Source organism: Emys orbicularis, chromosome 2 (genome assembly GCF_028017835.1).
Source record: "Emys orbicularis isolate rEmyOrb1 chromosome 2, rEmyOrb1.hap1, whole genome shotgun sequence".
Classification (NCBI taxonomy): domain Eukaryota; kingdom Metazoa; phylum Chordata; order Testudines; family Emydidae; genus Emys; species Emys orbicularis.
The window spans coordinates 298,833,441-298,905,277 of record NC_088684.1 but is presented as its reverse complement, the minus strand read 5'-3'; the positions used below and the strand labels follow the sequence as shown (position 1 = coordinate 298,905,277).

At 46.4% G+C, this 71,837-nt stretch overlaps 1 protein-coding gene and 1 long non-coding RNA gene across 2 annotated transcripts; both read left to right on the top strand.

Annotated features, from left to right (window-relative positions):
- Nucleotides 1-15,995: 15,995 nt before the first annotated feature.
- Nucleotides 15,996-21,259, top strand: LOC135874068 (uncharacterized). The gene is made up of 2 exons (XR_010561140.1): nt 15,996-16,605; nt 19,540-21,259. It is a non-coding gene; the product is annotated as an uncharacterized LOC135874068 (long non-coding RNA).
- A 20,280-nt stretch (nt 21,260-41,539) lies between these two features.
- Nucleotides 41,540-55,160, top strand: LOC135873910 (stonustoxin subunit alpha-like). Its single transcript, XM_065398519.1, has 3 exons — nt 41,540-41,636; nt 51,285-53,339; nt 54,631-55,160. The coding sequence occupies exons 1-3, from the start codon at nt 41,540-41,542 to the stop codon at nt 55,158-55,160; spliced, it is 2,682 nt and encodes an 893-aa protein (XP_065254591.1).
- The last annotated feature ends 16,677 nt before the right edge of the window (nt 55,161-71,837 follow it).

The window sequence follows — 71,837 nt, the reverse complement described above, 5'->3', positions numbered from 1 at the left end:
ACTATCCACAATGACTCCAATTTCTCTTTTTGAGTGGGAACAGCTAATTTAGACCCCATCATTGTATATGTATAGTTGGGATTATGTTTTCCAATGTGCATGACTTTGCATTTATCAACATTGAATTTCATCTGCCATTTTGTTGCCCAGTCACCAGTTTTGAGAGATTCTTTTGTAGCTCTTCGCAATCTGCCTGGGACTTAACTACCTTGAGTAGTTTTGTATCATGTGCACATTTTTCCACCTCACTGTTTACCCCTTTTTCCAGATCATTTAGGAATATGTTGAAGAGAACTGGGCCCAATACAGATCCCTGGGGGACACCACTATTTACCTCTCTCCATTCTGAAAACTGACCATTTATTCCTACCCTTTGTTTCCTATCTTTCAACCAGTTACCAATCCATGAGAGGACCTTCTCTGTTATCCCATGACTGCTCACTTTACTTAAGAGCCGTTGGTGAGGGACCTTGTCAAAGGCTTTCTGAAAATCTAAATACACTATATCCACTGGATCCCCCTTGTTCACATGGTTGTTTGACCCCCTCAAAGAATTCTAGTAGATTGGTGAGGCATGATTTCCCTTTACAAAACAGTTTTGTGCACAGTAACATGTTGGCTCTTGGCCAAAAAGCATTAACTGTTGACTGGTTTCTGTCATCTTTTTGTTGCTGAAGATTACCCAGGAATTACAAATTAAAGGCAGAGATTTTTAGTGGAATCCTTTTAAAAGGTAGCTTATCTCATACACAGGGCCGGCTCCAGGCACCAGCCCAGCAAGCAGGTGCTTGGGGCGGCCAAGGGAAAGGGGCAGCGCATCGGGCTGTTCGGCGGCAATTCGGCGGCGGCTCCCTCTCGGAGGGAAGCACCTGCCACCGAATTCCCGCCGAAGAAGAAAGCGGCGCGGTGGAGCTGCCGCCGGAGTGCTGCCGATCGCAATTGCGATCACGGATTTTTTTTTCCCCACCGCTTGGGGCGGCAAAAACCCTGGAGCTGGTGCTGCTCATACAGGTATTTTACATAAATCCTTCTGCCTCCATGACAGGTAGATACGATGACCCAGGAGTGATCACTGGCCTGGCAGGCTCCAGGAAATCTCCTATTATGGGTTATAAACTACATAGTTACAAGGCCTCTAGGACCAGTGGGTAACTAAACTCCCATTATCTTCTGATAAATGGAGGTTCCTTCTTTTGGACCTTTGATAGTTACTCATTTGCCCATTACTTTGTGTTACTATGGAATTTAGTCTCCTGGACGCTGAACACACGGCTTCAGCTGAACTTGGACTTGTCCTTAGAGCTAGGTGAGTTGGGGTGTAGCTTGGGCTACTCCAGGCTCCACCAGCCCTGCCCCTGTGTCCGGTGCCTTAATAAGCTCCAGAGGGACAACTGGCTTCTCTCTGCACAATTCTTCTACTGGGACTCGGGTGCCCCCACCAGAAGCCTCATCTCCAGCTTACTCTTTTCCAATTTTCTCTCCAAGTCCCATCTTTCATGGGTGAGGGCCAGATGTGTCTCAGTTAAGGAATGCATTTGGTCCCTCCACTCCTGGGTGGCCTTTCTCTTTACCACTTTTACATTAGACGTCAATGCCCATGGGTTAGGATGATCAAAAATCAGCAGAAAGGGATCTAGGGGTTACAGTGGACCACAAGCTAAATATGAGTCAACAGTGTGATGCTGTTGCAAAAAAAGCAAACATGATTCTGGGATGTATTAACAGGTGTGTTGTGAGCAAGACACGAGAAGTCATTCTTCCGCTCTACTCTGCGCTGGTTAGGCCTCAGCTGGAGTATTGTGTCCAGTTCTGGGCACCGCATTTCAAGAAAGATGTGGAGAAATTGGAAAGGGTCCAGAGAAGAGCAACAAGAATGATTAAAGGTCTTGAGAACATGACCTATGAAGGAAGGCTGAAAGCATTGGGTTTGTTTAGTTTGGAAAAGAGAAGACTGAGAGGGGACATGATAGCGGTTTTCAGGTATCTAAAAGGGTGTCATAAGGAGGAGGGAGAAAACTTGTTCACCTTAGCCTCTAAGGATAGAACAAGAAGCAATGGGCTTAAACTGCAGCAAGGGAGGTCTAGGTTGGACATTAGGAAAAAGTTCCTAACTGTCAGGGTGGTTAAACACTGGAATAAATTGCCTAGGGAGGTTGTGGAATCTCCATCTCTGGAGATATTTAAGAGTAGGTTAGATAAATGTCTATCAGGGATGGTCTAGACAGTATTTGGTCCTGCCATGAGGGCAGGGGACTGGACTCGATGACCTCTCGAGGTCTCTTCCAGTCCTAGAATCTATGAATCTATAAAAATAGCTCAGCTCTGTTTTATTTGTATGAAACCTCCTTCATGCTCCTTGATATACTTTAACACAAAAACCACTAGAGCCATATTCAAACTAACCCTTGCCTGGTCTGCTGGGAACTTGCCCAGATCCATTTTTCTTCCAGGTTTTCCTCCAGGGCATTAATAAAGAAGTTAAATAGTGTAGGGCCAAGAACGACCCCTGCGGGACCCCACTGTAAGAGGCCTGCTTGATGACACTTCCCCACTTACACTTTCATTGTGAAATCTATCAGTTAGCCATTTTTAAATCTATTTAATGTGTCATGTTAATTTTATATCATTCTAGTTTTTTAATCAAACTGGTGTGTGGTACCAAGTAAAACGCCTCACAGAAGTCTAAGTATATTGCATCGGTGCTATCACCTTTATCAACCAAACTTGTAATCTCATAAAAAAAAAAAGATTTAAAATTAGTTTGACAGGATCTATTTCCCATGAACTCAGGTTGATTTGCATGAATTACATCACCCTTCTCTAGTTCTTTATTTATTGAGTCTTTATGATCTTTCCTAGGGAAGACGTCTGTTCTTTGTCTTGACAGCTAGCAGCTCAGTTCCTTTTAGGCTTTGGCACACTATGTGGTGGATTAGAGAAGGGTGATGTAATTGATGCAAATCAACCTGGGTTCCTGGGAAATAGATCCTGCCAAGCTACCTCCCGGGCTGGTAACCCCTTACCTATTACCTGGTTCTGTGCGCTTCATACACTTCCTTCTAGTCTCCAAAAGGATCGAGTTGGTCCCCCTTGCAGAGGAGGGAAGTGACAGTCTTTCCCTCTCCAAACTGGACCTAAAGAGGGTACCGGTACTACATTTAATCCCTGTAAATCATAATTCAAATCACAAATCTCCCTTTAATGCATGTATATCTTAAACAAGGCTAATTCCCTTCTTGTGGAATTACAAACAGCAAAACGACCCGTCAATAATAGATTACTATTGTCCCACACAAATTAATTACAGAGTTGGTCCAGCAAGATCAAATCAGAAGTAATATAGTAAACAGGCGAGAAACAAAAAAGAGGAACAAAAGCAAATCAAAAGAGGAATTCCCGTATTCCAAAGAGCTGCAGGGATATGACAGTGCCTGGGCTCCGACTGAGAAGTCCAACTCGTTTTTATCTCTGAGTTTTTCTAAGGGGAGCTGAGCCCATCCTGGGCTTTTGGCCACAGGAAGGGGATCTCCCCTGGCATGCCTCGGGGTCCCCATTTGGGGGCCTGATCTATTGATTGTGTTTTAATTATATTGATTACTAAAGAATTCTCATGTAACACTCTGTGCTTTGACTGGGTCTAGTCCCACAACCCGGTCCAGAGCTATTGTCATTACTGTTGATTTGGGAACCCCAATGTGCACGCTTCAGAAAAACCTTTGGACTCTGCAATAGTTTTATTGGAACAATCAATACAAATACAAACACTCCTGCCCAGCAAAGGAGGCAGAGAGAATATATAAAGAGCATCTGAGCATCCAGTATGCTCACTGCATTCCTTGCAGAAAAAACGAGTGTTAGTCATTATCCTTGCCATCGTCATCATCACCAGTGGTCGGCACCTCCCAAGGCACGCAGGCCAGGAGACACCTTTTATAAAGGGTCTCGCTGATGCTCATTATGCCTGATGCATATTCAGTAGGGGTTCAGCCCCTTAGCTGTATTTCCTCAGCCTACTAATGTTGGGGTGCCCTTCGCCCATACGTTACTAGGCCTTCTACCTCAAGCTTATTTATGTCAATTAGTTACTGTGACAATTCTTGTGGTTGGACATCTGCTGGTGTTCCTAACCTAAAATATATAACGCTAATTTCGACTGGCATCTTGTGGTAACCTGGCAGCAGTTGTCATACTTGGTTATTACAGCGTTCTGTCTTGGGCTATCTTGGGCCATTGCTACCTTATGATACCTCATGATGTAGGGTCACTTACTGGTTAGATGCTCATGCTAAGGCTTTTGGGGCCTTATGCCTTGATTAGCTTAGCTAAGCTCTTGTCTTCCGGTCCTTGAGGCTGGTAGGCTCATTGCATTAGAGTCTTAACTTATACCTAGGCCTGACCTAGCAAATACCTACACCTATAGGCTACAAGTCCCCCCTACCTTGATAGGATAATGATTAAAGACCCCATCACATAAACTCAGATCAGTGATTGACTGTTTGGGACAAATAGTTGCATAGGTGCATTCTAGTACCTGATACATCTTTGCTATAACTGCAGGCCACATCATTATTTGGTTCTTTGTATTGTGTTACCGCATCATGAGGGATTATCTGGGATTGAGTGGTGCTTTGGGTTGATTGGTTACCAACTGAGGTGCAATGGGATTGGGAGCACATATCATTTGGGGTTGATTTCCCACAGGAGGTGTTTGTGGCAGTACTTGATACCCTTTGCTTAAACCCCTAATCTTCTGATGCATACACTAGAATACAATGAAGATAACAGATGCACGGCTACATGCCCAATAAATATCTGTGCCTTTGGGATGAAACAAAAATGTTGAGTTGTGACCTCACACTCCAACTGACCATCAGAATGGTTTTGACGATTGGTCACTACGCGATATGTCCCCACGATAGGTCACCCTTTCCATGAGAGCCTTTCACTTAGTTAGTCCGATAGAGCATGAGAATGAACAACAAGGACGACTAGTTCTGTTGGTCCCTTTGTTCTGGCCACACAGCAGTGTCCACCTCAAACACATCCTAGACAAATTAGAGGATTGGGCCAAAAGAAACCTGATGAGGTTCAACAAGGACAAGTGACAAGAAAAAGGGAGGAGGTGTTGCCTTATATATTAAAAATGTACACACTTGGACTGAGGTAGAGATGGACATAGGAGATGGAAGTGTTGAGAGTCTCTGGGTTAGGCTAAAAGGGGTAAAAAACAAGGGTGATGTCATGCTAGGAGTCTACTACAGGCCACCTAACCAGGTGGAAGAGGTGGATGAGGCTTTTTTTAAACAACTAACAAAATCATCCAAAGCCCAAGATTTGGTGGTGATGGGGGACTTCAACTATCCGGATATATGTTGGGAAAATAACACAGCGGGGCACAGACTATCCAACAAATTCTTGGACTGCATTGCAGACAACTTTTTATTTCAGAAGGTTGAAAAAGCTACTGGGGGGAAGCTGTTCTAGACTTGATTTTAACAAATAGGGAGGAACTCGTTGAGAATTTGAAAGTAGAAGGCAGCTTGGGTGAAAGTGATCATGAAATCATAGAGTTTGCAATTCTAAGGAAGGGTAGAAGGGAGAACAGCAAAATAGAGACAATGGATTTCAGGAAGGCGGATTTTGGTAAGCTCAGAGAGCTGATAGGTAAGGTCCCATGGGAATCAAGACTGAGGGGAAAAACAACTGAGGAGAGTTGGCAGTTTTTCAAAGGGACACTATTAAGGGCCCAAAAGCAAGCTATTCCGCTGGTTAGGAAAGATAGAAAATGTGGCAAAAGACCACCTTGGCTTAACCACGAGATCTTGCATGATCTAAAAAATAAAAAGGAGTCATATAAAAAATGGAAACTAGGACAGATTACAAAGGATGAATATAGGCAAACAACACAGGAATGCAGGGGCAAGATTAGAAAGGCAAAGGCACAAAATGAGCTCAAACTAGCTACGGGAATAAAGGGGAACAAGAAGACTTTTTATCAATACATTAGAAGCAAGAGGAAGACCAAAGACAGGGTAGGCCCCCTGCTCAGTGAAGAGGGAAAAACAGTAACAGGAAACTTGGAAATGGCAGAGATGCTTAATGACTTCTTTGTTTCGGTCTTCACCGAGAAGTCTGAAGGAATGCCTAACATAGTGAATGCTAATGGGAAGGGGGTAGGTTTAGCAGATAAAATAAAAAAAGAACAAGTTAAAAATCACTTAGAAAAGTTAGATGCCTGCAAGTCACCAGGGCCTGATGAAATGCATCCTAGAATACTCAAGGAGCTAATAGAGGAGGTATCTGAGCCTCTAGCTATTATCTTTGGAAAATCATGGGAGACGGGAGAGATTCCAGAAGACTGGAAAAGGGCAAATATAGTGCCCATCTATAAAAAGGGAAATAAAAACAACCCAGGAAACTACAGACCAGTTAGTTTAACTTCTGTGCCAGGGAAGATAATGGAGCAAGTAATTAAGGAAATCATCTGCAAACACTTGGAAGGTGGTAAGGTGATAGGGAACAGCCAGCATGGATTTGTAAAGAACAAATCATGTCAAACCAATCTGATAACTTTCTTTGATAGGATAACAAGCCTTGTGGATAAGGGAGAAGCTGTGGATGTGGTATACCTAGACTTTAGTAAGGCATTTGATACGGTCTCGCATGATATTCTTATCGACAAACTAGGCAAATACAATTTAGATGGGGCTACTATAAGGTGGGTGCATAACTGGCTGGATAACCGTACTCAGAGAGTTGTTATTAATGGTTCCCAATCCTGCTGGAAAGGCATAACGAGTGGGGTTCCGCAGGGGTCTGTTTTGGGACCGGCTCTGTTCAATATCTTCATTAACGACTTAGATATTGGCATAGAAAGTACGCTTATTAAGTTTGCGGTTGATACCAAACTGGGAGGGATTGCAACTGCTTTGGAGGATAGGGTCATAATTCAAAATGATCTGGACAAATTGGAGAAATGGTCTGAGTTAAACAGGATGAAGTTTAACAAAGACAAATGCAAAGTGCTCCACTTAGGAAGAAAAAATCAGTTTCACACATACAGAATGGGAAGAGACTGTCTAGGAAGGAGTACGGCAGAAAGGGATCTACGGGTTATAGTGGACCACAAGCTAAATATGAGTCAACAGTGTGATGCTGTTGCAAAAAAAGCAAACATGATTCTGGGATGTATTAACAGGTGTGTTGTGAGCAAGACACGAGAAGTCATTCTTCCGCTCTACTCTGCTCTGGTTAGGCCTCAGCTGGAGTATTGTGTCCAGTTCTGGGCACCGCATTTCAAGAAAGATGTGGAGAAATTGGAAAGGGTCCAGAGAAGAGCAACAAGAATGATTAAAGGTCTTGAGAACATGACCTATGAAGGAAGGCTGAAAGAACTGGGTTTGTTTAGTTTGGAAAAGAGAAGACTGAGAGGGGACATGATAGCAGTTTTCAGGTATCTAAAAGGGTGTCATAAGGAGGAGGGAGAAAACTTGTTCACCTTAGCCTCTGAGGATAGAACAAGAAGCAATGGGCTTAAACTGCAGCAAGGGAGGTCTAGGTTGGACATTAGGAAAAAGTTCCTAACTGTCAGGGTGGTTAAACACTGGAATAAATTGCCTAGGGAGGTTGTGGAATCTCCATCTCTGGAGATATTTAAGAGTAGGTTAGATAAATGTCTATCAGGGATGGTCTAGACAGTATTTGGTCCTGCCATGCGGGCAGGGGACTGGACTCGATGACCTCTCGAGGTCCCTTCCAGTCCTAGAATCTATGAATCTATGAATCTATAAGTGCAGAGTCCTGCACTTAGGACGGAAGAATCCCATTCACAGTTACAGACTAGGGACCGAGTGGCTAGGCAGCAGTTCTGCAGAAAAGGACCTAGGGGTTATGGTGGACGAGAAGCTGGATATGAGTCAACAGTGTGCCCTTGATGCCAAGAAGGCTAACGGCATTTTGGGCTGTATAAGTAGGGGCATTGCCAGCAAATCGAGGGACGTGATCGTTCCCCTCTATTCGACATTGGTGAGGCCTCATCTGGAGTACTGTGTCCAGTTTTGGGCCCCACACTACAAGAAGGATGTGGAAAATTTGGAAAGAGTCCAGCGGAGGGCAACAAAAATGATTAGGGGGCTGGAGCACATGACTTATGAGGAGAGGCTGAGGGAACTGGGATTGTTTAGTCTGCAGAAGAGAAGAATGAGGGGGGATTTGATAGCTGCTTTCAACTACCTGAAAGGGGGTTCCAAAGAGGATGGATCTAGACTGTTCTCAGTGGTAGCAGATGACAGAACAAGGAGTAATGGTCTCAAGTTGCAGTGGGGGAGGTTTAGATTGGATATTAGGAAAAACTATTTCACTAGGAGGGTGGTGAAGCACTGGAATGGGTTACCTAGGGAGGTGGTGGGATCTCCTTCCTTAGAGGTTTTTAAGGTCAGGCTTGACAAAGCCCTGGCTGGGATGATTTAGTTGGGATTAGGTCCTGCTTTGAGCAGGGGGTTGGACTAGATGACCTCCTGAGGTCCCTTCCAACCCTGATATTCTATGATTGTATGATTGTATGTGCAAATATACTGACACCCCTTTCCAGAGCAGCAGGCCATCAGTAGAATGTTTCATGTTTGGGTCTCTTGATGATGCACTACCAAAGGAGGGACATTTATTCTTTCTTTGTAGATGTTGTCTTCCAGGTGACCTCCTGGGTGCCAATGGCTGAACCCATCCTCATCTGGATAGAAAACAGGCAAAGAGACAGTGGCCAAGGATTTTGCCCCCATGCAATTTTTTGGTGGAACAAGAGTCATGATTTCGGTGTGGTGTCACTGACTGGACACCATCAAATTAGGCCTGAATAAAGACTGAGAGTGGATGGGTCACTACAAAAACTGATTTCCCCCTGCTGATACTCACACCTTCTTGTCAGCTGTTTGAAATGGGCCACCTTGATTACATTGGCCTCATTAGCACTACAAAAATGATTTTTCCTCCCTTGGTATTCACCCCTTCTTGTCAACTGTTGAGAATAGCCCACTTCCACCTTAATTGAATTGGCTCGTTAGCACTGACCCCTCACTTGGTAAGGCAACTCCCATCTTTTCATGTGCTGTGTATTTATACCTACCTACTGTATTTTCCACTCCATGCATCCGATGAAGTGGGTTTTAGCCAGGGGCGGCTCTATGTATTTTGTCGCTCCAAGCACAGCAGTCAGGCGGCTTTCGGCGGCATGCCTGCGGGAGGTCGTCCGGTCCCGCGCCCTCGGTGTCCCCGCCACTGAATTGCTGCCAAAACCACAGGACCAGGGGACCTCCCGCAGGCATGTCACTGAAGGCAGCCTGACTGCCGCCCTCACAGCAACTGGCAGGCCGCCCCTCGCGGCTTGCCGCCCCAGGCACGCACTTACTGCGCTGGTGCCTGGAGCCACCCCTGGTTTTAGCCCACAAAAGCTTATTCCCAAATAAATTTGTTAGTCTCTAACGTGCCACAAGAACTACTATTAGTGTATTATAATAGTACATCAACAGTGGCTGTGGCCTAATTATAATATATATAATATATTTATAATACTGAAACATTGTGGTACCACAAAAAATTGTTTCAATATACTTTTTATACCTTTGTGTACAAAAATGATTTTGTTGCAACAAAAAGTCCCAACAATTCAAAAAACCCAAACCAATAACATAATCATGTAACAAAAAACATATGACCAAGGGACAAATAATGCCAACATTGTTATATATAAACTAAAACATATTAGAAAACAAAGTTTTAAATACCCCAAACAACCCACAACCAATGGATCAGAAATTGCTATTTAGGGCAAGTCCAGGAAACCTAAGGGTTAAAATCATTAATTGCCCTTGACTTAGGTGACACCAGCATTGAACAATAAGGCAAATGGGCACTGGAAATTTGTTCATTTAAACTGGATGCTGCCTAGGAAACCATTTGAGTTAACAACCTTCCCTTTAGCTGGATTACCCCTTAATTTGCCTTTAAAAAAAGTTAAATAGTTTAGTTAGTGTGACGGGTTGGATCACAGAAACCCCCTTGGGAGCTGCCACCCAATGTGCAAAGACTACCCCTGCTTCTGTTTTCCCTGCCAGCTCGGGACTCCAGCACCCTGTCTTGCTGAGCCAGACACTCCCGTCTGCTCCAACACAGACCCAGGGTCTGAATCACTTGCCCCAAAGCTGCAAGTTTACCTGAAAACAGCTCACAGAAGTGTGCTTGTCTTTAGCATTCAGATACCCAACTCCCAATGGGGTCTAAACCCAGATAAATCCGTTTTGCCCTGCATAAGCTTATGCAGGGCAAACTCATAAATTGTTCGCCCTCTATAACACTGATAGAGAGATATGCACAGTTGTTTGCTCCCCCAGGTATTAATACATACTCTGAGTAAATTACTAAATAAAAAGTGATTTTATTAAATACAGAAAATAGGATTTAAGTGGTTCTAAGTAGTAACAGACAGAACAAAGTAAGTCACCAAGCAAAATAAAATAAAATGCGCAAATCTATGTCTAATCAAACTAAATACAGATAAGTTCCTCACCAGTTCCAGAATGCTCCCTTTTACAGGCTAATCTCCTTTTAGCCTGGGTCCAGCAATCTCTCACACCCCCTGTAGTTACTGTCGTTTGTTCCAGTTCCCTTCAAGTATCCTGGCGGGGTGGAGAGGCTCCTTCCTTAGCCAGCTGAAGACCAAATGGAGGGGTCTCCCACGGGTTTAAATAGACTCTCTCTTGTGAGTGGAGACCCCCCTCCTCCCTCCTATGCAAAGTCCAGCTCCAAGATGGAGTTCTGGAGTCACCTGGGCAAGTCACATGCCCCTGCATGACTCAGTCTTTACAGGCCGAAGCCACTGTCCACATGGTATCTTGCATGTCTCCAGGAAGACTTCTTATGTGGATTGGAGCATTCCAAGATGTATTGTTCCCCAAGTGTTTCCTGATCAGGTACTTAACCTGGTGAATTCCTTCCTAAAGAAGCTGACCAAATGCCTCACAAAGCTTACTTAGAAACCAAGCAAGCATACAGCCCATATTCTTAACCTCAAGTAGAAAATGATATATATGTACAAATAGGATGAATAGATATAGTAGACCATAACCTTTATGGAGATATGTTACATGGCACAGGCAGCACAAAACATATTCCAGTTATGTCATACATACATTTATAAACACCCCCCCATAAAGCCTTATGGGGTACACTGTCACAGTTAGAAACCTCAAAGGTGTTTTTCTTAAATATTCATATCCTATTAAAAAACCAAATGTTTAACAAAAATTCTGTTAACACATGCTTTATTTGCATAGATAAAAGGAAATTATAAAACTTTGATAAGGAATACATGTAGCCATTTCTACTGAAATGATAAATCAAGACCTATAATGATAATAATCATGATTGCGGGTAGCAGAGGCTTTATTGAGGCTTAATTTCTTCCTTAGAAGAATGATTCCTGTGTAAAACAAAGGTCACACATTGCTGGTTTAATTTGCCAAGGCCACGGCAGGTGTATCTGCAATCGCAATTGACTTGATACCAATCTTTGGGATAATGATACACAACAACCAACTCCTTCAATCAAAAGTATGTTTGCCGAAAACCAAAGCTTTGAACCCGAATAAGCTTTTTATGGCTGGCAATTTGGCCAAGGCAGACATGCGTGCAGCAGAGCAATAGAAATACCTAATGCCTTAATTTTACCTAAGGGTTTAACGTTTTTTCCTTTTTCTTTCGTTCTCTCCCTCCCACTCACCCCCACCATCCCTTAGAGGGGAGAGAGCAGGGTTTGCTTTACCTTATACATTTATATCTGGCACAGCCATGTTAAAATAAACACTAAACCTTATATCTTACTGATATTTTTAAAGAATGCTAAATTATACACCTGGGGGAATTCTGCACCAAAATATTAAAAATTCGGGGATGGTGAATGGGGCTAGCCATGCTCTGAGCGTGGCGGGGTGAGTGGGGCAAAGCGGGGGAGCTTCGATCCAGGGGTGGGTGAGTGGGGCAGGGCGGGGGAGGGGAGCCATGCTCTGGGCGTGGGGGGTGAGTGGGGCAGGGCAGGGGATGGGGAGCCATGCTCTGGGCGTGGGGGGTGAGTGGGGCAGGGCAGGGGAGGGGGAGCTGCACTCTGGGGGTGGGGGGTGAGTGGGGTAGGGTGGGGGAGCTGTGCTCTGGGGCGGTGAGTGGGGCAGGGCGGGGGAGGGGGAGCCATGCTCTGGGCGTGGTGGGGAGTGGGGCAGAGGGAGCCATGTTCTGGGGGTGAGGTTGAGGTTTCCTGCAGTCACAGGCTCGATGCTCTGAATGAACCGGCCGGGACTCTGGTGTCGCCTCCCCTCTGAGCCTTCTCGGCTACGGCCTTCCTGGGTCTCGCCTCGGAGCATTCAGCCCCCTGTGCGCGTCCCGCAGCAAGTCCGCCCGGGCTGGGCTCCTGGGGATGCCAGAGGGGTCCTGCCCCCAACTCCGCAGTCTGCAGGGACTCAGCCAGCATGTGACGCGGAAGGGTTATTAGTTGGCAGGAACACAGCGTAGAACAGAACTTGCTAGCACAGAGAGCAGGAATATTCAGTAAAGTCCATCTTGGGGTTAAGGGAACCCCAGAGCCCCCCGGTCCCCACCATCCCCCTTCAGTGACCCCCCAGCAGACTGACTGCTCCCAGCCACCCAACCTCCGACACACCCGCCGCCCCTCCTGCGGCCTTCGCCTTGCTTCTCGGGAAAGGGAGACACCGCTCTCCTGGTTTGCAGGCTACAAAGGGTTTCAGCCGTTGTCTATGTGCCAGCAGCTGGGGCAGCCTCACTTGCCCCATAGGATCTGAGCAAAGATCACACACCCTTGTCCCACCACCTAGATACCTAAGCAATACATAGAGGGGACATGGTGGGTGGGGTGGAGGGATGGGTTCCTGGAGCGAGGGGCTGGCCGGGGGTAATGGGGCATGGTGCGGTGGGAGCAGCCCCACTCCCAGCCCAGTGTGAGGGCAGTGCTTACAAACTGGCAGCCGCCAGACGCACACTGGCACGCCTGGCCCTGCGCTGCCAGTGCGCCCTTTCCCCTTGGGGGTGGGCCTGTGCCACCTTCCACACACCCCCATTCAGCACCCCTGCACCCCCTATGCCCAGCGCCCCTCCACCCAGAGACCCCCCACAGATCCCCTTACCACAACTGCACAGGGCCCTGCACACCACCACCACCACCCAGCACCTCCCGCCCACAGAACCCTATGCCCAGCGCCACCCGCACTGAGAACACACACAAACCCCTCTGCCCAGTGCCCCCAGACCTGCTATGCCCAGCGCCCCTCCACCCAGAGACCCCCACAGATCCCCCCACCACAGCTGCACAGGGCCCTGCACACCACCACACCCGCCCACCCACAGACCCCTATGCCCAGCACCCCTCCACCCAGAGGCTGTGGCACTCTGTGCCTGAAAGCAGCACCACTCTCATATAATTATGATGTGTTTTGTACAAAGTTTGCCTTGTGAGGTATCATTCTAAAAGCCTTAATCTGTGGAACATCAATATCCTGTTGGATGGTATGTGCTGTCATTGTATGGGAAGTTATGAAGTTTTGCTGTGTGTGTGTTACTGAAATGTGTTGTGAAGTTAGAAACACCTACAACCAGGCTTTCAGGTGCAACAATGAGGAAACCAGACATGCTGACGACCCATTAAACGGAATCCACACCCACAAGGACTGGCACAGGATCTGTGTACAAAGGAGACTTCTCAGAGAGAGCACGTAGCCAATGGCGACTGCCTGAGCCACCTCACTAGCATAGACATGTCCAGCAAGCTGGAAGAAGCTATAAAAGAGGAGAAGTGACATGACTTGGTCTCACTCTCCCACAACTCAACACCTGGACGGACGTCTGGTGGATAAAGGCTTTGGACGGGGGAGGGGATCCCAGGCTGGAAGGAGGATTCCAACCTGCGTACTGAAGATCTGTGACCTGTTTGTTCCATTTATCAAGGTGAGAAACTCCTTGATTCAAATCCTGGCTAGTTATAGAACTCAGATTGCAAATTTGTTTTATTTCTTAGGTAACCAACCTTGATCTGGATGCTTATTACTTATAATCACTTAAAATCTCTCTTTCTGTAGGTAATAAATCTGTTTTATACTTTACCTAAACCAGTGCGGTTTGGTTGAGTGCTTGGGAAATCTGCTCAGGGTGCAAGGGCCGGGGCACGTCCATTTTCCTTTGTAGAAGTGGCGGACTGGGTAATAAACTTACATTACTCAGGCTTCTGCCCAGGGCAAGATGGTACAGCCCTGGGGTCCTAGGCTGGGGGGATTGGCTGGAGTCTCTCTATTGTTGGTTCATGAGTGGCTGGCGAAAGCATTCATGTAACTCAGCAGAGTGTGTCCCTGCGTGTGAATGTCTCTGTAAGTGCAGGACCTGCCAGAGAGTTGTAGCTTGTCACAGCATCACAGAGTGAGAGGGAGCCCAGCCTGGTGGGACAGAGGGCTCAGCGGTACCCCAGTTCCAGATTGCACCTCAGGGAACCCGTCACAAAGACCCCCCCCGAGACTCCCCACCACAACTGCCCAGCGCCCAGCACATCACCCCCTGCCCAGCGCCTCCCACCCACAGACCCCTGTGCCCAGTGCCCCCGCACAGCTCCTCCACTGGCCAGCTCCCCCCCACAGCCCCAGTACCACAACTGCACAGCGCCCCACACAGACCCTGCCGCCCAATGACCTGACACACATAGACCTCCCCACCCCCCCACTGCCAGTACCCCCCACCGTACCCCCTATGCCCAGCACCCCAAAACACACAAAGCAGGGACATAGCCACGGGTGGCTAACCAGTCAGGGTGCTTGTGTGTTCCCCATCCCGTTACCCTTACCCCTCCACTTCCCCATGACCCAGTGACCGCTCTTTGAGCACTGCCTTGTAAAAGGCCACGGGGTCCCTTTTGTCCCCCCCGGAGCAATAAGCTCCCTTCCCTACCTCGGAGAGGAGGGAAGCCCCAGGAAACCGTACCGTCGGCTCAAAAGCTACTGCAGCACCGTTGGCTTGAAGGCTGGTGCCCAGGGCTGGAGAGGGACGTACGGGGACCACGGGTTGTCCAGTCAGCCCGCCCCCCTTGTCCGCTTTCCTGTAGGTTCACCAGAAGAGAAAATACCTGGGAACCTGCTCCCTTGTGTTCCTGCCATGAAACAAGGGCAGGCCTGAAGTTGGGCCATTAGTGTAGAACTGTGGTAACCCCCGAGTTAGCATCCTGGTGTGATTGGCTTGAGTGAAAGTAAGCTGTGAAAGAATGGGGGCCAAAGGATCAAAAATCCTGCCGGTCCCACCCAAAGGCACGCCTGCTGCTTATATGTACGTACATTGTGGATCGTCGACGTGTAAATATTTAGATAAGTGGAACTGGTACACTAGAGATAATCCAAAACTGCAGTTTCCCCTGGAGGGTAGCTTTGATCTTGACAGGATGGTGCACCTTAGAGAAGCCCTTCTTGCCAACACGGTGCCCCAGGGTCAGTTTGATGCGTATTTTATGTGGTACAATAAGATGGGAAAGGATTTGCTGTGTAAACTGAATTGTACAATTTTTTGCTCCCCAGACGGGGTGTTTCTGGAGGTGCCCGATCCTGCACAGAATACAGTTTTAGCTCTGCTGCAGGAAGAGCAGGCTCCGATGGGGGACACCCAGTCCAGCCCTTCCTTGTTGCAACAGGAATTGCTGGCAAAGGTCTCACCCACGTTATGGGCAAAACATGCCAACCAGGTTGGGCGCATTGGTTCTGCTCAACCGGTTAAAATCCGTGTAAACCCAGCGAAGCCCCTCCCCAGGATCCGCCAATATCCATTATCCAGACAGGCGGAGGAGGGTATTCGCCCGGTAATGCCCAGGGTTTATAATTGGTCCCCAATTTCTTAACTCATGACGTATTGTTTGTACCCTGTTTGTGTTTTAATGAAATAAAAGAAGCTGGTGAGCTGTTGCTGGTGTGTTGGTCTCCGGACCACACCCCAGTGCGTACTGGTTTGTATGTCAATAAACTGGCCTCAGGCTATGAGTCTGTGAACTAAAATGACTGCGTGGGGTCCCACCGGACCGGAGGACCGTGGACCGCTTCCACACCGATCCCAGGCGCCAGGTAAGAGACCCTTGTCTCTATTTGGGCTTCGGTGGGGAGCTGCCCATAGGCTCTGGGTTCAGGTGAGGGCGCGCTGTGATCCGAACCTTTTGAGGTAAGACTCATTTGCCTGACGCCTGTTCGTTTTGTGTGTGTCTGTTCTGTAACTTGTCTGTTTAAATTCTTGCATCATGCTGCGCTCTCTTAGGCTATAAGCTAGGGGGGAGGGCGTAGGGATTGTCTGTTTTGTGGTGTGTACACAAGGTCTTAGACCCAACGGTTTCTTTGGAACAGCCTCGGTGAAATTACTGGGACATCCGTCTGGCAGTTAAACACTTTTAGAGTGCCAGCCCAGAATAAAAACAAGTTTCGGATGGCAGGAGATTATTCAGGCAGAAACAGAGGCTGAATAGGCTGGGTGATCTCTCTGGGACATAAAGGAAACCACCACTGACTCAAGAACTAAGTGGCCCAAGGACTAGAGGTAAACAACTGAAAGGGTTTCTAATCTTAATAAGAACAAGAAGTACGCCAAACTCCTATGCTTTGCCTTTTTAAGCTTTCTATATTGTTGCTTGCTTAGCTTTGTGGCCATATCCCTCTGGGCAGTGGTTATCTCAGAGGGAGGTGAGGGACCGGCTGCAGGAGCACCCCGGGAAAGTGGACCCCATAGTGAGTAGGGGCGGAATCCACTGCCTGGACTTCAACAGGAGTAGGGGCGTAATCCAGGAAGACCCGGTGCAGCCGAAGGGGCCGGAGTAGCTCCCACTAGCAATAGGCTGGTGGACCACACTAGCAATAGGCTGTGTGAACTAATGAGACCTGCGGCCCGGGGATTAACAGGACTCCCACTAGCAATCGGCTGGGGGCTGGAAAGGACTGTTATAGCAAAGATCCCGAATTAGGTGTGGTGTGATTGTAGGTCGTAAGGTGGTTCCGGGACCTGCTACGGGCGGGGTAAGGGACCGTAAAGTGAAGTAGCGGAGACCCCCGTTTTGTGTAAAGTAAAGTAGTAGGTCCCCACCCTTTTCTACCCAGTTAAGTGACAATTGTGTCCCTCCTTGCTCGGAGAGCGGGAAGGCCCCGGGAAACCGTCCAAGTACTCCTAGGCAGTGGTGCAACCCATCCCGTTCTCTTGAAGACGGGCTGGTGCTCCCTGCTGGGGGAGGAGTGTACGGCGACCACCTCCTTGCTCGGAGAGCGGGGGGGCCCCTAAGGAATCCGTCCTAGTACTCCTAGGTAGTAGAGTATCCCATCCCGTACTCTTGAAGACGGGCCGGTGCTCTCTACTGGGGGAGGAGAGTACGGTGACCGAAGCTTTCCTAAATTTTGTGTGATTGACCTACGACCAAAACCCTTCCCCGAATCTTATCTTCCTCTGGAGCAAGAACTCGCGTGTGGGTTGGATCACTGTGGAGTGAGCTCCCTCCCCTTGCTGTGTGTGAAGGGGAGCCCCTGGAAATCGTTTGCCAAAACCTGGGGCAATCGGGCATCCTACCCCGTTCCCCTCAGGGGCGGATTGATAACTCGTTGCCGGACAGGGTGCATGCGAGGACCTCCCTTATAAATCCTCCCCAGTGGTGTGAATGTTGAAAGGGGTGAGGCTACACCCAGGTTTAAAAAGGAGCAAGAGGGAAGGATTGCTCTCCCCCGGAAGAGAGAGCAGAGCTTATTGCAGTGTTCTAATTTGTGTAATATAAATTTTAGTGTTGTTTAATTATTCTTCAAGCATAATAGCAAGTGTTTTAGTGTTGTTGTGTTGTTTAACCACTCTTTAAGTATAATAATAATTGTTTTGTTAAATAATTGGTCCTCTTCTACAGGGAGGGTTGGTAAAAACAGCCCACCCTCCCTGCTGAATTAATAGTAAAACAATGCCTGTGCCCATAAGAAAAAAGGATTGGGCCCAAGCGGGCAGACAACCGCAGTTTGAGGAAGTCAGGAGAGGGGGGGTTGAGGGGTTAACTCTGTAGTTGCTGGTGAAAATTAAGTAATTGCAGAGTTGGCTTCTTGCCTTTTTCCTTTCATAATAATAATTGCTTAAATAGTGGTGTAATGTAAAGTCCATATAATTTTATAGAAACATAATAAGTCAATATAATGTAACTGAAATAGTTTTAAAAAAAAATATGGTGATAAGTAAATATAACGCAACTGGGATATGCTTTATGCAAAAGGTCTCTTGTAAGGTATCATTACAGAGGTTATAATCTACTAAGTATAGTCATCTGATTTGTACCACTCTTGTATCTAAAACTGGAAATATAAAATGTATCTCTCTATCAGTGTTATAGAGGGCAAACAATTTATGAGTTTGCCCTGCATGGGCTTGTGCAGGGTAAAACGGATTTATTTGGGTTTAGACCCCATTGGGATTTGGGCATCTGAGTGCTAGAGACAAGCACACTATTGTAAGCTGTTTTCAGGTAGACTTGCAGCTTTGGGACAAGTGATTCAGCGGGGTCTGTGTTAGAGCAAACTGGAGTGTCTGGCTCAGCAAGACAGGGTGCTGGAGTCCTAAGCTGGCAGGGAAAGCAGGAGCAGAAGTAGTCTTGGTACATTGGGTGGCAGCTCCCAAGTGGGTTTCTGTAATCCAACCCGTCACAAATGGCATAAGCGGTGAAACTATGAATAAATGTTAAAAAGGAAATTCTTGGTTTCTTTGCAGCCATTCCTTTGGGAGTGTCTGTAAGTAATCCAGGCAAAAGGTTATTAAGGTAAAATCATTTGACTATAAGAAAAGGTTAGTTAAATTTGTTAAAAAACACTCCTGGTGTGTATAATTATTGTTTATAAGTTTAAGATAAGTTAATGTTGTTTTGGGGTTATGGAACCAAGGGAAATATTTTTGCCAAACAAAATAAACTAGTGTTGTTTAGTTTTGGTATTTAGCATTTAATCTTTAAAGTAATTTAGTGCTTTGCAAAGTTTAAATTGTTTTAAAATGGAAAATTTTAAATCTGTTTTGGATATTTAAATTAATTTGTTCAAATGTTTAAAAGTTATAATTATAAGTGTGTGTTAGTTTTGGTGGTGTATTTTTTTGTAAAGGGGGGCAGATGCAGGATCTTGGATGAAGGTTTTACAACAGTTTTGCATTGGTAGAATATGTCATGCGGGGGCTGTTGTGGAGCTTTTGCTTAAGAATTTTGTATCACGGTCTGGCATATCTGAACTGATTATACAAGAGCTATGTGCAGCTTCACAGATCCAGTATGTGTGCAGCTTCACAGATCCAATATGGCCAAATACCCTTTGAAGGCCACCCCCAATCAAGGGACCAAATTCAGCCCTCGTGAAAATTTTTTACCAGGGCACCCAATGCAACTACCAACAGTGCCCTGCTGGCCTAGTTCAAATAAACAGTCATTTAATAAATTATACAATAGTCTAGTCAGGCACTAACAAAATGTGTTAGGTCTTTTTATATACAGCAGTCCTGCCACTCGCGGAAACCAGAGACTGGGTTTGCATAAGGGTCCATCAGCAAAGAACTGCCCTCGCCCCATGCTGTGGGACTCTTGTCCGCTGACCAATCCATTAAGCCTTCGGACCTTGCTAAGAAAACAGCTTCTCCACCTGAGGCCATAATAAAGCCTCCAACCAAGCAAGGTGATTGTGCTGGTAACCCCTCCCTTGCAGCCTCATTGCCGGACAGCTAAGTGAACTGAGACTACGAAATCTTGAAGAATAGCTTGCGGAAGCTAGCCAAAACTACCTAAAGATGAAACTTTTAATATTTTTCAGCCTCTCCTCCTCAACGAACTTGGGGTGGGGAGGGAAAAAAAAAGTAATTTTTTGTGTTGTTTTTGTTTTTTTTAAATCTTGGCCAATCAGTAGCCTTCGGTTTGGCCTGTGTCGTATTGCAGTGTATTCTGGCTCTATATGGTTGCCCATTGTTGTAGTCCCCGCTCCCCAGCTACTCCCCCTTGTATCTTCTCCAATTCCCATACAAATCTGTTTGGCCATAGCCTCAGAAAGATTCAAGTCTCGGAACAACGAATGTGGTATAGCACATCCTACCGATGGAATTGTTGTTTACAGTGGTGAATTGTGCTAAATGCTACTATGAGAACCACCACTTTCTCATTTCCCTCTCTGCTTTCCAAATAACTACCTAGTACCCTGATTATTTTCAGAGAGCGGCCATTCAACTGGCCCAGCTTGTGCAGTGGGAAAGTTTTTATCAAGGAAAAAGAGGTTTGGTGGAAGGAGCTTTGCATGGCCTAACTAAAGTAGCCGCTATTTGGACAATAAATAAAACATCTGTTGTATGTACCTTCCAAGCTTCGGAACCGGTAAATGGCACCTGGGCTCCAGTGCACTTACTTGTGCCAAAACCCTGGGCGAATTGTCTATGGGACTGGGTTATCCACCGGCAGGTATGGGAAGTTAAACCACCCCATGAACCTAGCCATTTTATCACCACTCCCTATGATTTCGCTGCTCAACATATCTGGGTGGGTATCGGAACCTTGTGGTCATTATGGCCCTTGGAACCCCCACAGCTATTTTGCCTCCGCAAATTGCATCCTGGGGAAATGATCAATATATTGGACATGACCTGTTGGGAAGGAGAAGCAATTAAAAGGGACCCAGAGGGAAAATTATTGTTTAGCAAAAAGAATGGGTGTGCCCTGCCATCTCAGCCCCAAATCCCCATTCCATACAGTCTTAACTTAACCACTGCACAAGGCAGCCGTTTATTACCTGGCCTGGTATGCCCCAAATCTATGTGTCCCTCAACCCAGCCATCCCTCTTACTAAAGAATTGGCTCAGCTTGTACCCAGCCTTTCCACTTCTATAGTTGTAAAAATTTTGCTTGGTATTATTTTAGCTGCTTATTGTAAATTGTTAATTGCCTTATTGTGCTGCTTATGTAAAGTTTGTCTCATATCCCAGCCCCAGCCACAACCACCCCTCAGGGCCCTGTTCTTTTCCACTGATGTTAATAATCTTTCAGACCCAACTGTTAACCACCTTAGTATAAACTTGTGTGCTAAGTATTGCCCAATGACCTCCATTCTAAATAAAAATAGTAATGCCTACCTGAAGACCCTGAAACATCTTCCCTAGAAATCTGCCATACTGAGGACTTTCGTGGGTAATGGGGTAGGCCTAAAAGCCTGAACCAAAAATCAGTTTGTGAGGCTATGCAAAAGTACCAACAGAGGAGGAAATGACCCCCCAGCAGTACTGGTAAAATATGTTCATGGCTAATAAAATATAATAATCGCTTGTGTGAAGCAATAGGTAACTTTAGCTAAATGCAAACAGACTCATGCAATTTCTCCTTTGCATAATCTATGACCTATTTCGTAACTCCAGCTATCTGCAAACTAGCCCCCCCCTTAAGCCTTTGTTGAAATCCCCCGGAAAATGACATAGTCCAAGTCTTAAGAAATGTACCAAAACTAGGGCCGAGTACCACCCCTGCGGAAACCACCAAGCACCCTTCTACCCAAACAAACACCCACTCCTCGAAAATTAGGTCAGAGGGTAGGGAGGGGGGTGAGAGGACTGACCCCAACCCCAACACCCTAGCTCGTGATATACATGGGTTTCTGTTCTGGGGGCTCATCGGTGGTGGGCTGTTGTTGGGCACCTGTGTATGCTATTGTTGCTGCACACGTTGCCGTCCCCGACCTGCAGTATTGTCCTTCCCTCCACCACCCCCTCACCCCTTGCCCCTCGCCCCTTTGCGAACTTCTGTGTTTGAACCAGAAGATCCAGTATATGACTCACTGGAAATACCCTACTGTGGCGAATATGAAACGCCCCTGGAAGAGAAACCTGAGGTCCAAGCTTTAATGAACATTCATATCGAGGAAGTTGATGCTGTTGAATAAGCATCAAAAGGAGGGAGTTGTTGAGGATTTTGGGGACCCCCATACGCCTTACTCTGGATTTTTCCTATTGCTAAGCTGGCAACAGTAGGCCATGGCAGGCCTGCTTAATATTAAAGGTATAAGCAAGATTTGTAAGCTTGTGTGGCATAATGTAAAACCTGTATGGCTCAATCAAAAGGCCAACAGAAGCAAAAGAGGAACCAACGCCTACTGGTAGTTGGGTAACCTGACCTAGGATAACAGGAGTTTAGCTATGGAAAATTAGTAAAGCAGAAGAGTCTTGTATAGTGAAAACCGCAAGTAGGGGGGGCCGTGCAGGAGCCTCTAGCAATAACAGGAAAAGCCCTAAATTGTATCAGGTCCGAATCGCGGCCCCAGAGAGGCTTTGATTGGTTTGCTAGCAAATATACCAAATAAGGCTGATAAGATTTGTAATGCTTGATTACGCGTTGTGGTTTTTACCTTTATAAGCTTGAAACTGTGTAATTTATGCAAGGCGGCTGACCCCCTTGCATGGGGATACGCCGACCTTCCCTTTATGCATAATTGTATTTGTGTTACCTAATAAAGGTGCATTAGTGTGTCTGACCCAAAATCAACGGTGTGGTCAATTTTTCCACGACAGCCTGGGTGGGCTGCAGCCCACCCACTTAGCATCCAGGCCCTCCCCCCAGCCCCGGCTCTGCTCTGGCCCCAGCTTGCCCCACTCCACCTGCCCACCGGGCGCTCCAGCCAGGGAGCATGGTCGGGGGCTTTCCCAGCTCTGTCCCCACGCCTGCGCTCCAGCCAGGGAGTGGGTCAGGGCATGGAGGCTTGTCCTGCTCCACCTGCCCACTGCTTCTGCTGGGGAGCTGGGTCAGGACATGGGAGCTTGCCCTGATCTGCCCACCCGGCACTCCAGCCAGGGACCTCGGTCGGGGTGCGGCGGCTTGCAATTCCCCCCCCGCCCCAACCCTGCTGGGGAGGGCGGAGCAGGTGGGGGCACCCATTTTTCTGGGACACCCCAATTGGCTGGGGTCCCTGGGCACGGCCCTTTGGCCCAGTGGCTAATCTGTCACTGGGAGGAGGGCGAGCTTCAGGTGACACAATGGTGGCAGATGAATCCTGCTGCTTGAGGGGCCCGGTCTGGCGTGGGACAGGGATGGGAGCTGTTGCCGGTGGAGAGCGGCATCTCCTCCCAGAGCTGGGTGTGCACCTGGAGCCCAGGGGGGCTCTTTGCCAGAGCATCCATCACCCCCGCAAGGCTGGCTGGAGAGGGTTGGGGGAGCTGGGCCCTGTAGTAAGTGAAGGCCCAGTATGATGCCTAAGGCCTGAACTAAAGTAATGGTCAAGACTTTGCTAACATAAAGCAAAGTTAAGCTGTGAGCAAGAGGCAGGCCCTGCTCACAGAAGCTGGCAAGGAAAGGGCTGATGTTGCATAAATGTATATTCACCTAGCACAGTTAAAGTATAAACATGGCACCAAGACACACTATACTGGAACATTCCACAGATAACATGGAACAGGCCGACCCATCCCAATGACAGGGGCAAAAGGGTAAAATGATGGATAGAGTTGTTTTGATCCAACCAACAGGTACAAGGTGCGAGGCGGCACTTTACTACGTAGGGAGGTTGTACCTTGCTACGTGGAGGGGTTGCACCTCAATACGTCAGGAGTGATGTGTAACTTGTTTGTACCCATGTATAAGAATGTATCCCTGGGGTGGTGTCTTTGTCCGGCCACGGGGGCAGTGGAAAGTCCCGCCACTGAGCCGGGTCCTTGCCAAGAGGCACTTTCTCGTAGTATGCCCGCTAGACTAAGTAATCTACGGGGAACTGCCATTGTGTCCGAGATCGCAATAAACCTGGTCGACGTGACTTTGCATCTTACTAGACTCTGTGGTTATTGGGGGTTCTCGTCGGGTCTGCTGTGTCAGCTATCTGCGCAGAGCTGGGGCAGCACACAGAGGGAACACACGCACGCAGCCGAGTGATATCAACATAGGAGCAACCAGAGCACCACACCGGTAGCATCTGACAACACTGGTGACCCCGACCGCTGATCTGGTGAGTAAGCAAAACTGCCGTGGTAAGAGTCGCTATCTAACATGGCAGTAAACCTCGAGCTAGGGAACCCCCTGATCCCCTCCCTTATGATCCCCACGGAGTTTGATAACTCTTGGACCCGCTGGATTGCCAGTAAGGGGGGTCCATATGAATTTAAAAAAGAGAGTGGGGAAACATGGACTGGCTTATGTAGAGCGATGGTAGAAACCGAGGCTCTGAGAAACAGTAATAAGAGTAAAAAAGCAAGAATTTTGCAACTCATGTCTCTGGCAGTGAGATGGCTCAGACAGCATGTTAATGTAACCCTTCTGCCCATCTAGTTGGCAGCAACAAGGGCCGGGTTCTGTATCTAGGGGTTCCGTTTCAATAACACAATGCAAAACCGGCTCGAGCCCCCACCCAGTGACCTGGGACAATTACATACCACCCCCCTGGGTACCTCTAAGAGGCAATACTTCCCCTCTCGCAAGCACGGAGTCTGAGTGTAGCAGAAAATGTTTAATAACATGAGGTAAACGACATCAGCATAAAATTGGGAAAACACCACAAACAGGATTCATAACACAAACCATGAGCAAAACCCACCCCAGCAAATTGGGCTGTGTCCTTTCCCTTTGGCTCTTGAATCCAACAACCCAAAAATCACCCAGAGTCCCCAAAGTCCAACACCCCCAAAGTCTCTTGGGTCCAGCAACCACCCAAAGTCCCAAAAGTCCAACAACCCCCAAAGTCTCTGTCCCTGGTCAGTGCAGCCCCAGAGCAAAAGAGGGGGGGCACGCCGGGTGTAATGGGGCACCTTATGTGATCCGAGGCTGGCCAGCCGTCTGTTTCTCCGTGGGGTTCCGCCGCAGCCTTCACCACGAGCCAGTCCACTTTCCTGCCATCCCACGAACTGCTCCGCTCTACAAGCTGCTCCACTCACCGACCTGTGAGCCGTTCCAGCCGTCCCCGCAAACAGCTCCGCTCGCCGTTCCTTGGGCCACTCCAACCGGCCCCGCAAGGCTCCGCGCTGCTCGCTGCTCCTCCAGTCGTCCCCACAAATTGCTCCGCCAGCTGCTGAGCAATATAGCTTCAGGCTCCCCCACTAGTTAACACTTCACTCAGTGATCTCAGCTCTTAATAACATCAGCTCTTCTGTGATTTCAGCTCTTAGCGGTTTCAGCTCATAGTAGAGTAGGGGAGCCCCAGTGCTGGTGCACCATTGGCCCAAAGTGAATTCAGCTCAGCAGCCTGCAACTAGACTCCTAAGGGAATCAAAGTTAGCTCTGACATTTAACAGTGGAGAGAGGAGGCAGTGCAATTGGTGTTTCAAACCCTCAGGTACAAATACCTGTCCCCATCCTCTCTCAATTCATTGGGTTTTGTAACCCATGCCCCTTGTTAAGCAAGTGCTACTTAGGTAATGGTGAAGGACTCACTCAGTCCTTCCGTCATACAACAGTTCCACTGGCCTTGATTCACAGAATCAGGGTAACAAAACTTTATTCTTCCTGCCCCAATAATAGAGAAACTGGGGATCCCACACCAGCCAAAGTAACCACTTTCAGTTGCTGTGTTTCATGCCAGGCGAGTGGGTGTGCCTATGCAAACAAGATCAGCCCCTGGAGTTCTTTTCCACACTCGCCATAATTCACCACCAGATGTCAGGGTAGAGCTCATCCTGACTCTGCTTACATCCTCCCCCCAGCCGAGAATTTGTCGTCCCGACAAATCACACCCTATATACCAACTCACTGGTTCCCTCCAAAGGGCCTCAGATAGCCCACTTTAGCTTCCACAAGCCTGTGTGCTAAACATATTGGTTCCTCACTAGTCACCCCAGGTGCATCATAAGTCAACCGTTTTACTGGTCTTATTACCCTGTCTCGTCTATTGAGACTCTCTGTTACCGTGGTAGAGTGGACAGCCTCTTGAACGACAGATGGGGAGGTTTCCTTTGAGGGCCCCTCGGCTACTGGCATAGGCCCCTGCAGTTCTAGTTCTAACAGTGGAGGGTCCAAGGTGCCCAGGACATCCTCCACCTGTATGTCTCCACTGTCCAATAACCTGTGTGTGTCATCACATGGGGGTCCCACCAGTGGCCCAGGGGTGTCAGGAATGGGCCTAAATACTTCTGCCATGGGGTTTAGGGCGGAAGAGGAGGAGCTCTCTTTTGATGCTGATCGAGACTGAAATCTTGTCTCCATCCCAGGATACACCATGGTTGTGTCTTCCTCCTCAGACTCACTCTCGCATGTGCTGCGTAGGGGTAGGTTAGCTGCAGGGGGCTGGCTGTCCACGTTGGAGGGCAGCTTTGGTCCAGCACCTTCGTTCCGCCCGGTTGCCCTGTTGTGGCCCATCTCATATGGGGTGTCTACCAATTCCCCCACAGGGAGCAAAAGGTTTCTATGCACTGTCTTTGTCTGCCCTGGACCATCTTCAGGTTTGATCTTGTAGACCGGCAGGTCTCCTAGCTTTTCCATCACCAAGTAAGGTATTGCCTTCCATCTGTCAGCTATCTTGTGTTTGCCAGTAATACCCAAATTTCGCAGCAGGACTCTGTCCCCTGGCTGGAGTTCTTGCAGACGTACCCTAGCATCATATCGATGTTTGTTCCGGTCTGCGTTCTTCCGAGCCGCAGATGTAGCTAAGTGATAAGCATCCCGCAGCTTTTCTCTTAGTCGGGATACATATTGCTGATGAGTTTCATAGCTATCTCCATCCTCTGATACACCAAAGCACAGGTCTATGGGTAATCTTGGTTCTCGCCCAAACATTAAGAGATATGGGGTGACTCCTGTAGCATCATTCTTTGTGGCATTGTAGGCGTGCACCAGAAATGCAACATGTTGGCTCCAGGTTGCCTTCTGCTCTGGCCGCAAAGTCCCCAACATATCTAATAGGGTTTGGTTGAACCTCTCTGGCTGTGGATCACCTTGAGGGTGATAAGGCGTTGTCCTAGACTTTTTAATTCCCGCTATCCTCAGCACCTCCTTCAGAAGGTGACTCTCAAAGTCCCGCCCCTGATCCGAGTGTATCCGGGCTGGAAATCCATAAACTGAGAAATATTTCTCCCACAGTACTCGAGCAACAGTAGTGGCCCTCTGATCACGTGTGGGATATGCCTGCGCATATCGCGTATAATGGTCAGTCACTACTAGAATGTTCCCAATATTTCTCTTGTCTACTTCTAAAGACAAGAAATCAATGCATACCAGCTCCAGAGGTTTGTTGCTGGTGATGTTCTTCAGATATGCAGCCCTTGTGGGCAGAGTTTTCCTTTGAACACATCGAGCGCAGGTCTCACATTTCCTGCGAACATCTTCAGCCATCCGAGGCCAATAGAACCTACTACGAATAAGTTCCAGGGTCCTCTCCATCCCTAAATGTCCAAAGTCATCATGCAGGGCCCTCATGGCCAGGGCTCTGTACTCTTTTGGCAGCACTAGCTGTGCTCGTTGCTTTTGTAAAGGGTCTGTGGTCACTCGGTGTAGCACTCCCTGAATCAGTTTCAGTTTGGTCCATTCTCTCAATAGTAGTTTACCCCCCGGGTTAGGTGGGTCAACCACAGCTGGGCTTCGCCCCTCCCTTTTGGCAAGTAGTGTATCACGAATGTCAATATCTTGCAGCTGTGCTTCCTGCCAGTCAGCCGCATTGAGCATGGGCAAAGGAGATTGGTCCAACGCAATATAGTTCACCGAAGCAGAAGGCACGCGTTCAGGGGGCAGGCCCAAAGCTTCTGCAGCACATCCATGAAGGCTCTCATGGGCCTCTGGCTCCCGGCGACTCACACTGCAAATAGCCCTCACTCCATCTGTGGGTATCACAGCAACTCCTGGTGCCTGTGGACGCCTGGACAATGCATCTGCATCTACATTGCTTCTCCCTGATTGGTATTGAATGCTGAAGTCATAGCTAGCCAAAGCGGCCACCCATCTTTGCCCTGTAGCATCCAGCTTAGCACTTGTTAACACATAGGTCAGTGGGTTGTTGTCTGTCCACACCTGGAACTGAGCACCATATAAGCAGTCTCGAAATTTCTCAGTGATGGCCCATTTCAAGGCCAAGAACTCCAGCTTGTGGGTGGGATAGCGAGTTTCACTATCAGACAGTCCTCGGCTGGCAAAGGCTACAGGTTTACGTTTGCCTTCCACCTCCTGGTACAGTACTGCTCCCAGACCCTCCAAACTGGCATCAGTATGCAGGATAAATGGTTTGCTTGGGTCAGCAAAGACTAGGACTGGAGCATGAGTTAGGCAAGTAATGATTTCTCGAAAAGCCCTTTCACATCTCTCATCCCACCGTGGCCCAAATGGTTCAAAGGGGCCATAGTGTCTGCACAGGAGGCTTTGGGGACCTCCCCTTATTCTTGGTCTTAGATTTGTTCTTGCTGGACTGGTATCCCCTGGTAAGATCATTCAGAGGTTTTACAATCGTAGCATAGTTTTTCACAAATCTGCGGTAGTAGCCACTAAACCCAAGAAAGGTCTTGAGTTCTCTGTAGTTACTTGGACATGGCCATGTAGTGAATGCTTCTATTTTATCGGGATCAGTACTCACACCCTCTTGGGACACGATATGACCCACATACTTCACTGGGTTTTGTAACCCATGCCCCTTGTCAAGCAAGTGCTACTTAGGTAATGGTGAAGGACTCACTCAGTCCTTCTGTCATACAACAGTTCCACTGGCCTTGATTCACAGAATCAGGGTAACAAAACTTTATTCTTCCTGCCCCAATAATAGAGAAACTGGGGATCCCACACCAGCCAAAGTAACCACTTTCAGTTGCTGTGTTTCATGCCAGGCGAGTGGGTGTGCCTATGCAAACAAGATCAGCCCCTGGAGTTCTTTTCCACACTCGCCATAATTTACCACCAGATGTCAGGGTAGAGCTCATCCTGACTCTGCTTACACTGGCATGCTGGCCAAACAAGTAACAGAAAAAACAGGAGAAGTAGAAGAGGTAACCCGGGCAGTCGAGCACTGGAAAGCCCAAGCTCTGTTAGCAGGACAACAGGCGGTCCAAACTCATGATATGCTCGAGCAAGTAAAGCAGGAAAATAAAAAATTGGAAACAGCTGTAGAAAACCTGCAGAAGCAAAAAGTGCCGTCCCCTGTTATAAATATGGGTGGTAAACAGCAGGCTTCAGGTAGCTACCCTGTGCCTGAAGAATGGGGACAGAAATGGAAAAAGGTGGTCCTAGTAAAATTAAAAGATGAAACGGGGTCCACTGCATTGCAACCACCACCTTATGATAAAAGCCAGGTTCCGGTTAAACCTAAACGGAGACCTAGACTGGTGCCTGTCAGAACGGGACAAGTAAGTGCACAGAAGGGAAGAGCAGCACACAATACTTTCACAGAATTGGTAAATCAGATGAAGGAAAATATGAAACAGTTCACAGAGCACATTAGGAGACAGGAGCTGCGACTCGATCGCAGGGGACTGAATAAAAAAGAATTTCAAAGTAAAAAACCAAAATTAAGTGGGTTAACACCTAGAATTAATGCATTAAGACATGGAGTTGCCCAAAACCAGTTAACTGCAGCAAAAAAGGGCACTCTCGCCATCCATTTGGCATGCACACAAAAGCAACAGACGTTGGGGCAACAAATTCAGGTTTTACAAGAGCAGGTAACTACCCCCATTCTCCTCCCAAAGCCAGGATAAAAACCAGGGGCGCAGTTCCTAACTGTGCAGGTTCCCAACTGCTTTGACCCACGGAACCACACTCCACGCTCATATCTGAAAATAGAACAATAATACAGTAGTACAGCAATAATACAGTTGTTTTTACATAGTAACCAAGTTGAAATTAAATGATGGCTTATTCTGGTCCAGCTAGTGGTTTTTAGCTGACTGTTAACTTAATTGTCCATATATGGTAGATAGAGGTGTGTTTGACCAGTCTCCGGGATGTAAGGGGGCTGTGAACTGGAGCGGTGTGTGTGGAGATAGAGCTGTGTTGTGTCTAGGGGCTGGCTGTGTAAGCTGAGAGTGGGGTCTCCGTCAAGGCTTCTGCCAGGCAGAGAGACAGAAGGGGGATCCAGCGCTCCCCGTCTTCTGGGCTGGGAGGTGCAGCTGTGGTGTCTCCCCAGGGCCGTGGATGCAGCCCCGACTCCCTCTGCTGGACGAAGCGCTGCAGCTGCCCGAGTCCAGGATTTTATGCAGGAAAGTCACCAAACCTAGGCCTGGCCTGAGAGGTTAAACGGCTGTGAAATGTAGCAGCAATAGTTAAACAGCAACGACGACAGTTGGACATTTTTAAAACCAGCAGCTCTGAATAATGTGCATCCCTTCAAGAGAGCTGGCTGAGGAGCTCACCGGGCTCTTAATGTTGGTCTCCAGTAACTCTTGGAACACTGGGGAAGTTCCAGAAGACTGAAAAAAAGCTAATGTTGTATCAATATATAAAAAGGGTAAATGGGACAATCCGGATAATTATAGCCTGATCTGGGACATGCTTAATAACAGAGGGTAATATAATTAATGCCAATCAACATTGGTTTACAGAAAATAGATCCTGTCAAACTAATTGGCTGTCTTTTTTTTTTTTATGTGATTACAGGTTTTGTTGATAAAGGTAATAGTGATGATGTAATAGACGTAGACTTCTGTAAGGCATTTGACTTGGTACCAATGACATTCTGATTAAAAAAGCTAGAATACAAGATTAACATAGCACACATTAAATGGATTAAACACTGGCTAAATAATAGGTCTCAAAATGAAATTGTAAATGGGAAATCAGCTTCAAGCAGGCACACTTCTAGTGGGAACCCAGTGTAGTAGAAAGAGAGAGCCTGAGACATGAGGCCTGGTATACAGGACCTGGTGTAAGGCCTTAGGCCTGAACTGAAGTAGTCAGGCCCTGCTGATATAAAGCAAAGTTAGCCAGGGTCAAGCTATGAGCAAAAGTCAGAGCCTGTTACAAAACACACCTACTTGCAAGTTAACAGAACTTGGCAAGAATAGGGCTGGTATTGCAAAAAATACAAACACTCCTAAGAAGTGCTAGGCACAGAACACTCACATAAACACCGTCCAGAAGGGTGGTACCAGAACACCCCAATATAAGGTTATGGTGTAAACACACTCCGCAAAGATGAATCAAGGGCACACTGGCCTCTCCTAAAGATAAGGTCAGGATGACAGTATGATGGATACAGATGTTTTCATCAAACCAACGTGTACAAGGTAAAGAGTGGTAACTAACCACGTCAGAGGGGCAATGAGTAACTGGTTTGTATCAGTGTATAAAAGAAGGGTCACAGAGGGGGTGTCTTTGGCCAGCCGAGTGGGGAATGGAAAGTCCCGCCACTCACTGAGCCGAGTCCATTGTCACGGGCATACATGTATTAAGTGTACTTGTAGCACATATAGGGCGCTAATACCGTGCTTCATTGACAATAAACCTGGCTGGGTACCTGGGTCTCTCAGTTATTTGGAACAGAATATTTGGCAACATTCCTATGGAAGTTAAGTTAGACTTCTGTTTGCTTCTAAAGGGGTTCCACCAGGACTAGAGCCTGGAATGACAGAACACAGGAATTTGGTCCAAGCGGTTAATTACATAGGAAATCATTATAGTTCTCTTCCCATGGAACTTCTGGTCTCCTTTCAGAGCCCAGAGCTTGCCTATGGGCTTGTGGAGGGGAAAAATATTGATTACCCCACTCTTTCTACTGAAGCAGGATAGTTCTCTCTCACCATTCAGTTTGGTGACAATGATAGTTTGAGAACAATGGATTTCTTGACATCTTTGTTTCTTCAGGAAAGTAACCTCCTTCTCAAGGCTGGTTTCTGGTAGGTATTTAGGACTGGGTCCAAGTTTCCCAAAGGATTGGACCATGAAGGACTTGGTTAAAGAGACTTTCTAAGTGTTAGGCTAAGGTGATTGACTTCAGCTAGAAGTGAGCACATCCCATGTTATCAGAACTCAAGGCAGTTTCTTCATGGCAGGAGCATTGATCTTTGGTAGGCAGCTGGTACCTTGGCTGTTATGGATGGCGTAGATCCAATTTTTTTTATGGCTATTGTTTCCAATTGAAATGTAGAGGTAGAGGTGGTTCCTACTCAAAAAAAGTCAGGTGTGAATGTTGTCACCTTTCCATTGGATAGTTTCATATTTCGCGAGAGGGACTCTTTGATCCTGTGTTGATAATCCATTTTTCCAAAGACAGGTCAGGAGCAGCAGAACTGTTTGTATGTATCCAGGAGAGGGCGATGTAGACTCATGAAAGCTTTCAGAGTAGTAGCCGTGTTAGTCTGTATCCACAAAAAGAACAGGAGTACTTGTGGCACCTTAGAGACTAACAAATTTATTGTAGCATAAGCTTTCGTGGGCTACAGCCCACTTCATCGGATGCATCATGAAAGCCTGTCTTTCAGCCTTTTCTTAACGTTCTGACTTGTAAACAGAATCTATTGAAAGTCTTTTTAGTTCTGTTTTTCTGATAATTCTCACAAAGTTCTACATGGTTATAACCGTCTTTTCACATTCTGTGGTATGTTGGTTCAGCTCTCTCAAACTTTTCTTTAATTCTGGAGTTTGACATTTATTCTTCATCATTTTAATCATTTTTCTTTCAAAGGGGAATTTATCTCTTCCAGCTTCACGTATAGGAATTTTATTCCCAAGTTTTTGATTCTATACCTAGTGTGACAGACCCAGAGCAGTGGGGTACAGGAGTCTGGTAGAGGGCAAATATACTGGTCACTGGATGAATAGTTTTCTGTTCCCTGAGTGACCAGAGCAGGGGCTGCACTAGAGTAATCAGGAACCTGCTAGAACCAGTTAAGGCAGGCAGGCTAATTAGGACACCTGGAGCCAATTAAGAAGAAGCTGCTAGAATCAATTAAGGCAGGCAAATCAGGGCACCTGGGTTTTAAAAGGAGCTCACTTCAGTTTGTAATGCGAGTGAGGAGCTGGGAGCAAGAGGCGCAAGGAGCTGAGAGGGAGAGGGTGTGCTGCTGGAGGACTGAGGAGCACAAGCGTTATCAGACACCAGGAGGAAGGTCCTGTGGTGAGAATAAGGAAGGTGTTTGGAGGAGGCCATGGGGAAGTACCCCAGGGAGTTGTAGCTGTCATGCAGCTGTTACAGGAGGCACTATAGACAGCTGCAGTCCACAGGGCCCTGGGCTGGAACCCGGAGTAGAGGGCGGGCCTGGGTTCTCCCCAAACCTCCCAATTGACCTGGACTGTGGGCTCTTCTAGAGGGGAAGGTCTCTGGGCTGCTCCCCAACCCACATGGTGAATCTCTGTGGCAAGAAAATCCGCCAATAAGCGCAGGACCCACCAAGATAGAGGAGGAACTTTGTCACACTAGTCAACTTCCATAATTCATAATTAAGTTCAACATTCTACTCCAAATAATCTCAAATCTTCTTTGCCACTGTATATTTTGTTCTGGATCATTTTAAATTTCCCAGAAAAGTACAAGCAAGTCCAGATGTGTACAAGAATTGTAAGGTTGATAAACATCGGGCTAAAGTGGAGACAACAACAGGTTGCGCTGAAAGGGGAACTGTTGGACTGGAGGCAGGTTACTAGTGGAGTTCCTAGTATCAGTACTGGGAAAATGTTTATTTAGAACAGTCATTAATGACCCTGGCACAAAAAGTAGGAGTTTGCTAATGCAATTTGCAGATGATACAAATTTGGAATGCCTCATTGATATAAACGAGGATAGAAATATCATATAGGAAAAATCAGATAACCTGGAGGACTCGAGTAATAGAAATGGAATGAAATTCAATAGTACAAAGTGCAAGGCTATGCATTTAGGTGTTATTAACAAGAATTTCTGCTATAAGCTGCGGGCCCTCAGCTGGAAACGATGAAGGTAAAGACCTGTCTGTATTAGTAGATTCCAGGATGATCAGGAGTCACCAATGTGATGTGGCCATGAAAGGGGCAAATGTGATCCTAGGATGTATCAGGCAAGGTATATCCTGTAGAGAAAGAGAAGTATTAATGCCATTGTAGGCACAGGTGAGACCTCATCTGGAATCATGTGTGCAATTCTGGACACCCATGCTTAAGAAAGATGAATTCAAACTGGGACAGGTGCAGAGAAGGGCTGCTAGGATCATCACAGGAAAGGAGGGCCTATCTTACTAGAGAAGGCTAAAAGCGCTTTGCTTGTTTTGCCTCACATAACGAAGGCTGAGTGGAGTTAGGATTGCTCTCTATAAATACATCAGCAGGGTGAGCACCAGGGAGGGAGCAGAACTATTTAAACTAAATGACAATGTTGGCACAAGAACAAATGGCCATGAGTATATTCATGCTGGAAATTAGAAGGAGTCGCTAACCACCAGAGGAGTGAGGTTGTAGAACAGCTTCCCATTAGGAGTAGTGGGAGAAATGAGCTAGTTTTAAGAAGGAGCTTGGTAAGTTTATGAACGGGATGATATGACAGGGCTGCCTACACTATCAGAGGACTGGACTCAACCAAGGAGGTCCCTTCCAGTCCTATGTTAGCTTATGACTCGAGATCGGACTCAGGATCCAGCCGCTGCTGGTCCAACACCTGCAGCAAAGGCGCTGGCAGCCCCCGCTGGGCGCCAGCTGGGCTTTGTCTGGGATCGGGCAGGGGAGGGTGTTTCGGTGACAGCGCTGGGGGGTGGTGAGGCTATTTTGATTTGGGGCTGGTGGCTGTTCTTTGGGGTCATGTGGCTGATCTCATTAGGGGATTGTTGCTGGTATTGGGAGATGGGTTGGGGGTGATGGACGATTGGAGATCGGGGCTGGTAGTTGGGGGTGGGGAGGTGTTGCTGTTGGGACCCTTGTAAAGGGAACAGTGATGGAGTCTCAGCAGAGGATTTATTTATGTTCACTAATAATAATTCTGGTGGATGCTCCATCACTGACCATTTTAAAATCAAGATCTAAAAGCTCTGCTGTGGGAATTATTTGGGAAAGTTCCTGGCCTGGGTTATGCAGGAGGTCAGACTCACTAGATGATCACAATGTTCCCTTCTGGCCTTGGAAACTATGAATATACGAGTATTAAGAAGTACAATTAGTTGATACTATTAAGCTATGGATTGTTCTAGGAACAATAGGACAATTATATTTTCATCCTGCTAAATATAAATCAGTGACAATTCCTAATACTAGTCAAATAATTTCCTACATCATTAGAAATCTCTCAGCTACAATTGTGGGGTACGACATTTTGGAAAGAGGGCACAGCTGTCCCGTGCGCATGCTAGGAGTATGGCTTATGTAGTGCACAGCTACTGGTGTGCGTCAGCTCACTGCCAACGTACCCCCATGTGGACAAGGCCTGAGTTTCATACATTCACTGAGGTTAAACTTTAAAACAACCCTCTGTAGTGCACACATCAAGAGGAGGCTGGTGTAATGGATTCTGAGCAGCTTCATTTTTGGCCGCCCCCCCTTGGGACCCAGCCAAGAAAAAAGAACATTCTCTCTTATCCTCCCCCATCCCTGTTTTTCTTCATCCTCCTCCTATAGTATAAGTAATAGGAAGTAAATGAAAATAAAATGAGGTACCTTGATGGTTCTTGAAGTCTAATTTTTTCCCCCACAGACCACTTGAAAATTGCTGAGGGTCTTGGCGAGCCACTTAATGATGTTTCCAACTATTGTTTGTACTGTTAGCTAACTATTGTAAAATGCTTTGAATAAGAGCACTTTATATAAAAAAAATGTAAAAAAACATTAGGGTGCGGGGTCTGGCCAGGAGCTGGGGTGTGGGAGGGGGATCAGGGCTGGGGCAGAGGGTTGGGGTGAGAAGCACTTACCTGGGGCAGCTTCTGTTTGGTGTTCAGGGCGGGGGTGGGGATGGGGGTGCAGGAGTCAGGTTAGGGAGCTGGGGTGTGTGTGTGTGTAGGGGGAAGTGCATGTGGGGGGCTGGGGCAGTCCCAGTTGCGGCTGCTGGGCTACCTTACCTGGCTGGCTGGTGGACGCGTCCCTGCCCTGCCACTGCTCCTGTTCGCTGCCAAAGGGAGCTGTGGCGGCAGCAGCATGTGAGAGCTGAGACCCCCTGGCCTGCTGCTCCCTTCCCCTGGCTTTTTTCCAGGGGCCACCAGCAGCAGCGCACATCAGGGACTGCACCTGCGCTGCCCGGCGTCCAGAGGAGAGGGCAGCAGGACAGGCGTGACGGACGCCCCACCAGGGGAGAACACCCGCCTCCCCTAGAGCGTGCCCCCAGCCGTCCCGTCCCCTGCCTGCCTCACCTGACTGCCAGCACCAGCCTGCAGCAGGAGCCCGGCTCACCGGCTGGGAGAATGCACCACACGCTGCACCTTCAGCATGGGTCTTAAACGGCTCCCTCCCTGCTCTCCCCCACAGCTTCTGCCCTGCAGCAGTCCCCCCCACAGGGGGTGCTGGATGGTGCTGGGCTGCCCAGCCCTGGGGCCCCCTGTAGTTGGGGGGGGCCCAGGGCCAGGGCACTGTGTGTTTCATTGTAAATCCGCCTCTGATTCTGAGGTAAAAGTAAGACAGTTGGTGGGTGGCTTGTGGTTCTGTAAGTGTAGGTAAGAGACATGAAATGGAGACGTTCCCTTTAACTCTCTTCTGGGAATGGTCTCGGATAGGGAGATTTCCGTATGCTGTATCTATTGGCAGATGTTCCTGCTCTAGTCCAAGTTGCAAGGCCTGCAAGGTGTGTGGTTCTATTTAGACTTTGGAGGCAAGTAGTATAACCTCGACAGCATTCATCACCATGCATTTTTTGACAGGTTTCCACGCCCCATTGAGGACTTATGTCCCTCTTTCCCACCCTGTTTCTGTTGGCACTGAAGTTTGCCGCCGTTGGCCATTTTGAAAATGTGTGTGTGTGTGTTTGAATAGGGGAAGTGTTGTGTGTGTTTGTGCTTGGGTACATTTAGAGAAAAAGGTTGAAAGAATAGAGTGAGAGAGTTTAGAGATGAAAAAAGAAAGTTTGGGTAAGGTTTAGAGAAAAAAAGGAAAGAAAGGTTATTTGGGGGAGGTTGAGTGAGGAGAGAGGATTGTAAAGGGCAGGTTATGAAAGAATAGAAAGAAATTTTTGTTTTTAAAGGGTTAGTTTGAAAGAAGAGAGGTAACTTATTAAAAAAAGAGAGCTGATGGTAAAGGCCTAGTTTGGTAGACTACTAAAGAATAGAAAATTTTGAGATAAATGTAAAAGGTGTATTAAATATCATGGTGGGTTAAGAAGAAAAGTTAAATAATATTGAAAACTAGGGTTTAAAAAGGGAATTTACTAAGGCAGAGCCTGTTTAGTAAGCACATGGTAAAAAAGTGAATAAAAAGGCATTTAAACTATTCAATACCAAAGTGGGTTAAGAAAAAAGCATTGAAAAACATTAAAAACTAGGTTTAAAAAGGCAATTTACTAAGGCAAAGCCTGTTTGGTAAGCACATGGTAAAAAATTGAATAGAAAAGCATTTAAACTATTCAATACCAGTATAGGTTAAGAAAAAAGAGAGGTTAAAAGAAAGAACAGGGCAAGAAAAGGGAAAAGAGAGCCCCCTTTGCAAAGGGCAAAGATAGACAGCACATGGTTGAATCAGAGAGAGAGAGAGAGAATTCTTACCTTTCAAGTCTTTCTGTAGAATGAGGCAACTTCCCTGGTTTAGACCCTCTCAGACTTGTTATCATCGCCTTTGGATCGGACCAATCAGAGATTGTTCTACAACAGCGTCATAGAATTCATTTTTCTGAACCAATTCTAGAGTCCCAAGATTTTAAACAAGAGCCATCTCCCTCCTCTTTCCCCTCCCCTTCTCTCTCTCTCTCCCCTCCCGCTTTTAACTGTCTTATTCTTATCTAAAGAAACAGACCCTCAGCATTTTCCCCACCATCTAACCCTTTTACATGGTTTTTTTTATAAAAGTTAAAACCATAAGCTTTTAGTAACAAACAATTTTTAAAAGTTGTCCCCTAGGTTTTAAACGAACAGGGGTTATTTTTTTTTTTTAGTAAAAACAATGTGAAGCTGCAGCAAAGCTCCTGTTAGCAAAGCAGCCTCTGTGAGTCAGTGGATCACAGAGAAGGAGTTTGCTTCCTTACCTGCTTTTTAACAAACACAAGTAAAAGTTACATTAAGTTTTGCAAAGGTATAATTACTTGAAAAGGCAAACCTAAGACACATCTCTTTTGTATGTGTTGTAACAAAAAAAGAGCAGGCAGAAGCACCCTAGGTTTAAAACCTCAGGTTTATAGTAACAGACAGTTTATAAACCCCTTATTTTGTAAACCAGTGCATTAGAGAGAAGAAGATTGCTTCTTCTCCCACTTTTTAACAAATAGAGGTGACAGTTATATTAAGGCTTTTAAGGGAATAAACACTTGAAAAGACATGCCTAAATGAAGACACAGTCCTTTATTTACAGGAGTGTTTCAATAAAAAAGAGCAGGCAGAAGCACCCTAGGTTTAAAACCCCAGGTTTTTAGTAACATACAGTTTATAAACCCCTTATTTTGTAAACCAGTGCATCAGAGAAAAGAAGTTTGTTTCTTTCCCCACTTTTTAACAAATAGAGGTGAAAGGCTTGTAAAGAAATAAACACTTGAAAAGACAAGTCTATCTAAAGACACATTTCTTTATTTAGCCCCCTTGGCATAAGTGTTTTAATAAAAAAGAGCATGCAGAAAACAAACCCGGGTTATAAAAGTAATGTATAGTGACAAAAAAGTTTTAGACTAACGTGGGTTATTTTTTAGTAAGCACAATTTGAAACAACAGGCTTTCACAGCAAAGCCATTGTCAGCAAAAGCAGCCTCTGTGAGTTAGTGATCAGAGATAAGAAGGCTGCTTCTTCCCCAAACTTTTTAACAAATGCAAGTACAAATTATATTAAGTCTTGTAAAAGGATAAACACGTTAAAAGACAAACCTATATGAAGACACATCCCTTTATTTACAGGTATGTTTCAATAAAATAGAGCGTGCAGAAGCACCCCAGGTTTAAAACCACAGTCCTTAGTAACAGCCAGTTTATATTTCCCTTATTCTGTAAACCAGTGGATTAGAGAGAAGTTTGTTTCTTCCCCCACTTTTTAACAAATAGAGGTGAAAGTTATATTAAGTCTTGTAAAGGAATAAACACTTGAAAAGACAAGCCTATATGAAGACACATCCCTCCATTTAGCAGTTTTGCATATGTTTCAATAAAGAGTGAGCATGCAGAAACATTCCAGGGTTAAAAACACAAAGAACCTGTTTATAAAAGTAAATTATAGTGATAAAAATGTTTTCCCTAGGTTTTAGACTAACGTGGGTTATTTTTTAGTAAGCACAATATGAAACAACAGGCTTTTGCAGCAAAGCCCTTGTTAGCAAAAACAGCCTCTGTGATTAGAGAGAAGAAGGCTGCTTCTTCACCTGCTTTTTAACAAACACAAGTTAAAGTTACATTAAGTTGTGTAAAGGAATAAAGCTCTGCTTTATATTTACTTGAAAAGACAAACCTTCCTGAAGACACATTATTTATAGGGGTGTTTCAATAAAAAAGAGCATGCAGACGCACCCATGGCCTAAACCCTGACTAAGAAAAAGGTTTTAAAAGCTTTTTCCAAATGTTTTTAGTGAGAACAACTTGAAACAGCCCCTTGAAGGTAGTGGATTAGAAAAGAAGAAGACCCCTTTGAAAAACAGGCTATCTGAAGACACATTTCTTTATTTAGTCCCTTTGGCATAAGTGTTTCAATAAAATGTGAGTTTGCAGAAATAGTCCAGGGTTAAAAACACAGAAAACCTGTTTATAAACAAAATTATGCCAAATACTTGTATTAGAAAGAATAGTAACTTTAACTGTAAATAAGCTTACTATATAAAATAAAAACTTTTTAACCATTAAAGCTTAAAGAAGTTAAAGTATGTAGCCAGAGGATTCCTGCCTTTTTTTCCTTCCAGAAAAAAAACAAGTAAAAGGGCCCCTGCTCTGCTTTTATCTAAACAACCAGGACCTTCTATTTTTCTCCACACGGTAACAAAAGCTGACCAACACCTAATATAAACAATTTTAAAACGTGTTTTTTAAAGTAATGCCTAAAAAACCCTCCTCTTTTCTAACTTACTAAATAAACACTTAAAAGACAAACCTACCTAAAGACACATCCCTTTATTTACAGGAGTGTTTCAATAAAAAAAGCACGCAGAAGCACCTCTGGCCTAAACCCTGACTAAGAAAAAGGTTTTAAAAGCTTTTTCCAAATGTTTTTAGTGAGAACAACTTGAAACAGCCCCTTGAAGGTAGTGGATTAGAAAAGAAGACCCCTTTGAAAAACAGGCTACCTGAAGACACTTCTTCATTTACCCCATTGGTATAAGTGTTTTAATAAAATGTAAGTCTGCAGAAACAACCCAGGGTTAAAAACACAGAAAACCTGTTTATAAAAGTAATGGATAGTGATAAAAAAGTTTCCCCCTCGGTTTTAGGCTCGCACTGGTCATTTTTTTTTTTTTTTTAGTAAGGACAGTTTGAAACAGCAGGCTTTTGCAGCAAAGCAGCTGTCAGCAGAAACAGCCTTTGTAAGCCAGCAGATCAGAGATAAGAAGGCTGCTTCATTCCCTGCTTTTTAACAAATACAAGTGAAAGTTATATTAAGTTTTGTAAAGGAATAAACACTTTAAAAGACAAGCCTATATGAAGACAGAGCCCTTTAGTTAACATTTTTACATGCGTGTTTCAATTAACATGATTTTAAAACTTTTTAAAAAGTGGGGAGGAAAATAAACTTCTCTTTGATCCACTGGATTACAAAAAAAAACTAGCTGTTACTAAGGTTCTGTGGTTTTCACTCTGGTGTGTTCCTGAATGGGGCATGGAAACCTGCCAAATAATGCATGGTGATGAATGCTATCGAGGTTATACTACTGAGGCATGCTCTGGCTTGTGTTAAGTAAGAGCTGCAGCAGGTATTTATGGCTTCCTGGACTGCAACTTAGCACCCTATCAGGACATAAATTGTGTCAAATTATAACTATTTCCCATTCTTGCTAAAAGGAACAATTCCTTTAAAATGTAAAACTTAGAATTCATAATCTGAGAAAAGGGAGAGGTAAATCTGTGAGTGACTTTCTTCCTCTCCTGTCTCCTGTGGAGACTAGATGAGATATCTTTCTTTTACAACTCTGTTATCTTTTCCAAAGGACCAGATAATAGACAGACACAAGGCATGGTTTTGTAGGCACAGGAGTCAGTTTTCCTTGCTAGCAGAAAGTTCAGTTAGAGGTTAGTTTGGCCAGTATGAAAATTCGAGGCCTTTGGTTCAGTTTTATCATTTGATTTATAGCCCAACATTTCATGTTAATGTCTTAGTACAAATTGTATATTCATGAGTTGACCCCAACATCCAGAAGCAGGTGCTGAGCCCCAAATATGTTGCACCTCTGCATGTGTTACTGAGATGATACAGGCTCATGCTCACAAATTTCTTTTCCAGGGCAATGTTCAGAAAAAACTTTGAAGACTGAAGCCAGTGACTCGATTCTAAATCTGCTCCCCAGAAACTTAAATGTAACCCCAGTTATTTCTTGCAGGTCAGACAGAGGAGAGAGTGTCTGGGTGTGGAATAATGGCCAAATCAGATGATACAATTGAGATGCCGGCTCTGGGCCGCCCTTTCCAGCTGGGAATGCTGTACGACTGCCGCAAAGACTCGCTCATCCCAGGTAACTGTCACCCCGGGAGGAGCCCGGGGCCCAACTTAGTGTTTCAGGAAAAAGAAGCATTTGGCACCTGTTTATTTGAGGAACATTTGGGTTTGGGATTTGAGTTGGGGGAAAAAATAAAGGGCATCCAAACCTGCACTAGTACTGCTGACCCTCCTTACAGCCCGGGCTGCACTAGGAGAAAGGAGAAAATCCCCATCCGCTCCGCGCCACTGCAGTATCTCTGCAGCCCCCCCGCACCGCAGTCAGCCTAGGAAAGGGGGACAGTGCCCCTGAGCTGACTCATCCCCCCATTTCCACATGGGAGGGGTGAGGTCCCGGTGAGAAGGGACCTCTCTACACACAGATCTTCGGGGCATGATGGGACCCATTAGAAGGAAAAACTTCAGCTATTCACACCCATCACAGTGTCCTACATTAACTGTCCCCACCCCGGAAAAGGCCTGGGCATCGCTGTGGGCAGCTCAGTGAAAACACCCGCTCTGGGTCCAGTCACCGCCCAAGCAGTAAACGGTGCCAGGGTGCCCAAGGAACGGGATGGAAAATGCCACCAGAGCTATTCCAATGGCGTTACATAAATCAATGAACCACCCTCCCCTGGAATGCGTGTTCTGTGCTGGCCATCCCATCACAAGGAGATATAACAGAAATCGAGGCGGTTCGGACAGTGATGATAAAAATGACTGGAAACCTGGGGAGAATTTCACAGGAAGAGACAAAACAAAATATTTCATATAGAGACAAGAATAAGCGGGAGGTGAAACAGGGATACAGAAGAATTAATGGGCTAGAGAAGGTAAATAAGAAGGACCTATTTACTCTCTCATAGAAAAATAACAAGGGGACACTCAATAAAATTAAAATACAATTAGTTTAAACTTGATAAAGGACATACATTTTAAAGCAACATAATTAGCATGAGGAACTCAAGCTACTAGACATCACTGAATCATAGAATCATAGAAATTTAGGGCTGGAAGGGCCCTTGAGAGGACACCTAGACCAGCTACCTGCATTGAGGCAGGAATAAGTGCACCAAGGCCATCTCTGAGAGGTATTTGTCTAACCTGTTCTTAAAAACCTACAAAAGAATGGCCAATACTGGGTCAGACCAAAGGTCCATCTAGCCCAGTATGCTGTCCTCTGACAGTGGCCAATGGCAGGTCCCCCAAAGGGAATGAACAGACAGGTTATCATCAAGTGATCCATGCCCTGTCACCCAATCCCAGCTTCTGACAAACAAAAGCTAAGGACACCATTCCTGCCCATCCTGGCTAATAGTCATTGATGGACCTGTCTTCCAAGAATCTATCTAGCTCCCTTTTGAACCCCATCATAGAATTGATCTTCACAACACCCTCTGGCAAGGAGTTCCAGAGGTTGACAGTGTGTTGCATGAAAAAATACTTTCTTGTGTTTTGTTTTAAACCTGCTACCTATTAATTTCATTTGGTGGCCACTTGTTCTTGTATTATGAGGAGTAAATAACACTTCCTTGTTTACTTTTTTTATACCACTCATGATTGTCATATCCCCCTTAGTTGCCTCTTTTCCAAGCTGAAAAGTCCCAGTCTTATTAATCTCTCCTCATACAGAAGACATTCTATATCCCTAATAATTTTTGTTGCCCTTTTCTGAACTTTTTCCAATTCCACTGTATCTTTTTTGAGATGGGGCGACCACATCTGCACGCAGTATTCAAGGTGTGGGCGTACCATGGATTTATATAGCGGCAATGTGATATTTTCTGTCTTATTAGCTATCCCTTTCCTAATGATTCCCAACATTCTGTTCACTTTCTTGACTGCTGCTGCACATTGAGTGGATGTTTTCAGAGAACTATCCACAATGACTCCAATTTCTCTTTCTTGAGTGGGAACAGCTAATTTAGACCCCATCATTTTATATGTATAGTTGGGATTATGTTTTCCAATGTGCATTACTTTGCATTTATCAACATTGAATTTCATCTGCCATTTTGTTGCCCAGTCACCAGTTTTGAGAGATTCTTTTGTAGCTCTTCGCAGTCTGCCTGGGACTTAACTACCTTGAGTAGTTTTGTATCATCTGCACATTTTTCCATCTCACTGTTTACCCCTTTTTCCAGATCATTTATGAATATGTTGAAGAGAACTGGGCCCAGTACAGACCCCTGGGGGACACCACTATTTACCTCTCTCCATTTGTTTCCTATCTTTTAACCAGTTAGCAATCCATGAGAGAACCTTCCCTATTATCCCTTGGCAGCTTATCTTGCTTAAGAGCCTTTGGTGAGGGACCTTGTCAAAGGCTTTCTGAAAATCGAAATACACGAGATCCAGTGGATCTCCTTTGTCCGCATGCTTGTTGACCCCCTCAAAGAATTCTGGTAGATTGGTGAGGCATGATTTCCCTTTGCAAAAACCATGTTGACTATTTCCCAACAAGTTATGTTCATCTATGTGTTTGACAATTTTGTTCTTTACGATAGTTTCAACCAATTTGCCCGGTACTGAAGTGAGGCTTACCGGCCTGTAGTTAACAGGGTCACCTCTGGAGCCCTTTTAAAAAATTGGCATCACATTAGCTATCCTCCAGTCATCTGGTACAGAATCTGATTTAAATGATAGGTTACAGATGACAGTTAGTAGTCCTACAACTTCACATTTGAGTTCCTTCAGAACTCTTGGGTGAATACCATCTGGTCCTGGTGACTTATTGCTGTTTAATTTATCAATTTGTTCCAAAATCTCCTGTAATGACACCTCAATTTGGGACAGTTCCTCAAATCTGTCACCCCAAAAGAATGGCTCAGGTTTGGGAATCTCCCTCACATCCTCAACAGTGAAGACTGATGCAAAAATTCATTTAGTTTCTCGAGGCTGAATCCCAACTCTGTCACTTCGAGTGCATAAGGTGGGGGGCCCGCAAGGATTAAAAAAATTAATACTAGCCACTCCAGACTTGTTTTAAACTCCCAAGGTTACAGCTTTTCTCTGACCTTGGCTTGGTAAAAGCTGCCACCACCCAAATGCAAAAAAACCCCAACCCCTTTGAACCCAGGAAGGAACACATGGGAATTCCCCCTGTGGAGTGTCCTCAAGCCCTTTCACCCCCCCCCCCCCCAGGGAAGAGCTGAGAAAGAAAACAAAGGAAATTAGCTGTGGTTACCAGCTAATCAAACAAACCTCTTAGGACACCAAAAATCCAATCCTGTTCTTAAAAAAGGTAAATTTTATTAAAAACAAATAGAAAGAAAATTCATCTGGAACTTAGGCTTTTGCTAGATTTTAAAAGAGCAATTCCAAAAATCAAGCCCCCAAAATAGCTTTCCTGGGGGTTCAGCTTAAAGGTTACAAGCAAACAAAAGCATCTGGGGTTAGCACAGAGGAGCCCACAAGCCAATAAGAAATAAAATAAATAACCCTAATCGCATCTAGCTAAACATTCTGATCTACTTACACATTTGGATTTCAGAGAAGTAGTTCTAGGCATGATCTGATGACTTATAATCATACCAGGCTTAGCTGCTGATAGCATGGCTGCTCTGTCCCTCCAGCCCAGAGAACAACAGACAAAGGCAAAGTTTCTTTCCCAATTTTAAAAAGTTCTACCTTCCCATTGGCTCTTTTGGTCAGGTGCCCACTGAGGAGATATAGGAAGAAGGGGACACACATCAGGGCCCAAATGGAGCTCTGGGTGATCGCTACTTCCCACCACCCCCAACACAGATGTAATGAGGTTAAGTGGTGTTCGTATAAAGAAATTAGAACCACTGATTATTTTTTAAGATAGGCTTTTAATGATTTACGGCTATAAATGCAATACAGACAGAATAGGAAAAGAAAAATTAAAGACCAGCATTGAATAAGGATTAATATAAATGACAAATTATATTGCAAACAAGGACAAGTACAGGTAATGTTATGCACTAGCTACATATTACTATAAAAGGATGCTCTTAACATTGGCAGTCTTTACTGATAACAGGCACAAGTACCTTCAAAGCTATTATTACTTATTAACTATTAATTTCACAAGTTTTATTTTTGCCCGTAATAATTATAAGTACAAACAAAGAAACTATAAATTGATAAATTGATTAACAACTTTTTACTATTTCTAAACAACTTAACACTAGTTGGTCCTGCCATGCGGGCAGGGGACTGGACTCGATGACCTCTCGAGGTCCCTTCCAGTCCTAGAATCTATGAATAGTTCTAAACTTTTCCTACTATTTTTAATACTGCAGCATTAATATAACCTGAAATTAAATTATTCCGACACTACCATTCTTAATACTATAGTGCCAGTACAACTTGAGATTAAAACAGCTTGAGCAACCCAGACTTTTTTACTCCGTTACCTTATTCTGAATGCAACCAGACCATTTTATCTTAAAACCTTACCCTACTTATTTTCTTGTAGCCAATTATTGTTTTAGTTTTATAAGCTATGTTTAAGGAGATAGAAATAAGCTATATAGCCCACTGTCTTGACTGTGGTTTTTCTTATTTTTTTAGGTAACTTACCTCTAAATGGGTTATTGGCTTGATTGTGGGTAAGGTTATTTTGATGACCTATGCCTAAAGGCCTAGCTCATCAAACCCACATAAGAATCAGTTTTTGGCTGCAGCGTTTCTTAACCACAAGTATTAAAGGTGGTCTTAATAAGCCGTACCCGTGGGCATGACCTATTTTACCATAGAGGAGTCAGCGATTAAACATTGTCTGGTTGCAGGTGTCTTTTGACCACAAGTTGCAGCTTAATTTTGCAAAGCTTGCTCTTTAAAGATAATTTTGCAAAGCTCATTTTATAAAGCTTCCAGAAGTTTTAGGCCTAACACTGGCAATACTGTTGCTTGACAACACTCTTGCTCAAATTAATCACACCCACTTTTTTTTTCTTTACCTGGGGGACTTTTTAACCCTTTACAGGTAAAGCAAGTAAAGAACAGCTATCAAGAGGGATTTTACAGCTAACTGATTGGCTGGGTGTCCATCAAAGGGAGCTACCCCCCACTTTATTTATCACATATGGGGATTCCATAACCTCCCTTGGAAGCCTATTCCAGTGTTTAATTATCCTTACAATTAGAAAGTTTGCCTAATATCTAACTTAAACCTCTCTTGCTGCAGATAAAGCCAGTTACTTTTTGACCTCCCTTCAGTGGACATGGAGAACAATTGATCACCATCCTCTTTATAACAGCCCTTAACATATTTGAAAACTGTTATCAGCTCCACTCTCAGTCGTCTTCTCTTAAGATTAAACATACCCACTGTTTCTAACCTATCTTCTATAGGGCAGGTTTTCTAAACCTTTTATCAGTTTTATTGCTCTCCCCTCACCCTTCTAGTTTGTTCAGATCTTTCTTGAAGTGTGGTGCCCCAAACTGGACACAATACTCCAGTTCAGGCCTTCCCAGTGCCGAGAAGAGCAGGACAACTGCCTCCCACCCCAGAATGATATTAGCCTTTTGCACAACTGCATCCCAGTGTTGACTCATATTCAATTTGTGATCCACTATAATCCCCAGATCCTTTTCTGCAGTACTACTGCCTAGTCAGTTATTTCCCATTTTATAGCTCTGCATTTGATTTGTCCTTCCTAAGTGTAGTACTTTGCACTTGTCTTTATTGAATTTCATCTTGCTGATTTCAGACCAATTATCCAATTGATCAAAATCATTTTGATTTCTAATCCTGTCCTCCAAAGTGCTTGCAACCCTTCCCAGCTTGATGTCATCTTCTAAATGTATAAGTATACTGTCCACCCATTATGCAAGTCATGGATGAAAATATTGACTAGTACCAGATCCAGGACAGACCCCTGCAGGACCCCACTAGATACAGCCTCCCAGTTTTACAGCAAACCATAGATAACTATCTCTGAGTACAGCCTTTCATTGAGTTATATTTCATTTAGACCATATTTCCCTAGTTTATGAGAATTGGATGTGGCACTGTGTCAAAAGCCCTACTAAAATCAAGATCTATCATGTCTACTGCTTCCCCCCCATCCGCTAGGCCAGTGACTCTCTCAAGGAAGAAAATTAGGTTGATTTAGTTTGATTGGGTCTTGACAAATCCTTGCTGGCTATTATTTATTACCCTATTATCTTCTAGGTGCCTACAAATTGATTGTTTAATAATTATTTCCAGTATTATTCCAGGTATTGAAGTTAGGATGACTGATCTATAATTCCCCAGGTCCCCTTTGTTCCCCTTTTAAAAATAGGTGCTATGTTTGCCCTTCTCTAGTCCTCTAGCACCTCACCCATCCTCCTTGAGTTCTCAAAGATAATTGCTAATGGTTCTGAGATTGCTTCAGCTAGTACCTTCTGTAGAACCCTAGGGTGAATTTAGTCAGTCCCTGCTGACTGGAATACATCTCATTATCAAAATATTCTTTAACTTGATTCATTTCTTGTTCTGGCCTGTGTTCTTTCCCACTTGTTAATATTAATTGTGATAAGCATCTGGCTACAACTGACCTTTTTAGTGAAGACTGAAGCAAAATATGCTTAAAACACCTACACTTTCTTGATGTCATCCATTCTTAGCTCTTCCATGCTAAATAGTGGACCTACACTTTCCTTTATCTTTCTCTTGCTCCTAATATATTTAGAGAACCTCTTTCTACTATCTTTTATGTCCCTTGCTAGGTGTAACTCATTTTGAGCCTTAGCCTTTCTGATTTTTGTCCCTATATGCTTGTACTATTCTGTTGTACTCCATAGCAATTGGTCCGTGTTTCCACTTTTTGTACGATTTCTTTTTTATTTTTCAGGTCATTAAAGAACTCCTTATGGAGACATATTGGCCTTCTGCTATTTTCCATATCTTTTCTTCAAATCACGATAGTTGCAATTGTGCCGTTAATACTGTCTCTTTGAGAAACTGCCAGCTCTCCTGAACTCCTTTACCCCTTAGATCAGGGGTCGGCAACCTACGGCACGGGTGCCAAACACGGCACGGAAGCCGATTCTGAGTGGCACGCTGCCTGCCAGTGAGAGGAGATGGGGCCGGAAAGCGCCACGCTGTGGGAAGAAGGGGGAGGGGGAAGCTTGGCTGCCGCAGGACCAAGCTTCTGCCTCCTGCCCCCGCAGGAGAGAGCAGTGGGGGGGGGTCCCAGACCCCAGCCCCACTCAGCCCCCCCGCCCACCGCTCTCTCCTGCGGGGGCAGGAGGCAGAAGCTTGGTCCTGCGGCAGCCAAGCTCTCCCCCTCCCCCGTTTCTTCCCACAACGTGGTGCATTCCAGCCCCTCCTCCTCCTCCTCCTCCCCCCTCTCCCTGCCGGCGATGGCCTTTGCAAGGGGGAGCGGAGCCGAGCCGAGCAGCAGCGTGCTCCCTGCTCCATAGAGGAGGCAGGGAGAGGTAGGGATGGGCCTTGGGGAAGGGGGTGGAACAGGGCATATCCCTCCCAGCCCCCTGCCTTGAGCCGCTCAGGGCAGGGGGCTGGGAGCACCCCCACGAGCCGAGCACCCCAGCCTTCTGCCCTGCACCCCCACACACCCTCCAGCCCTCTGCCCTGACCTCCCCCCAACACCCAGACTTCTGCTCTGCACCCCACCCCCACCAGCCCTCTGCCCTGAGCTCCCCCCAACACCCAGCCTTCTGCCCCGCACCCCCACACCTCCCCCAGCCCTCTGCCCTGACCTCCCCCCAACACCCAGCCCTCTGCCCTGAACCCCCCAACACCCAGCCTTCTGCCCTGCACCACCACACACCCCCAGCCCTCTGCCCTGACCTCGAGTTGCCCCGCTCAGCCCGCTGCAGGCCTAGGTGAACAGAGCCCCAGGCTGGAAGCAGGCTGAGCAAGCTGGCGACGTAAGATCAGCATTTTAATTTAATTTTAAAGGAAGCTTCTTAAACGTTTTGAAAACCTTGTTTACTTTACATTCAACAATAGTTGAGTTATATAATATAGACTTATAGAGAGAGACCTTCTAAAAAACGTTAACATGTATCACCGGCATGCGAAACCTTAAATTAAAGTGAATAAATGAAGACTCGGCACACCACTTCTGAAAGGTTGCCTACCCCTGGCTTAGATTTCCTTCCCATGGGACCTTACCTACCAGTTCTCTGAGTTTGTTAAAGTCTGCTTTTTCTAAGTCCATTGTCCTTATTCTGCTGCTGTCACTCCTTCCTTTCCTAAGAATCATGAAACCTATCATTTCATGATCACTTTCACTCAAATTGCCTTCCACCTTCAGATTTGCAACCAATTCCTACCTGTTAGTCATAATTGAGTCTAAAATGGCTGCCCTGCTTCTTACTTCCTCCATCTTCTCAAAATGTTGTCCCTGAAACATTTCAAGAACTTATTGGATATTTTGTGTTTTGCCATATAACTACCCAGACATCTACTGGAAAAGCAAAAGTGCCCGATTATTAAAGAGTCTTCTGTTTTGGATATTTCTGTTGTTTGCTCTAGAAATGCCTCGTGCATCTCTTCCTCCTGATTTGGTGGTCTAGAGTAGACCTTTACCAAGATGTTGCCCCTGTCTCCCCTTTTTATCTTTACCCATAACCTTTCAATTGCTCTGCCTCTCATTTCCTTCTGGACCGCAGAACAAGTGTATATACTCTTGATGTATCATGAAACAACTCCTCCTCCCTTTCTTCCTTGCCTGTCCCTCTCGAACAAGCTATACCCCTCTATACCAATATTTTAGTCACGAGATTTATCCCACCAAAGTTTGTACTAAGTCATAATTTAGCATATGTACTAAGTCTTCCAGTTCTTCCTGTTTATTCCCCAGACTCCTTGCATTTGTGTAATAGACATCTAAGATGTTGAGCAGATTTCCCCACTGTTAACCCCCTTGTTGCTCCTATGACCCAATTGTAATTTTCCATTCCACCTCCCTCATCTCGCAACATTTAGCCCTCTGTGAAGGTCACTTTTTTATACTTACCTGTGGGCTTTTGTCCCCTGCCCCATTGAACCTAGTTTAAAACCCTGCTCACTAGATTGGCAAGTCAGCGCTCGAAGATGCTCTACCCCTTCTTAATCAGGTGTACCCCATCTCTTCCCAGCAGATTTCCTTCCTGAAACAGCCTCCCATGGCTCAGGAAGCCAAACTTACCCTTTTGACAACATCTGCACAGTTGTGCAGTCATTTGTCAGTATGTGTATGCCCCTGACTGGGCTCTTAGCCTTCACTGGGAAGATGGACAAGAACACAACCTGCTTCCCCAACCCTTTCACTCTCACTCCCAGAGCCCTGTACTCACTGCTGATCTGCTCAGGGTCAGACTGGCAGTATCATAGTACTCTTGTGGATGAGCAGCTTGGGGTAGTGGTGAGACAGCAACGTTTCCATAATGCCTCAGATGTTTCTAATAGAAGTGACATTTCAATCATAACTAGAGCACTTGCTGCCTGGAGCAGTGTACTCCTGAAGGGGAGTGAACTCAGTCACTCTGGAGAAGATCATGTCTTCCAAAGTCCTGTAATAAGCCGGGGGCAAGGGAAGGTTGTTAGGGGTGTAGTTCAGCCCTGACTTGGCACGTTTGTATGTTACCAGGTCAGTTTACTTGATGTCCTTCACTCGTTATTTTTCAATCTCAGAAATGAGACACAATTAAACCATGGATAGACTCTGTGTCCCGTGCATCTATCAGTTACGTTACCATGTGTTTGTGTCTACTATTCCAGGGATCACGCTGTGGCGCCTGGAACAGCTTCTCAAGGATGTAAACACAAAACCACAACCCAGGACTGAATATGAGATCATCGCATCCGACACCATTGAAGACAAGGCCAATGCCCTCAATGTCACAGCATCGCTGAAGGCCAGTTTCCTGGGGGGGTTGGTTGAAGTAAGTGGATCTGCCAAATACTTAAATGACACCAAAAAATCCAAACAACAGGCCCGAATTACTCTCAAGTACTCTGCCACAACAAAGTTTGAGCAACTAACTATGAACCATTTAGGACCAGAGAATGTCTCTTATGGTGCTGTATTTGACCAAGGCACGGCCACCCATGTGATCACGGCTGTGCTGTACGGGGCTCAGGCTTTCTTCGTGTTTGATCGAGAAGTTTCTTCTTTTGAGAATGTACGTGAGATAGAGGGAAAGCTCCAGATTGCAATTAAAAAGATACCCATCTTTTCCATAGAAGGGGAAGGAGCTGTCAAAATGGATGAAAGTGAAAAATTAAATGCTGAAAAATTTAACTGCAGGTTCCATGGTGATTTTGCTCTTGAGAACAATCCAACTAATTTCCAAGATGCCATGAAAACATATTCCACCCTCCCAAAGCTGCTTGGTGACAATGGGGAGAAGGCCGTACCGGTGAGAGTCTGGCTGTACCCGCTGACCAAGCTGGATTCCAGAGCTGCTCGGCTGGTGCGTGAGATCAGCTTAACACTGATTTCTGATGCTCAGACTGCTATGGAAGAACTGGCAGAAGTAAACATGCGATGCAATGACATGGTGAAGAATCCGATCGCCACAAGCTTCCCCGAAATCAAGGTGAAAATCCAGCAATTCAGAGATCTGTGTAAGCAACACAGACAGACTTTCCAGAAACAGCTAGCAGGACTCTTACCGTTAATACGTGGAGGTGGAAAAGAGGAAGGGGCTCTGGTGGATATTTTATCATGTAAAAACCAGTCACCGTTCAATATCCAGAGCCTCAGTGAATTTCTGGCTACAAAGGAGAAAGAGATGAATTATGTGAATTCCTACCTTAGGATCCTAAGCAATGTAGAAGTGGTGTCGTCCCAGAGTGAACTAGATGAAATAGTACTCAACCCTGAGCTTGACTTCATCGTCTCCTTTACATTCACCTCACTGCATGAAGAGGAGCCGTATTTATCAGATTTAAAACAATGGCTTCAGAACCAGTATATAAAGGAAACGCATGATCCTGCATCAGCCAGTTCTGTCGCTGAGAAACGAAAATCCAAAGTGTGGTTTGAGGAAAAAGAAATGTATAAAAAAGCTCGAAAATCTGCAAGGTCCCTTTCACATTTTGTCAGTGTCAACAAATCTAAGGGGACGACTCGGTTCATTGTGGCCTCTGTTCCAGACAAGGAGAATCCAGGCACTGCCATTTACCTGTATGAGGATGGAGATCTGATCAGCACCAACTTTGAGCCTCCATCAAAGCCTCTTCCTGCCCTGATTGATGGAATCAGACATGACCGTGTGCAGCTCACGTTTAACCCAGCAGCCGCTGGAAGGGCTGCGATATCCGGCTACAGGGTGGAGTACAGAATTGTAGGGCAGGAGAACTGGACGGCTGTGGATGTAAATAACACACAAGAGACATTCACAGTAACAGGGCTACGTGCAAACACCGAGTACCAGTTCCGATATGCTGCAGTGAGCAAACCAGGGCTCAGCGAGAGCAGCGACGTGAGTGATCCTGTGAAGACGCTCTCTCCAACCAGCCCTCCTGGGAAGCCCGTAACAGTTATTGTAGATTCATCTGCCATCGCCCTCACCTGGGAGAGTCCAAGTGTCACTGCAGATGGAGTCAGTATAAGGGAGTATAAGGTGGAATATAAAGAGGAGGCAGGAGATACGAGTCAGGAGGGGAAAGGCAAATGGCTGGAACGAAGGACTGGAAAGAGAACTGAGTTCTGTAGCATTGATGGACTGAGGCCTGAGACATCCTACAGATTCCGGGTGTCGGCTGTGTGTGCGGATGGGGCTGTGAGTAACCCAAGCGAGGAGACTCTGATTTCAACACTAAAGAAAGGTAACATATAAATATATTTGCACATTCCTTCCCCCCCCCCCCCCCCAACACAGGACTCTGGAGTAGTTCATTCAGGTAAAACTATATTTATCTTTGGAAGAAAACTGAGATGTCCCAGGGGTATAATGTAGGAGTGACTTCAGAATCAAACTATTTATTGCAATTTAATATCTGAACTGTAGTAATGAATATAGGGCCCAACCCAACAACAGGGATCTGCTGGGTACTGTACAAATGATACTGGACTGCCAGGTCTGGTCAAGTTAAGGTTGCAACCACCTTCCTGTGAAAAGCTTCACTCTTCTAACTGCTCTAAAATCATTACAGTTAATTGGATTGCCTTGAAATTTGGTGTGCCTCAGGGGCACTGGCTAGGGTTAGTGATCCAAATTTGGGCTCATTTGACCAAGGGGTTCCTGGATACAATCTCCTCTCCCCCCCAACTCCCTAAAAAACCCATATTTTCTAAAGGTTGACATATTCTACCACCGTGGTTTTGCCCAGACGTGGGGATCAAGCCTTGGCTCTGATCCAGGCACAAGGGTCTCACTGGAGGATAACCCCCAGAGAGTAAATGGCACCCACTAGGCCTCTGGGGGAGCAACATTCAGAACATTATTAGACAGATAGAACTGCTCCTGAACTAAGTGGATCATACTGAGCATGTGTGGACAGCGGAGCCAAGAGGATCTGGAGGTGGAAAGCTTCCACTGTAGCTGGAAAGGTCTCTGCAGATACGGCAATTTCCTGCAATGTCACTGAAGGACCCTATTGTATTAACTGTATGTATTGCTGTGGGCCAGGGTTGTATGTAACCTCTCTAGTAGGGAGATATGATGGATGTGAGAAGGCCCATACACAGGCGGACTGTGATTTAGATTCTTTGTTTTATACCTCTATAACAAGTGATAAGAATACACCTAAGTTGTTAAAGTCTAGGCCTTTGCAGGCAGGCCTGAATATCTATATCCTAACACACCTGAACTCGCTATCTCCCGGCATTCACAAGATTCAGTTTTGCTGAACTGACTTTCTTGAAGGGCGCAAGGTATCACCAGGCATCTTAACGCTGGGTTAGTGAATTATTTTCGCCATGTAATCTCGCTATCTATATAGTTAGCTAATATAAAGAGCAGCACCCACTGGCACACGTATACGTTACACAGTATTGTTCCTAAGTAGGTGAGTGCAGGGGGGGGAGATTCTGAGTCTCAGGTCTGGCCCAGCCGATCCTTTTGTTCTGTCATTGACCCACGTCTGCCAATAACGCTCTGATTCTGTCTCTCCCCAGTGAATGTGACTCTGGATCCAGACACGGCACATCCTGAGCTCGTCCTGTCTGAAGATCGAAGAAGTGTGAGCCGGGGACACGAGAGCCGGATGTTGCCTTACAAACCGGAGAGATTTGATTATTTGCTCAGTGTGCTGGGCTCTGAGGGCTTCAACTCGGGGAAACGTTCCTGGCAGGTGAAGGTGGAGGGAGGAGCAGACGGAGACTGGGCTGTGGGGGTAGCTAGACAGTCTGTGCTGAGGAAGGAAGAGGTTGACTTTACCCCTGAGAAGGGGGTCTGGGTGGTGCAGAAATGGGGCAGTGCCAGAGACTATCGCGCTCAAACCTCCCCTGTCACCCGCCTGTCCTTGAGTAGAGAACCCAGCAGGATCCGGGTCTCTCTGGACTATGAAGGGGGGTTGGTGGCATTTAATTATGCTGATAATCTGGCCCCGATCTTCACTTTCCCACGGGCCTCTTTCAATGGGGAGAAAATCTTCCCTTTCTTCTGGGTCTGGGGTACAGGGTTCCAGCTGAGCCTGCATCCCTGAGACTCAGGGTAGCCCGGGGCCCTGTCAGTACCAGAGAGAGCAGGCTAGACCCATCTCACGGTCCTGCTGTGACTGCCTGGTCTGCTTGTTCTCATGCTGTATGGTCCTGTAGGATTATATCAGAGAACAGGGTCAGAGAAAGGGGGGGGAAGGAAAGAAAAAGTACCTCCGGGGAGTGGGGAAGGAGGGGATGGGAGATGGGAACTGGGACTTGTGGGTGGGGGGAGGGATGGAGGATGGATAACAAAGTGAACGGCTAGAAGGGGGAGGGGCACAGACCTTGAGATGAGGGGGAGGGGTTAGTACTTCTCCTTGTGGAGTCAGTGGGGGCTTGTCTACACTTCAACATCTGCGCCGGCGCAGCTGCGCTGCTGTAGCGCTTTAGTGAAGACGTTACTATGAGAGCGTCTCCCGTCAGCGTGGTGACTCCACTCCCCGAGAGGCGGGAGCTACGTTGTCAGGAGACGCTCTCCCGTCTACATGGGGGTCAGGTCAGTGTAACTGCGTCGCACGGGGGGGGGGGGGGGGGAGGGTTCACACGTAGTTATACCGATGTGAGTTTGCAGTGTCCCCTGGCCTGAGAGTCTCTGTCCCAGGGCAGGATCCTTGTCCGGAGCCCAGAATGCCATTGGCAGTGCGATCCCCGCGCCGTCCTAGAGCCAGCTGCAGAACGGGCACCAGGAGCTCCGCCCTTTGAGCCCTGTGCAGGTCTTGGCCAGAACCCCCGTGGTGCTCACTGCCTGAAAGGGGCGAAGTAAAACCAGGGCTCTCGCCCTGCATCTCCACCCCCTCTTCCTGTACAGGGCACAAGGGCTGGCAGCTCACTGCACTGTCTCCACGTGCTCATCGGGGGCTTCTAGCTGATTCACGTACAATTGCTCCACTCGCAGCATGGGCCCTTTGCACAGCCTGAGGGGGCAAGGTGTAGCCAATTAGCTCATTTTATTATCCATGTATGGTTGTGCTGTGTGATGTAATGATTAACTCAGATGCTAAATTACTTCTAATTAAGGTTTGCTAACTAGATTTAAACTGTAGGATTATAGAAGTATAAGAGTGATAAGTAGCATTAGGTATATAAGTAAAGCACGGCTGAAACGCAAGGCCTGCCAGATTTCAGTTTAGCCATAGGTTTAAGAATGCCTGACATGAGTAAGTGACCAAAGATTGACCCTATGCCAGTAAGATCACAAGACTACTGGAAAGATGTGCCAACAGGTGATGTTGCAGAAAATCAACTGCAATATACTGTTCAAAATCATGAGATACCTTATTGTAACATCATTTACAACACGTGTCCTGGACGCAGGGTACATGTTGTGTATAGATGCTAATGAAAATAAGAGGAACTACAGATGACCTCTGAAAAACAGGGCACCCCAATATTTATGGGGTGTGGAAATACAGATAAGGAAAAAAGAGGGTTGACTCCTTCGTGCACATGCATAGTGTGTTAGATGTAGTCAAAATTACAATATAAAAGAGGATTCTCAGACTGAGTGAAATTGGGAGTAGTCAAGAGAAAATTCCCAGCAGGAGCCATTTCTCTACTGATGTCCAGTTGGTGAGGAATCCATCAGACTCTAAGAATATCTTTAAGGATGTGAGTATGACTATATTTATAACTTGGGCCTGGGTATTCGTAGGATTTAGATATGCTTGGTGTGACGCATGGCTAGAAAGGTTTAAACATCCTGCAAAATAAATAACCCTCAAAAGACATGTGGGGAGATAATGTTGGTGTTTTGTGTATTTACATATGTATGAGTAGCGTGGACAATGTAATCAGCAGTCCCTGTCTATGCTGTATTCTGATCATTCAGAGGTCAAAAGAAAATCTTAGCATTTAAATGAATTGTAAACACAGGATATCTCAGTATTCATCTCTCTTTGAAATGTACTGTGAATGGTGGAGGAACCAGCAAATGGCCGTATGTTAATTCGAAAAGCTAAGTACCGGCGATGGACCTCCTTCAAAGTCATCCTAATTACCTTTTGTTCCCCGAGGAAATCCCAACTTGTCAAAAGAGGACATGAAATTATATAAAAGGTCCTTGGGTCCTGATTGTGTCATCTCAGATCTGCTTAGGCTTCATCAGGGGAAGTTTGAGTCACAAGACTGAGGTCCCAGTTATGCTGGTACGCCCTGAATATGAGATTTGGACATTGGACTATGACCCATGACCTGAATTCTAAAGGAACTCTTTGCAACTACAAAGCTCACCAGAGATGCTATGAATCTGCACCTCAATGGATTGAACGCATGTCTGTATGTATATTGATCTTTTAACCATACTCTCTCTCTTTTCTGTTTTAATAAATTTTAGTTTAGTTAATAAGAACTGGCTGTAGCGTGTATTTGGGCAAGATCTGAAACATTCATTAACCTGGGAGGTAATGTGTCCGATCCTTTGGGATTGGTAGAACCTTTTCTTTTGTATGATGAAATAAGATTTACAGAAATTTTCATCATATTTGATGTGGGTCCCTGGATGGAGGCCTGAGGCTGGATCACTCTAAGGGAACTGTGTTGTTTGGACTTCTGAATAACCAGTAAGGTAATAAAGAATCTGTTTTATGCTGGCTTGGTAAATCTAAGTACTGGTGTTATCCACCAGTTTTTTGGGGTTTGGCTGCCCCATTCTTTGCAGTTCACCCTAATTGAGTGACCATAGCGGGCTCCCCACTAGGATCCCGATCACATTTGGGTAAATATAACCTTGCTTGTGACTCTAAGAAAACTTGTAACACAGACTAGATGTGGTACTTGTGAATGTGCGTGTCACCATCCATGGTCTTCATGTGGTCCTAGAGGCTCTAAATCTGAAAAAAGTAGCAGAGGTGATTGTCACTCTGTTGATCTCGACACTGTGGCAACCAGAGCCGAACCCAGGGTGATGTAGGATCACATCACTACATTTATTCTAAATTAAATAAAAGGCTACAAAGGGCAGATCCCTGCCCCAGGATCAGCCCATATCATTGTGCTAAAATGATTACTCACATCTTCTCTCTGGGTTGCTCAGAGGTGTTTATATCCTACTGTAAACATGTCATTGTCTTGCAGTAAGGAATGCAAAGTCTTTTAACAGCAGAAATGGCAGGGCTCCCGCTGTCAGCCCCGTGCACGGCAGGACTCCCGCTGTCAGCTCTGGGCAGCTGGCAGTTGTAGCAAAATGTCTGGTTATCAAAAAAATGAGCAGGCATAACATAATACTTGAGTGCTTATATTGTTCCAGCACATTTTTCTTAAACAAATTGGTCTCCTCTGGCTTTTCCATCTTACTGCAATTAATAAAGGTCCAGTATTATTTTTCCACAATTTTCCATGTCTTGTCTGCAACTCAGCCGCAATTATTTGACAATCATCCCGCGATTCAAGTAGGGCCTTAACTATAAGTGTTTTCTTTTTTTCCTTCTATGTTAGTGGCTTCTGGTTGTTGCCTTAGACATGTATTTTTGATTTTTTCTTTTACTTAAATTAATGGAGATATCCCATCTCCTAGAACTGGAAGGGACCTTGAAAGGTCATTGAGTCCAGCCCCCTGCCTTCACTAGCAGGACCAAGTACTGATTTTGCCCCAGATCCCTAAGTGGCCCCCTCAAGGATTGAACTCACAACCCTGGGTTTAGCAGGCCAATGCTCAAACCACTGAGCTATCCCTCCCCCCCAGTTACTACTCCATCACGATAGTTTTCAGGGTGCCCACCCAGTTAACTGATATAAGTTCTGATTATTGCAGATTCAATATGGATCTCATAGTTTTGGTGTTCAGAGTGCGAATCCTTGTGGGATTTATTGTAGGGCTGTTCAAACAGCAATGAAGTTACATCTCTCGCTCCTGCTGATCCCATGTCATTGTGGAGGATCTTCTGCAGCTAGCATTAGAAGAGCAGTTGGAATAATCCACTCAGTCCATTATTCCTACAAATCAGACGTAGTTTATCACTTGATGCCAAGACGAGATTTGATTCCGTTGAATGCATTTATCTCTTTGATGCATTTTCAGTTATGTGTATCTCAGATGATTTTCAAAGTTTGATACCTTCCTTATATGTGTTTCCTTGTCCCTCTATTTTAATTAATGGCAGTATCTCCACTTATTTTAAATTACAAAGAAGAACACCCCCCCCCCCAAGCTTTTTTCTTTCTCCACATTTAGTTAATTTAGTGTTGCCAAAACTATTTGCAAAAATGCCAGTTTCAAATGTATTCTGGTTGGCCGTCCTTCCCATCTTGTATCATGATATGGAAGTGGCATACTATTTCCCTGATCTGATCCCATGAATACTGTACCATAAATGAGTGCTAGGACTTAAGAAAATGGATTCAAATCAGGTTTCAAAATTAAAGCTATGGGGTGAAATCCTGGCTCCATTGCAGTCAATGGCCAAACTCTCACTGACTTCAGCTGAGCCAGAATTTTACCCACTAAATCTATCTAAATCCATTTTGCAAAATGTACAGAGAACGGAATGCATCAAACAAAGATGCAGTGCTACTGTAGTTATGCTAATCCCAGGATATTAGAGATACAAGGTGGGTGAGGTAATACCTTGTATTGGACCAACTTCCACTGGTGATCAAGACAAGCTTTCGAGCTCTCAGATAATTATTCTTCAGGTTGAAGAGCTCTGTGTAAGCTCATAAGCTTGTCTCTTTCATCCACAGACGTTGGACCAATAAAAGATATTACCTCACCCAGCTTGTGTCTCTAAAACAAAGATGTCCCTTTCAAATTGAAGCCAAAGAGCTTAACAAGAGCTGACTAATTTTTACTCTGGACATGAAAGATTTACATCAAACCAACTGTATTCCTATTTTTTTTTTTTAATGAAAGGACTACAGGGGTAACAAGTTGGGATCAACTTTCAATCAGCTGGATGAAAAGGCTAAATTCTAACCTGACACATTTCCAGCTATTTGTTGTTCATCCGAATTAAAAGTGTTGATCTCTACTTATGATGATCTACCTTGATTATAAGAGAGAATATTGTCATATAAAAATGTGGCGGCTACATAGTTAGTATTTTATACGCAGGGGTATTTTGGACAACAAATTTGCTTCGGGGGAGAGCGGATGCAGGTTATTTCTTTCTTGGAAAGTTTTCATCCGTACTGAAATGTGATATACGCAGAAAGGTAGGTGCCCTGTGCTAGTTCATGTTCTTTCTCTCCGTTGTTGAAATAGAACTTTTAAATCAGTTAATGTAACAAATGTAGTACGCATGGGCCTGAAGAACGAGTATTTGAGGAATGATACTTTAGCACAAACAGAGACTTCAAGGGGACATTTCCTTCATTATCATTTCCTCTGAGCATTGCCTGTCCTACTAGACAACCCTGTGTGAGCGATTCAGAAGATAGGGAAGAAGTTTTATTTTCTATGCTCTGAAGCGGGCATATTATGCTGCTTAAAATAATCAATCCAGAGTCTTCAGTGTGTAGAGAATTTTCCAAGGATGTCTCCCTGTTGATTTCCTTCTCTCCACCTGTCTACTAAGTACATACCACTGCCATCCCTTGGAAGGAAAATCAGAAGAGGAATTGTATGTTCATAAGAGAAGCTTATATTTAGTTATCCTGCCTATGACGGGGGCCCTGCGCGTCGAGCTGGGGCTCCCCCGTCGGCCCAGTATGGGGTTGGTGCACCCCGTCACCCAGTCATCAGGATTCCCCGTTAAACGGGTGATTTCATCCAAGTGGGTTCCAACCCCCTGATGGGGTTCACTGAAACGAATAGTCCGTTGGCTCTGGGCGGCAAAACAGTCTGGGCAGAGGTGAAAGTAAGCCAGTACGATCTGGTATGGCATACCGGCAAGAGCCAGTATGCCGTGCCGGACTGCACCGGCTTCCGTAGCAGGGATTTAAAGGGCTTGGGGCTCCCCGCAGCAGCGGGAGCTCCCGGCCCTTTAAATCCCGGCACCAACCCGGCTGCCAGAGCTGTGGCGGGGATTTAAAGGGCCTGGAGCTCCACGGCGGTCGGAGCCCCGGGCCCTTTAATTCGCCCCTGAGCCCCAGGGGCTCCCAGCCACCTCTGCAGCTGGCAGCCCCGGGGTGATTTAAAGGCCCTGGGGCTCCCAGCCACAGCCGGCGACCCAGGGCCTTTAAATCTTGAATGGCCACGCCTCTTTCTGGTTGAGGCCACGCCTCTTCCGGATGAGGCCACGCCCCCCCAGGACTCCGGCCGTACTGGTAAGTCCTGTAAGTTACTCTCACCCCTGAGTCTGGGGCCCTGGAGCCTCCTGGCTGGGGCAGGCAATAGTTCTTAACAGCAATCACGCTGCAGACCCTGGGTGGGCAAGGTAAAAGAACAGTTCAGAGCCCTGCAGCCTCCTAGCTGGGGTGGCAGTGGCACTTGGGTAATTAGCCCCCTGGGCAGGACGAAGCAGCAAGCAGGCTGCGGCCTTTGGATGGGGCAAGGTAAGCAAAGAGTGCATAGGTCTTACTTCCCTCTGGGCCAGGGCACAGAGCAGGCAACAGCCTCCTCAGCGGGTGACAGCTTGGTTTCCCCGGCAGTCTCTGCAGTCAGCGAGTCGTCTGGCGCATAGTCCGGGTCTTCGGGCTCTACCACTAGGAGCGTCGCAGGTACCTCTGGAGGAACCAGCAGTGTACATCCTTCCTCCTCCATCGCCCGTCCCGACTGAGCTGGACTGCCTCCTTTATCTGGGTTCTCCACCTGGAGCATGCGCAGCAGGGGAAAGGGGACATGGCCTCCTGGGCCCACAGTGATTGGTCCGCTCCCAGTGGCCCAGTGCGCGGTTGGTACACCCCATCACACTCCCAAACATCTCTACCGCAATCTTGATAAAGAAACAGGATTTCCTGAAGAAGCAGATATGGAAAGTGGCCAGTGTATCAACTTGTAGTATTGCTGCCAGTCCTTGTACAGGGCTCCCTTTCGCTTGTGATGTACCGTCTTGCTGACATCAATGCAGCATTACTGCACAGTCTTCGGCTTTCATGAGGATTCCCTCCCAAAACTAGCTAAGCAGGTGGATAAGCCTGTTGCTGAAATCTGTTATCATTGGCCACTGGGGCCTTTTGAAATATCGCAAAAGAGTTTATACTGAATCTATTAATCAAGGCCCAGCTTCTTCCAAGAGATTTAGGTACCTAACTAACGCCCACTGAAGTCAATAGAAGTTAGGCACTAAAATACTTTTCAGAATCTGGCCAAAGTCGGTGGGTGATGCAGTGATGACGGATGACTTTGAATATTTTGCTTACCAGGAGTTATGTCCCTGCAAGTTCAAAGGGTATTGACCAGGTGTTACGGTGTTACACGTTGAACAGATTTTTAAGTGATGTAGAAGTTGTCCAAAAAATCCTGACGAAGGCTCTGTCTTGAACCAAAACTTGCAGAGTCCAAAGAACAGCACCCAAAGAACCAGCCTGCCACACAGAACATGTCTCAGCCTCAGCTCAGTGGCTTCAAAATCTTTTAATGTGGATGAAAACACAAATAACCCCCCGACCCCCACCAGAGGTTGAAATGTGATGTTTTTTCAAAAAGTTGGCAAAGATGTATGAAGTCCCCAGATCCTATAATGCACGTTATGGGCTCTATAGGATTAGTTAAGGAAATGGTTTATCTTTTATGTTTCTCTTTCACTGCTGGAAAGTGTCGAGAACTGCTTACAGCATCGCTCTCTGCAAAAAAGAGCAAAGATCGTTTTCCCTGACCCCTCACCAAGAAACCAAAATGCCTGGCTCCAGACCTGAGCCAGAAACCCACACCAAACAATGCACATGTTTTCTCAGCTCTTTCCACATCAGGGACATGCAAACAGCTGGCCTTCGGTGTGACCCAGGGTCCTGTGACTGAGGTCAGGAGATTTCAAGCAAGTAAGATCTATAGATGAGATGAGGCCAGGCTGTTGTCCATAAGCAGCCCCCCATCTCCTCCTTTGCACGTACAATGCTCAGTGCAGAGACATGCCCCTGGGGTTTCAGGTTTGTGATGTATCCCACAGTACGGCAGCTAGTTTGTCTGACATCTCACAAAGCTAGAGAGAGAAAAAGCAAAAGAGTGTCAACCAATCGTGCCGGAACCTGCGGGGCAGGGGCCATTCCCCCCTTTTTAATATGGGTGCAGTTTGGGGGGGGGAGCAGGAGGCAGTGTTACTCCCCAAACTGCAAGTCTTGGGCAAGCACCGCACCCTGCCCTCAAAATTATGCCCTTTTTAAAAAGTGGGGGGCATGATGTCCTGCCCCCCACAGTTGTCACCAGTGCCCCCCCCCCCCACTTCCACAAAGGTTCCAGTGTCCTTGGTCTCAACTCAAGGCTTTGCTTTGTGCAGGTTATTAGCGGCTGTCAAACATACTGTAGCTAATAGTGGGGGGTTGTGTTACTAGAGGTATGTTCAGATTTTGACAAACAGCCAATATCGATGATGCTGAAGCTAGAGAAGGGAATTTGCACTGACCATTGGATCAGCTTGTAGGGAGCACCCTTGGATGGCACTAGGGTGACCAGACAGCAAATGTGAACAATTGGGACGGAGGTGGGGGTAATAGGAGCCTATATAAGAAAAAGACTCAAAAATCGGGACTGTCCCTATAAAATCGGGACATCTAGTCACCCTAGATGGCACCTGTGTACACACCCCTTAGTGGAGAAATACAAAGTCAGCAGCGTTCCACCCACAGGACAAAGAGTCGAGGATCATTGTACGCTGGACTCTGCCACTGAGACGCTGGCCCTCTGCAACAAGCACCCTGTCACTCTCCAGTTATTGTCCAAGAATCTCTTGTTCTCTTAGTGTTTCACACGTGGCTGTTGTACAGTCAGTCTGGTCCAGTGTTCGCAGTATGCTCTGGCTGCTCGGCCCCCTTCTAGTGATGCCACAAACAGCCAAAACATGAGCTCAACCTGCCAGGGGAGGTGGATGCAGGATATTTGGATAGCAGATTATCATCAATATCTCAAAAAAGCCGTCTTTCCTCTCCTGCCCACTAGGAAACTTTGTCCCTCCCTTCCTCTCAGCTGTGGACCAGCCACAGTGACCCATGCCTCTGTCCCCTGCAGGCTGGATGCTGTGCACGTGCTCCCTCTGGTACTGAATGTGGTGCCCACCAGCTCTGCTCTAGGCCACCAGGAGTGTATAAGGCTCATGCTCAAGTCCCTCCACTGGCGCCCGGTCAGCTCCCAATGTCAGTTGAAGGTTTTGATCCTAATCAAGGCTCCCCCATGACAGCTGCGCTCCCCTGGGACAAGGCAGGTGGCAAGGCCTGTGAGCGCTGGGGATAAAGCGTCTCAGCGGCAGGGACGTGGCTGTGGCACATGATTGGAGAGGAGCCCTGGAGAATCCAGTCTCACCAGCTTTAGCCAACGCTGTAAAATCTTCTCCTTCTGAAAGCCCCTTGCACCGTAAGAACAGCACTCACAGCACTGACCCCCCATCCTGCCCCCACACAGAAAAGGAAATTAATAGAATCTAAAACACCCTCCCCCCCCCACCCCCGGCAGAGGTTTTACCCAAAAAGGGAGAAATGTTGGAGACTCCATGGAACCCAGCAGGGACTTTGCTATTGATCGTGTGTGGAAGGTGCCCAGATACTGCGGTGATGGGCAGCAACATAGAACCATAACATCAGTACACAGAGTAACGCTCGCAACCTCCGGCCCTTTTTTATGCTACCGTGGCTTTAAAAATTAAACATATTTTAAAAGGTGGCCTGTGAATGTTCCAATTTCAGCCACACAATGGTGCTGCCCTCTCCCAGCTGCCTTCTAGCAGCACCGCGCTCATAAGGGAGGGGACTACAGAGGTCCTGGTTTGGGCAGCACTCAGACAGAAGGTCTGTGAGCGTCAGTCCCTGTAAATACAGCATGTGACTGACCAGGAGACAGCATCAGCCCAGGAGTAAGGCGGGTGGAGGAAGAAGGAAAAGAAGGGAAGAGGGCGATCTCTCTCTAAGATACACGTGGAATCCACTGGCGTTTCACTGACAAGGCTTCCCCTGGCTGGCAACGCCCCTGGAACGCCCCCTGCAAGGGGTGTTTCTCACTAGAAGGGTCCCCACGCTCAACCTGCGTTAATGTGGGGTGGATTTCCCACCGTTAGCCAGTGTGGATCCTGAAAGCTCTGCACATGCGCTAGGCCAGCCTCTTGCCGAGGTAAGAGCCTGGTCCCCACAGAGGGCTCTCCAGTGGTTCCCTGGGGATGGTGAAGTGAAGGCAGCTGGCTTCCCTCTCCACATGGAAGGGCTCACACTACGTCGAGGGGTCCCTGCTGTATGGTATAACCGACACTCTGTTACAGATATCTGCATCATCGAACTCTGGATTCAGAGATTTTAATGCTAGAAGGGACCATTAGATCATGTCGTCTGACCTTCTGCATGGCACAGGCCAGTTACCCCTGTGCTGAGCCCAATAACTTGCTTTGGATGAAGCGTTTTCCAGAAAGGCTCCAGTCTGGATGTGAAGACATCAGGAGATGGAGAATTCACCCCCTAGGAGTTTGTTCCAATGGCTAATTACCCTCACTGTTAAATTTCTAATTGGAATTTGTCTGACTTCAGCTTCCAGCCATTGGTTCTTGTTGTGACTTTCTCCATTAGACTAAAGAGCCCTTTACTACCAGGTATTTTCTCTCTAGGAAGGAATTTACATACTATAATCAAGTCATCTCTCAATCTTCTTTCTGATAAACTAAACAAATCATGTTCTTTACATCTCTCCCTGAAAGGCATTTTCTCCAGCCCTTGAGTCCTTTCTGTGGCCCTTTGCTGCACCCTCTCCAATGAATATCAGTATTAAATATCAATCAATTAATCACTATCAGTATTGAAAACACGAACCTGTCCTACGACAGCTCATGGACTAGCTCCTCGAGCACAAAGGCTGCTGCAGACTCATTAACTGCAGCCCACAGGCCAGTGGCTCTAGGGGGACAAAGACACGTCGCTGCTTTAGATTTCAGGGAGACGATCCGGACTCAGGTTTTGGGCCATTGTGAATGAAACAATATTTTCACAGCTGGAACCCATGAGAAAGGCGCCCGGCCCTCTGAGCTGACCATCGGGGGAGAAGTGGGGAGAGACTGCTCTTTTGGTTGCCAGGCTCTGAGGAAGGCAGAAAGTAGGGGAGACATTTCAGGGTGTGTGGGGCCTGTGCAGTGACTGGGAATGCACTGAATACTGGCTGCTGAGCAACCTTCGAGCACGCTAGGGACGGGCCAGGAACATCTTGTTCATAAATCTGCAGCCTGTCATCCCAGTCAAAGGGAGTGGAAACAGTGTCAGAGGCTCCATGCAGACCTCCCTGGGGCTCCAGGGGAACTGGTGCTGTGTTGGGGATGGGTTTCCTCCCCTCTTCCCCCATCCCTAGAATTCACCCTAGCAGGACACCTCACCGAAAGGGATTGCCAGGCTGGTCCTGTGCTGGTTTGTTAGCGGTGTCTGCACTGGTCAGCAGATCTCTGGGCTGGGCTGCAGCACTGTTGTGTCTGGTGCTGCCCTCCAGCGGTTCCAGTCACACCGAGAGGCCAGGAGTTCCCTGGGAGTGACGGGTAATCGTGGGCCATCACCAAGGATTGCCAGTGTCCTACGAGGTTCTACCCCACCCCCCCTGCTGCTCGAGACCTCCTGGCAAGATCATTTTCAAGCATGGGACAGAGCTGCTGATCCATAATTGTCTCTTTCTTGTCCCGGGGACCCTGCATGTTTGGTCTATTTGTTGGAAGAGGCTTGGATGCTGCTGCTGGAGCCACCGCTTGCTCAGCCCTAGGAAGCCAGAAGTCTCACTCCGCTGCTGGGTAGAGTCCATTGCTGGGAAGCTGCTCACTTCCCTCCTGTCCCTGGTTATTAAGGGGATTCATTGGGGGGCAGCGAGCCTGGTGATGAACAGGGATGTCTCTTTCAGCCTTGCCCACACAAAACAGGAGGAGGTGGTGGTGGTGCTGTGCCCATTTTTTACCTTTGAGCCCAGTGGTTCAAGCACTCCCTGGGATGCGGGAGATACATGTTTAATTCCCCGCTCTGACTGAGAGGGAGAAGTCCTGCAGAGCCCCACGGTGAGAGACCGTGCACACACTGACCAGCCAAGAGTTGTGGGTCGACTCTGGGCTGGCACCTGTTTGATTCTGTCATCTGTTTGGGGGATAGGACTGTGTGTGGGAGGGAGCATTCAATTACTGTGGCGAGGTTAATGACCTACATGGTCATTACCCCTATATCCTTGACTTTATGTTTCAATTCCAGTCTTTTGCTGAAAAATTGTGTTAATTTCTTTTTGCAACAAATTGGTCTTTGACTCCTTTAAAGCATAAGAATTTGTAATGCCCTAGTGGGCTTAGAGCTGGATATTCATTCAGGGCCTAATCCAAAGCCCAGCTGAGTCAACTGAGACTCAGCTCTCTCACCATGGGAGACTTTAATCACCCTGATATCTGCTGGGAGAGCAATACAGCGGTGCACAGACAATCCAGGAAGTTTTTGGAAAGTGTAGGGGACAATTTCCTGGTGCAAGTGCTGGAGGAACCAACTAGGGGCAGAGCTTTTCTTGACCTGCTGCTCACAAACAGGGAAGAATTAGTAGGGGAAGCAAAAGTGGATGGGAACCTGGGAGGCAGTGACCATGAGATGGTCGAGTTCAGGATCCTGACACAAGGAAGAAAGGAGAGCAGCAGAATACGGACCCCGGACTTCAGAAAAGCAGACTTTGACTCCCTCAGGGAACAGATGGGCAGGATCCCCTGGGAGAATAACATGAAGGGCAAAGGGGTCCAGGAGAACTGGCTGTATTTTAAAGAATCCTTATTGCGGTTGCAGGAACAAACCATCCCGATGTGTAGAAAGAATAGTAAATATGGCAGGCGACCAGCTTGGCTAAACAGTGAAATCCTTGCTGATCTTAAACGCAAAAAAGAAGCTTACAAGAAGTGGAAGATTGGACAAATGACCAGGGAGGGGTATAAAAATATCGCTCAGGCATGCAGGAGTGAAATCAGGAAGGCCAAATCACACTTGGAGTTGCAGCTAGCAAGAGATGTTAAGAGTAACAAGAAGGGTTTCTTCAGGTATGTTAGCAACAAGAAGAAAGTCAAGGAAAGTGTGGGCCCCTTACTGAATGAGGGAGGCAACCTAGTGACTGAGGATGTGGAAAAAGCTAATGTACTCAATGATTTTTTTGCCTCTGTCTTCACAAACAAGGTCAGCTCCCAGACTGCTGCACTGGGCAGCACAATATGGGGAGAAGGTGACCAGCCCTCGGTGGAGAAAAAAGTGGTTCGGGACTATTTAGAAAAACTGGACGTGCACAAGTCCATGGGGCCGGATGCGCTGCATCCGAGGGTGCTAAAGGAGTTGGCGGATGAGATTGCAGAGCCATTAGCCATTATTTTTGAAAACTCACGGCGATTGGGGGAGGTCCCGGATGACTGGAAAAAGGCTAATGTAGTGCCCGTCTTTAAAAAAGGGAAGAAGGAGGATCCGGGAAACTACAGGCCAGTCAGCCTCACCTCAGTTCCTGGAAAAATTATGGAGCAGGTCCTCAAGGAATCAATTCTGAAGCATTTCGAGGAGAGGAAAGGGATCGGGAACAGTCAGCATGGATTCACCAAGGGCAAGTCATGCCTGACTAACCTAATTGCCTTCTATGATGAGATAACTGGCTCTGTGGATGAGGGGAAAGCAGTGGACGTGTTATTCCTTGACTTTTGCAAAGCTTTTGATACAGTCTCCCACAGTATTCTTGCCGCCAAGTTAAAGAAGTATGGGCTGGATGAATGGACTGTAAGGTGGATAGAAAGCTGGCTAGATCGTTGGGCTCAAGGGGTAGTGATCAATGGTTCCATGTCTAGTTGCAGCCGTTATCAAGCGGAGTGTCCCAAGGGTCGGTCCTGGGGCCGGTTTTGTTCAATATCTTCATTAATGATCTGGAGGATGGCGTGGACTGCACTCTCAGCAAGTTTGCAGATGACACTAAACTGGGAGGAGTGGTAGATACGTTGGAGGGTAGGGATAGGATACAGAGGGACCTAGACAAATTAGAGGATTGGGCCAAAAGAAATCTGATGAGGTTCAACAAGGACAAGTGCAGAGTCCTGTACTTAGGATGGAAGAATCCCATTCACTGTTACAGACTAGGGACTGAGTGGCTAGGCAGTAGTTCTGCAGAAAAGGACCTAGGGGTTAGAGTAGACGAGAAGCTGGATATGAGTCAACAGTGTGCCCTTGTTGCCAAGAAGGCTAACGGCATTTTGGGCTGTATAAGTAGGGGCATTGCCAGCAGATCGAGGGACGTGATCGTTCCCCTCTATTTGACATTGGTGAGGCCTCATCTGGAGTACTGTGTCCAGTTCTGGGCCCCACACTACAAGAAGGGTGTGGGAAAATTGGAGAATCCAGCGGAGGGCAAAAAAAATAATTAGGGGCTGGAGCACATGACTTATGAGGAGAGGCTGAGGGAACTGGGATTGTTTAGTCTGCAGAAGAGAAGAATGAGGCGGGATTTGATAGCAGCCTTCAATTACCTGAAAGGGGGTTCCAAAGAGGATGGATCTAGACTGTTCTCAGTGGTACCAGATGACAGAACAAGGAGTAATGGTCTCAAGTTGCAGCGGGGGAGGTTTAGGTTGGATATTAGGAAAAACTTTTTCACTAGGAGGGTAGTGAAGCACTGGAATGGGTTACCTAGGGAGGTGGTGGAATCTCCTTCCTTAGAGGTTTTTAAGGTCAGGCTTGACAAAGCCCTGGCTGGGATGATTTAGTTGGGGATTGGTCCTGCTTTGAGCAGGGGGTTGGACTAGATGACCTCCTGAGGTCCCTTCAACCCTGATATTCTATGATTCTATGATTTATGTATATAGTTATAAGGCTGAAAATGTATCCTCGTGGCTTAAAACAAGCCCAGACAAAAACTCTCCAAGAGCAGAGAAGCAGTTCACACCTCATCAGGGCATGTATGGGACAAACCCAGCCCAGCCTCACAGGAACAAAGGACACTGGCCTCGGCAGCAACAAAGAATCTTTTGGACTCTCGAGTGAGTCACCCCCCCACACACCTTCCCTTGGTCAGTTTGGGACTGAGATGAGGTCATGCTCACCTGACTCTGAAGGGTGGGGGCAAGCCAAGAGGGAGGAAAGGACATGATAAAAGAGAAAGACGTTTCCCATGCTCTCTCTCTCTCTTCCACCTACATCTACAGACACCCCCACCACCAAGCGACTGAAGTGCTGATCAAAGGGGAGAGCCTGCCTGAAGGGTAACCAGCCAGCCTGTGGTGAGAAGCATCTAAGTTTGTAAGGGCACTGAAAGGGTTAAGATCAGCTTAGAATGCGTTTTGCTTTTATTTCATTTGACCAAATCTGACTTGTTATGCTTTGATTTATAATCACTTAAAATCTATCTTTGTAGTTAATAAATCTGTTTGTTTATTCTACCTGAAGCAGTGTGTTTGGTTTGAAGCATGTCAGAGACTCCCCTTGGGATAACAAGCCTGGTACATATCAATTTCTTTGTTAAATTGATGAACTCATATAAGCTTGCAGCGTCCAGCGGGCATAACTGGACACTGCAAGACGGAGGTTCCTAGGGTTGTGTCTGAGACCGGAGATATTGACTAGTGTTTGTGATGTTCCCCTCTGGTGTTATCTGGACCGGCGATCTGCTAGGTCACTCCAATCCTTGACTCTGGGAGCCAGCCTGACCCTGCTCTGCTGTGAGAACCCCACTCCTGGGCTGGTCACGCACAGCCTCTGGCATGTCAGCTGCTCCTTGGATTGTGCAACCGAATGAGCAGAGCAGGGTAAGGCTGGCTCCCAGAGTCAACAGCAAAGAGCTATTTAAGCTAAATGATGATGTTGGTGCAAGAACAAATGGCCATGAACTGGCCATGAGTAAATTCAGGTTAGAAACTGGGTTTTTCTAACCCTCAGTGGAGTGAGGTTGAGGCTGTGGAACAGACGTCCAATAGGAACAGTGGGGGCAGACGGACTAGTTTTAAGAAGGAGCTTGGTAAGTTTATGAACGGGACGATATGACGGGGCTGCCTACGATATCAAAGGACTGGACTCAACCCAGGAGGTTCCTTCCAGTCCTATGTTCTATTATCCCCCAAACAAACCACAGCTTAATACCAACTAATTATACTTTTCTTAATACTCATATATAAGGCTATGATTTAGTCATGGATATTTTTAGTAAAGATCACAGACAGGTCAAGGGCAATAAAAAAAAGTCACGACCAGTGACCTGTCCATGACTTTTACTAAAAATACCCCTACCTAAATCTTAGGTGCTGGGGGAGGAGGGGTGCTCCAGCGGAGGCTGCTGCTGGGGGTGGGTGTGCTCCGGCCGTCACTGCTGCTCCTGGGTGAGAGGGGTATGGCCCCACTGCTGCTGCTGCTGCTCCAGGTGGGGGGCCTGGGGCTCCGTTGCTGCTGCTGCTCCTCTAGGTGGGGGGTGGCCTGGGGCTCCAGCTGGGGGGTGGCCTGGGGCCCTGCCGCTGCTGCTCCGTGGCAGCGCCCGGGATCAGTTGCCTGGGGCTGCCAGAGCAGTGGCCGGTGTGGCTCAGCCCACGGGCCGTAGTTTGCCCACCCCTGCTTTAGAGGCATGCTGTGGCTTGTGTTAAGTAAGAGTTGTTGTCTGTGTCTTCTTAACCATTGGGCAGCAGGTATTTGTGGCTTCCTGGGCTGCAACTTAGCACCCTATCAGGACATCCAGC

Excerpts from the sequence above, each read along its gene's own strand:
- LOC135873910 (XM_065398519.1), top strand. The coding sequence starts at position 41,540 with ATGGCCAAATCAGATGATACAATTGAGATGCCGGCTCTGGGCCGCCCT. Across the intron at positions 41,637-51,284 it reads CAAAGACTCGCTCATCCCAG|GGATCACGCTGTGGCGCCTG; the intron begins GTAACTGTCACC and ends CTACTATTCCAG. Across the intron at positions 53,340-54,630 it reads GATTTCAACACTAAAGAAAG|TGAATGTGACTCTGGATCCA; the intron begins GTAACATATAAA and ends GTCTCTCCCCAG.